The 72,089-nt window shown below is 41.2% G+C and overlaps 1 protein-coding gene and 2 long non-coding RNA genes across 5 annotated transcripts in view; 1 reads left to right on the top strand and 2 right to left on the bottom strand.

Moving 5' to 3' along the window:
- Nucleotides 1-15,477, bottom strand: part of lamc3 (laminin, gamma 3) — an 86,010-nt gene extending 70,533 nt beyond the window's left edge. Inside the window, exon 1 of the mRNA XM_082169003.1 lies at nucleotides 14,690-15,477. Coding sequence (XP_082025129.1) covers nucleotides 14,690-15,059 — 370 coding nt within the window. The 5' untranslated portion in view covers nucleotides 15,060-15,477. The remainder of the gene's footprint in view (nucleotides 1-14,689) is intronic.
- Nucleotides 15,478-24,677: 9,200 nt separating this feature from the next.
- Nucleotides 24,678-25,295, top strand: LOC309498481. Its single transcript, XR_014205963.1, has 4 exons — nucleotides 24,678-24,725; nucleotides 24,803-24,940; nucleotides 25,018-25,075; nucleotides 25,173-25,295. It is a non-coding gene; the product is annotated as an uncharacterized lncRNA (long non-coding RNA).
- Nucleotides 25,296-49,839: 24,544 nt separating this feature from the next.
- On the bottom strand, nucleotides 49,840-52,031 carry LOC309499876. 3 transcript variants are annotated; one of them, XR_014206384.1, is made up of 4 exons: nucleotides 51,853-52,031; nucleotides 51,413-51,464; nucleotides 50,812-51,222; nucleotides 49,840-50,623 (listed from the first exon to the last, which is right to left on the bottom strand). It is a non-coding gene; the product is annotated as an uncharacterized lncRNA (long non-coding RNA). The 3 variants fall into 3 exon arrangements; XR_014206385.1 differs by lacking the exons at nucleotides 51,413-51,464; nucleotides 51,853-52,031 and having other exon boundaries at nucleotides 50,812-50,915; nucleotides 50,999-51,349; XR_014206386.1 differs by lacking the exons at nucleotides 51,413-51,464; nucleotides 51,853-52,031 and having other exon boundaries at nucleotides 49,840-50,398; nucleotides 50,470-50,623; nucleotides 50,812-51,342.
- Nucleotides 52,032-72,089: the final 20,058 nt, after the last annotated feature.

The raw sequence follows: 72,089 nt of genomic DNA on the forward strand, positions 1-72,089 counted from the left end.
ATGCCGTTTTTACGGCTACCCAGATAAATCCCATAAAGAGTGTATTTTCTGGTGTCCCGGCCACGGCCGATGGTGTTATGAGTGTAGACAAAATGCCCACTGCCCAGTGCCCATTCCTACACACAAGCACAGCCCGTCACACAGGGCTCGCGCACATAAAATCGACCCAGTTCGATTGCGCATTAAACGTAGCAGATGTGCCCACTGCCCAGTGCCCACAATCACTACGTCCTGCATGTCTCGAGGTTTCTGTAAAAACGAAACCAACGTGCATTCGCTCTGCTCAGGCGGACAATTCTCTCGGTGTGGTAAATGTGCCCGCTATCCCGCGCCCACATCCACATACAGACATGACAAGTCCTACGGGACTCGCCCAGCCCTCCCCCTCTCGGTTAACCACCGCAGAGGAGCCGAGCGCGGGCAATCTGCCCGCTGTTATCAGCGCGCCCTCTGCCTCGAATGTCATAAGCGCGACGCTTGTGTTACAGCACACCGAAGCCCCTCTGTCGCTGAGCGACCAGAGCGCACTTCGCATTCAACCCCTAGCCATTCATGCAGATGCATGGGTGAGGCTACCCGGGGTTTCGAAGTGGGTGCTAGACATTATAAAAAGAGGCTATTCGCTACAGTTTCGCCGGCGCCCTCGTCGCTATGCGACGCGCGTCGAGACCATGGTAAAAACAGAAGTAGCACACCTACTTCGAGCCGAAATTTTTCAACTATTGAGCAAAGGGGCCATAGAGCCGTTATCTCTAGCTCAGAGCGAAGGAGGGCTATACAGCAGATACTTCCTGGTACCGAAAAAAGACGGGGGTCTCAGACCCATACTAGATCTAAGGCAACTGAACAGAGTGCTTGCAAAGCGACAGTTCAGAATGCTCACGACCAGAAAAATCCTCGCGCAGATTCGCAGAGGAGATTGGTTTGTGTCAATAGATCTGAAAGACGCGTATTTTCAAATACAGATAGCGTCACGTCACAGGCGATATTTGAGATTCGCCTTCGAGGGCCAGGCATATCAGTACACAGTCCTACCGTTCGGCTTGTCCCTAGCACCCCGTACATTTACGATGTGCATGGACGCAGCGCTCGCACCCCTCAGGCTACAGGGCATGCGAGTATTGAACTACTTGGACGATTGGCTGATTCTAGCTCAATCTCACTTGATGCTCATAGAGCACAGGACCATTTTACTCGATCACCTCGAGAATCTGGGTCTCAGAGTCAATTGGGCGAAGAGTTCCCTGTCCCCCAGACAGATAATATCTTTTCTGGGCACAGAACTGAACTCGCTGTCTATGATAGCGCGACTGTCACCACAGCGCGTGCTAGACATTCAGCGCGCAGCGAGCTCTTTCCGCTGCGGCGCATCTGTCCTGCTCAAGAAATTTCAGAGGATGCTAGGTCTAATGGCCTCAGCATCATCAGTTCTTCAGCTGGGCTTGCTTCGCATGCGCCTGCTACAGTTCTGGCTGAAAGCGCGAGTGCTGCGCCGAGCGTGGGCTTCCGGTCTGCTTCGTCTCAAGGTCAATCAGAAATGCATCGCAGCTCTGAAACCTTGGAAAGCAAACGACTGGTACCAATCAGGTGTAAGCCTGGGGACTTCCTCAAGTGTGAAGGTGGTGTCTACGGACGCATCCACCTCGGGATGGGGAGCGCTGCTCGAGGGCAGACCGTTCTTCGGCCAATGGTCGGAACGGGAGAAGCTTCTGCACATAAACTGCCTCGAAATGCTGGCAGTAGACAACGCGCTGACGCGTTTTTGTCCCCAAATACGAGGACACCACGTCCTGGTCCGTTCGGACAACATGTCAGTGGTGTCCTACATAAATCACCAGGGCGGCCTCAGGTCCCAAAACCTGCACAGGCTGACAGAACGCCTCCTGGTGTGGGCTCAGCGCAACCTGCTCTCGCTGAGAGCAGCGCATGTGCCAGGGCTCCTAAACGTAGGACCGGACAGACTGTCCAGGAACAATGTTCCGACAGGCGAGTGGTCTCTACACCCACAGACAGTCCAGCTGCTGTGGAAGAAATTCGGCAGAGCGAAAGTAGACCTGTTCGCGTCTCAAGAAAACGCTCACTGTCTGGAATTTTTCTCCAAGAGTAGGGACGCGCTGGCTCATGTATGGCCCCGCCGCCCGCCGCCCGCTCAATGCCTTTCCTCCCGTCTCTCTCCTGCCTCAGGTGATAGAGCGGATCAGGGAAGAAGGATGCTCAGTGCTACTCGTAGCGCCGTTCTGGAAAAACCAACCCTGGTTCCCAGTTCTGATGCAGCTAGCGAGCACTGCCCCATGGCCAGTGCCAGTGAGGAGGGACCTCCTCTCTCAGGCCAAGGGCTCGATTTGGCATCCGCGCCCAGAGCTGTGGTCCCTTCATGTTTGGGCCATCAACGGATACCCGCTGACCTCCCAAGCGGAGTGTTAAACACGATCACGCAGGCTAGAGCTCCGTCTACGCGACGTCTTTATTCCTCGAAATGGTCAGTGTTCTCCAGCTGGTGCACAGCTCGTGGCGTGTCGCCCCCAGACTGTGGGGTGACGGAGGTTCTCTCCTTCCTACAAGAGCTGTTGGACAAGGGCGGGTCCCCTTCCACGCTCAAAGTTTATGTGGCGGCCATAGCAGCGTTCTCAAAAACAACGCGTGGTCAGTCAATTGGAAGGAACGATTTAGTCATCCGCTTCCTTAGAGGAGCTAAGAGACTGAATCCTCCCAGACCTCCCTCAGTCCCTGTATGTGACCTTTCTGTGGTACTGGAGGCCATGAAAGGTGACCCATTCGAGCCTTTACAGACGATTGATCTTAAACACCTGTCTTTCAAGACAGTGTTTCTTCTGGCTCTCGCTTCGGTGAAGCGCATAGGGGACTTACACGCGCTCTCAGTAAGCGCGACATGCATGGAGTTTGGGCCTAATGACTCAAGAGTTATACTCAAACCTAAGCACGGTTATGTTCCAAAATCCCTCAATACACCGTTTAGGGCGCAGGTCATTTCCCTGTCAGCCCTACCGGTCTCTGACGAGGAAGGAGACGCGAGCTTCCTTTGTCCAGTCAGGGCATTAAGAGCGTATGTGTCTCGCTCATCTGTCTTCAGACAGACGGAGCAGCTCTTCGTTTCGTTCAGCGGACGTTCCAAGGGACTAGCCGCGTCGAAACAGAGCCTATCCAGATGGATAGTTGACACCATTGCGCTGGCGTACACTTCCAAGGGTATGCAGTGCCCGTTGGGTGTCAGAGCGCACTCCACGAGAAGCATGGCTTCGTCGTGGGCCTGGTCAAGTGGGATTGCCTTGCAAGATATATGTATGGCGGCAGGCTGGGCCTCCACGTCTACATTTATAAGGTTTTATAACCTAGAGGTTCCCGCCTTACAGGCCAGGCTGTTGTCGGTCTAAATATACCAGTACTGTCTGTTCTGATGCTATCGGTTCAGAATACTGTGTCTGCTGAGCACTGCTCGATGAGCACTGCCCGCTGATCGACCGCAAAATGCTTATGGACAAATAAATAAGACCCACAATTTTCCATCAGCTCAGGCCGTACTCCGCCCTGTCTGTATGATGTAATTTGCGTCTAAGGGACGCTGCGGCTCCGCCCCTCCCTCTTCCCGGACTCCCTGTGAGCTCCCCTGGTGATTATGCACTATATGAACCCCGGGCTTTCGCCCTTGGGTCTTTGGTGTCAGATCCCAGCACGCACAGCGTTTTACATTGGGTCCCCTAGCGTAAGATACTTACGCAGTACGAGAGACCTCTCGTAAGAGAACGTACTCGGTTACTAACGTAACCTCGGTTCTCTCTAGAAGAGGGAACGAGTACTGCGTATCTTGCCGTGCATGCACACGCTCTGGTTAGCTTCGGCGATGAAAAACCAGATATCAGCTGCCTGCGAGCTGTATTTATAGGCCTAAGCCACACCCGTTTCGGCGGGACGTGACGCAGTGGGCGCGAAGCACCCTCATTGGGTCTGACGTCACGCTAGGCCTCGCTCGATAGGCTGCTGCAGTTGCCGCAGAGCAGCCAATAGGCACACGAGCCGTCTTTCCTATGTCTGTATGCTGCTGCAACGCGTTTTACAATAATACAAAATTAAGGATAATTTTTTGGCTTCAATATCTCGCGGAAAAGGGATTTTCCCCTAGCGTAAGATACTTACGCAGTACTCGTTCCCTCTTCTAGAGAGAACCGAGGTTACGTTAGTAACCGAGTACGTTTTAACCATGTAAAGATAACAGTACACTACGTTTTTCAAGTTCAAATTCTCAAACGTTAATCGTTGTGCCAAAGTTCAATGTTTGCTGGGCTGTTGCACAGGAACATCTTTGGACATACCATTTGAACACTGTATTAATACTTCTGTCTTACATTTCCGTCGCCAGTTTTGACGTTATCGTTGTTTGTCGAGTTAAGTGAAAATACAATTCAGATATCAAGAATTATAATTTTTACTAGTCGAAATTCAATTGTCGATATCAAGAATTAGCATTTTAACTAGTGAAAATAGTATTACAGATATATAGAAATATTATTTTTACAGGTAAGAATTACATTTATGCATTTGGCAGATGCTTTTATCCAAAGCAACTTACATTGCATTATCCTATACATTTATACATAGGCATGTGCAATCCCCTGGGATCGAACCCACAACCTTGCGTTGTTAACGCAATGCTCTTACCACTGAGCTACAGGAAAGCCTTCTTTCTAGAATTGAGAAAGAATATAGCTATGGTAATGAGTTTATGAATATTAATGAGACCTGAATTTCCCATACTCCTCTTTTAGCCAAAAATGGAGGAAGATCCAGTCAGAGAAACGCCTCCTTGTTTATTTATGAATTAGTTTGTTTGTTTTTGTTTTGTCAGTTTCTACAAATCCCTTCACTCGATTGGGATGTTCTCTTTTATTCTGGACGGCAAGGGCAGTGACTGTAACATCGCGAGCATATTTTGCAGTATTAAACACGTACCGATTTCATCAGGCTCCGGAAATTCTTCACAAAGAACACAAAGAATGGCCTTCTCAGCTGCCATAGTTGCAACTGCATCATCAGAACAGAGTGTTCAACGCAACACCGTTTCCGTTTAAAATATGTTTTGAAACTTTTTGTTTTCTTCACACTTTATTCTAATGCATCAAATGAAAACACAATAGGCCTACAACCAAAATGAAAAATAAAACATTTTTGTAAACATTAGCTACTATGTTAAGTTCTCAAACATTTTATAGTATCGTACCCCCCCCCCCCCCCCCCCCAAAAGCTTTTAATATCCTTCTGTGTTCCCCCTCTCTGCAGTCACACCTTTTTCAGTAAGGGGCAATATTTTCCCCCTTAAATCTATTTTTCCAGTGCATTTTTTACCTTTACAAATTCCCTTATAATATAAATAATGCTAAAAATATGCAACAATGGCAAAAAAAACGAAGTGATGCATTTAAATATTAAATTAAAACCTCCATTAGGTGGCGGCAAGTCACTGTCTTTATGAGTGAGTCATCGAGTCATTAATTCATGCAGTAACGAAGCAAGTGGCTGTAATTATGAATGAATCATTGAAGCATTGACTCTCATGATTTGTTCAAAGCCGCAGATTAATTCACAAACACTGCTGTGTGCTGCTGTTCTGCTGTGGCTTTCGTGGAGCTATTATTTTGTTGAAAAAAAAAAAAATACTGACAATACTGTGTTTAAAATTAACATCACTATTAATACCTCTCGTTTGCTGAACTGTTGTATAAAATCAATGTCACATTTGCAATCGTGTGGATATTCAATTAATGTAATCAACATTAAACACAGGAACTCACACAGGGTATGTTTTTGTATCGAAGATAGTTTAAATCTTAAATCGATCTCTATATGCACAGTCTGTGTCTATATTTGTTATTCATGCTAGTAAGTAGTAAATCCCCAATTTTACAAAGGTAGGCTACATGGTCGAGAACGGCAGTAGGCTATAGCGCTATTAGCCAAGGCAGCATTGTTGAGTGAATGCAGTCAGTTTTGACTGCAAAAGATGAGGTAATTTCAATGTCATGTAATGTCATGTATTTACAGCATTTTACCTGCTAGAAATACATGCTCAGTTTTAATGTTATTTTAAGGTGCGGTAGAATTAATTAAATGAACGCAAACCTCAGCATTTTGTTCACGTACCCCCTTCTGTCACCTCATGTACCCCCAGGGATAGGGGAGAGCGGGGCTAGTTGTAACACACTTGTTTTAAATACTTCCACACATGCTAGCATGACGAAACTTAGTGCATTTACTAGATGTCATATCAACACTCTATAGAGAAAAAATTGCGGCAAAATTCAAATCTTTGGAAGATACTATAGTCTCCGGCACGGATGCCACTGTCTCCGGAAAGGACACCACCGTCTCCGGCATGGACACCAATGTCTCCGGAACAGACAGCAACGACTCCGGCACGGACACCACCGTCTCCGGAACAGACACCACCGTCTCCAGCACGGATACCATTGTCTCCAGCACGGACACCAATGTCTCTGGCACATCTCCGCCGTTTCCGGCATGGACACCACCGTCTTCGGCACGGACACCAACGTCTCCGGAACGGACACCACCATCTCCGGCAAGGACACCACCGTCTGCGGCACGGACACCACCGTCTCCGGGACGGACACCACCATCTCCGTAACGGACACCAACGTCCCCGGCACGGAGACCAATATCTCTGGAACGGACACCACCGTCTCCGGCACGAACAACACCATCTGCGGCACAGAAAACATCGTCTCCGAAACGGACACCAACATGGCATGGACACCATCCCCCGTCTCCGGTACGGACACCACCGTCTCCGGCACGTCTCCAGACTGGACACCAACGTCTCTGGCACGGACACCAACGTCTCCGGAACGGACACCACCGTCTCCGGCATGGACAACAACGTCTCCGGAATGGACCCCACCGTTTCCGGTACGGACAAGTGCACGGACACCACCGTCTCTGGCACAGACACCACCGTCTCCGGAACGAACACCAACGTCTCCGACACGGACACCACTGTCTCCGGAAACGGACACCACCGTCTCTGGCATGGACACCACCGTCTCTGGCACGTCTCCGGAACGGACACCAACGTCTCTGGCACGGACACCAACGTCTCTGGCACGGACACCAACGTCTCCGGCACGGACACCACCCAGCATCTCCGGCACGGACACCAATGTCTCCGGAATGGACACCACCGTCTCCGGAAAGGACACCACCGTCTGCGCCACGGACACCACCATCTCCGGAATGGATACCAACGTCTCCGGCATGGACACCAACAGGGGTTAAAGTGGGCCGGAATGGTCCGGAACTGTGTTCCGGCACCTCAGATAAATATATATTTTTTATTAATTAATATCAATGATAGCACGATGTTAGACTATTGTTAAAAAAAAAATGTTGTGTGCACTGTCAAATTGCAGCCAGCCTGGTGCTCCTTCTGAAGGAGTCCTTCCGGATTTGTAAATGAAACAAAAAATTATTTCTGTGCATTGTTTATTTTTGTAATGCAAGTTATAACTTGTACATGTAATAAAGAAATTCTTTTGAACATTTATTTTTGTCATGTCAATTAATTTGTACATTTGATACAAAATAAATTGTTCTATAAATTTTTACTTACAGTACTTTTTACAACTATTTACAAGATAAGTGACGTTAAGATAAGAAAAACGAAATAAAAGTTTAAATTAACAGTATACATAAAACAGATTGGAAGAAAACATTTTTCTGTAGACTTTTATTGAGCTGAGCAGGAGATGGGCTGCACAATAGAGACGCTGGTAAAGCCTCTGCTGGTGGGACATCATCTGGGATGAGTGCATATTTCCACTGTCTACCAACAGGTTTGTAGGGCTGACTCAGGCGTGGGCTGCCAGTCACTGAGATGTTCTCAGACAGAGGGAAGAATAAAAGAAATTAACTCACATACTCAAAAATCAAACCATAAAATATTTTAATAGGCAAAACCGTTCTATGAGCTAAACCAAAGGCAAGGCAAGTCGTGCCACTCGGCCGCCATCTTGGCAACGCCTCCGGGCAGCTATTTCGGACTAACAAGACCAGGCTCCTATCTAAATGAATGGGCAGAGAGTCAGAACTGCACTTTCACTGGTCACCGGGACATAAAAACTGCATTTATAGAAACAGCAGTAAAATATGATAAAAATCGCTGAAAAAGTTTGATGACTTTGCCCCAAAATAAGGTTTAAAACGCCTTTTTACTTTTAGTACGCATGCGCAAGGGTTCACAACACCAACTTCATTTACGTCTCTATCCAGAATGCCGGTGTTGTGCCAAGCACTTCAAGCAACAAGCACCAAGCAACAAAATGCTCAATGTAATTTGTTTTATCAGTGTACCGAAGAGAGAGAGTGCGCACGCGCGACCGGGGCTCTCACGCTCACGCTCACGCTCACGCTCACGCTCACGCTCACGCTCGCTCTCGCTCTCTCTCTCTCTCTCTCTCTCTCTCTCTCTGCTTGTTCTTTCAGTTAAATATGCACCCTGTCACAAGCGCAGCAGTTCATCTACATTTCTCACCGATCAAATAAGACATATTTTGTGTCTTTTACTTAGAATGTAAGGTAACATTTGTGGTCGATAAAATGCTTTAACTACCTTGGTAGTCCGGTGCCTTCGCGTTGTTATCACCTTCTTCCATGTGGATTCCATCTGATCTTGTACACACCACAACTCGCTGTCGCCAAATCGTCTCCGCTGTCGCAAAACCTCAACTGTGCGCATGCGTCAGTGGAACCAGACGATAGGCTTAAATGTTTCCCAGCTTGACTGTTAAAAGCAGATGATTGACTTTCCAGCGGGAGGGGCGGGACATGTGCATACAACCGCCATCTTTGCCGTTACGGGTTTTCCTTATATAGTTGTATTGAGGATTGAGGAAGTGGCATGTCTCTTATATAAATTGTCTCTGGCTAAACTCTGCAGGACCAAACGTTGCCTATCCCTGATCTATAAGACATATTTTTTGTGTTTCTATTATATACTGTTCATATTTGTTTAAACAATATCTAATATCAAAATCTAATATCCATGTGTAAAAAGTCATAAAAAGTAGGCTACAATATTTGCCTCTGGGATGAAGTGGAGTTGAATAACAATCTAAAGTACTTAAAATTTATACTTTAATCCAGAGTAAATTTATGTTGTTACATTCCACCACTGGTTATTTGGAAAATGAAACTAATAAAATGTATTGTCACATTAACAAATTGTTGCTAGCTGTGTCCCGAGAGTTGTTCAATGCATGGTCAATTTATGTACATAAAGTCTAAATAGTATAAACTAGCCTATGTAAAAATCACATACCGGTAAGTCGTTGACATGAGTCATCCTATTAGACCGTAGTGACGTCAGAGTGAGGTCGAAACAGATCGTAAGTTATGAATATAACTATGGATCTGTGAGACCGAAGGATGACCGTCACTATCATTGTCGCTCGGAACACTAGGGCGTTCAAGATAAGAGAATGACCCGGAAGTTTAACTCGCCTTTTATAGCGTGTGACGTTCTGCTTTCCAGGGTCATGGGCATGACTTTGTTTACATAAGGTCTCGAGAGAAGGCGGAACGAAGGTTATCATCCTATTAGACCGTAGTGAAGGTCATCCTTCGGTCTCACAGATCCATAGTTAGATTCATAACTTACGTTCTTCGGCTGTGTCCAAAATCACCCCCTATATCCTCATTCACTATTCCCTACATTAGTCCACTAATATAGTGGACTCCACTTGAGGGAGTGAATGAAAACAAGTGAGTGCGCTGGAAGGGCTGCTGCTTTTTCATACTGTAGTTTGTGCTTGCTGTTATATAATTATTTGAAACTTTGCACACTGGCAGCTCCAGTAATAAGATGAAAATATTTATATTAAACTCTGTCATGGAAACGATGGATAAGCCTTAATTAAACAATTTAATAATCAAGTGAAAAAGAATTTATACCTGTATGATATTATGCTGTAGCCACATTGTACCAGCTTATTCAGCTGCGGGCGCCATCCTCTGGTCAGACGCGGGAATTCATTCAGTGCGCGACTCTCACAGTGCATTATGGGTATTCTCTAGTCGTTGAGCGTACATTGGATGTACACTCGTTATTGGGGTGCATTGTGGAATTGAATGAGTGCACTCGTTACTGTCCACTATGGTTTCGGATACCAAATGGCTGTCCCCTCAAATAATGCCCTATTTAAGGGTATAGGGGGCGACTTCAGACACAGCCTATGGTATCCGCAAACAGTGATCGACCGTCGCACAACTCTGAACAAAACTGAATGATGTCAAGGCATAATGTGATTGATTATCAAGGCACACGTGATCCAAGTAAGCCGTTAAGCTTGTTCCAATGGTAGAGCCACGGACCCTCGTATCTTCCAAATAATAAGACCATCTCTGGAGTCTGGTCTGCTCTGGCATCAACACAACACACATACATTGTGGTGCTCTCACATTGCAGATAAATATTTTGTAAAAGTGGTAAATTATGTTTTTTTGCTCAAACAAGGCACTCGCGTCACTTCATAAATTTGAGGTTAAACCACTGGAGTCACATGGATTACTTTAACACATGGATTCACTTTTGATGTGCAGAAATTGAAAGCTATTAATAACCACAAGGTACAAGTCAGCCAGCAGCGAGTTTGATTAAGAAAAGAATCAGAAAGACAGATGTCTGTTTGTGTTATGAAATTATGAATCAACTGTTTTGGTATTGACAGCCCTTTGGAATGACAAGAAAAAGGTGAAAAGACAGAAGAACTCATTATAATCAGTGATGTTGTCTACACTGGATGTGGTGCGACGCAAGCGACAAATCTCAGACAGTAAACTGATGCCTCGTTCAATTTATGACGTACTGACATAAAGGAAAAAATGCTTTGCAACGGGCGCTTTGTAGCGTCCAGTTTATACAGCTTTTAGCTGTTGCGACACGAGCGATAACGGTCACGTCCGGTGTAGACATGGTATTAGCTCATTCTGCCTATAATGCAACGTTACAACATCAAGCAATATTCCAATAATTTATATAATTATAACACTTTATATAGGGTGATTTGTGGTTAAACCACTGGAGTCACATGGATTACTTTATTGGCCCATAATGAACTATATAGGGGGTAGGGAACGATTCAGACAGTGTATGCTTTCCATTGGGGAGAGTGAAGTCTGGTTCCAATTTAATGTCACGAGAACCGCCGCAGCACGCAGAGACTGCTCCGGTCTAGAGACAATAGCACAGAGCGGATCATATGCACAAGTCGGACAAGTCGGAGCAGACCGACTCATTCGAACCAAACAAGGCAGGTGTGAATACACCCTAAGAAGAAAATCTTGGCTGGATTTGGTCTCCAGCTCTGATCTTGATAACTGGAACTGTCAAAACAATTAATCACTCTGCGGGACCTGAATTTGAATATACAGTAAGCTATATATCATGTGTTTGTCTCCCACAGGTTTAATGTGTTCATACAGTATGTTCATACTGTACCTTTACAGAAAGACACATGACAGCTGTTATCCTGGAAAGAATGAGTAGACTAAACTTATCTGTGTGGGTGAGTTTGTGTCTGAACTCAACTGAACCTGAGCAGACTCAATATTTATAAACTATAAAGAGCTGCATGTAATCATGTCTGTGTATGGTAAACTGGAACATTTTTTTTCTTCCTTTTATTAAGATTTGGGAATAAAACAAGTTTGTAAACACTATAAAATGAAAGTACAACAAAATTGATGACTTGAACTTAAAGCACAGAGTTTACAGACCAACCGAAAACTGTTTAGTTATGAACTGTGACATATGTGTCTAAATATGTGATATTTCTGTGTTTGCACTTGGTCTAAACAGGGTTTGTTAAAACAGTATGATTTGCATACAATGATCTTTAATGTTGGGTTCAGTATTTTACAGCAAACATCTATATCACATATTGGTCCTTTGAACATCTTTGAATGAAAACCACAATGGAAACCAGATGTGGAAACATTCCTTAGAAGTCTCCATGTGTGTGTTTGTGTATGTTTACGTGTGTGTATAGGAAAGACCTGACCTGCCACTGGACCTCTGCTGCTTTCTGTGTTTGTCTTATTCTTTGTAGTGTTTTCTGTACCACCCCCATCGCTCACTCTGCTGTGTGTGTGTGTGTGTGTGTGTGTGTGTGTGTAGGCCTCCCTAGGATGTATTCTGTTTGGTTTGGAAATGTGAGAAGGCCTTTCACAGACATCCAACTGCAAGGGATCTTTGAATCAGAGCAAACACAAGAACATACACTTTCTGTTTTGTGCCTGATTAGCCCATTGAAACCATTTTAATGCCATTTCATCTCCCAATTGTGCTTCCAAGAATATCTTCAAATCATATTTACACTTTTGATGTACAGAAATTGAAAGCTGTTAATAACCACATGGTGCAAGTCAGCCAGCAGCGAATTTGATTAAGAAAATAATCAAAAAGACAGATGTCTATTTGTATTATGAAATTATGAATCAACTGTTTTGGTATTGACAGCTCTTTGGAATGACAAGAAAAAGGTGCAAAGACAGAAGAACACATTATAATCAGTGATGTTGTCTACACTGGATGCGGTGCGATGCGAGCGACAAATCTCAGACAGTAAACTGATGCCTCGTTCTATTTATGACGTACTGACACAAAGGAAAAAAAATGCTTTGGCGCTTTGTCGCGTCCAGACAGCTTTTAGCTGTTAGCTGTTGAGGATGAACTCAAAATGAAGATTTTGTATATAAATGCGCTGCATGTTATTTAATAAATTCAGATTAGATCATTCTAAAAAAGACACAATGCCTGGAACAGAAGAAACTTTTGCACCACTTCTAGCCACAGTACCTCTTGCTGTCTGGGAATGTGCCACACAGGATTCAAACCCATAAACTGAAATGTTCAGGGCCTGGCTTAGCAGAGAGCGCCACTCATTTGATGCACATTCACTAGGCTGCCATGGGGAGCTTTCAGTGTGAGAATGAGCACACAAAAGCGTTACTTAACATGTTAACTAACATAAGACAACAAACACAGGCATGGTCAACTTCGGAGAGGTATTTCTCTGGAACGGTAGCGAATATAAAAAATCCGTTCATTCATTTCTGAGCAGTTTGGTCCAAAGACCGCTGAGTTCAAATTTATCAGGTACCTTCAAGACATGCTATCGATGATCCCTACCTAATTTTGTGCCGATACATCAAATAGTTTTAAAGCTATTGCAATTTCATGACAAGTTTTAAAATGGCGGACCGATGGTTCATATGATCCTTGCAAAATCAGTATCCACAGAATCAGAATGACACAAGGAATCCATAGCTTTTGATTTTTGACAACTGTTCAAAAGTTATGTGCAAAAATAGCAATTTTTCAGATCTCATGACCTGTAGGTGGCGCTGTTCCCAAATTTGTCATGGACCCTCAGATCATGGTTTCAGTTTCGTTTCAATGGATCAAAGATTTGCCGAGATACAGCCTCTGAACCAATTCTGCATAAACATCGTTAAGTTTGCAACATAACATAACTTCTGAACAAAAGTTGTTCAGTGGTCCAAAGATCATCTGATCAAGTTTTGGACAAAATCTGAAGGAGCAGTGTAGTGAAAAAATGGAATTCTGTACTTTTCAAAATGACCTCTACTTTAATGGGTGGAGTCTTGATGTAAGATGTTGAGTGTGGAGCATGAGGAGAGAAATCAGGTGTACTAAGTTTTGTTTTTCTAGAAAAACCACAACAGTTAACCATATACTATAACCATTTGAAAGTGAATTTTTTAACTGGTTTCAGCACTATTAAGTTTGCCCTAGAGACCCCAAAGTTGGTCAGATTACTATTCATTACCATCAAGTGAGACAATTTTCATAATTTTCCTACTTATGGTTCATGGGGCTGCCATTGACTCCCATTTGGGAGTAATAATAATAAAACTAACAATTGCTGGCTGCCATCATTTTGAGTTATTTTAGCAAGCAGTGGCAGTTAATACGCTAATAATCAAAGCTGTTGGTGTGTCAGCTGAGTGTCAGCTACTGTTATGTGTAGTCTTTACCCATATTTAGTGAACGTTTGTTATTTTTACAAATGCTTTGTTCAAGTGCTTCAATTCTGCTACATTGGGTCTCTGAGGGTTAAAGAAGAAAGAAAAGAGCAAAGTTTCACAGAATACAAATAACAAAATGGTTTCAAAATAGTTACATTCTTACAGACATATGGGAATGCTTATGATTGAAAACACTGTAGCGTAAAGTCTGCAGGGCAATAATGTAATAGAACTAAACCAGCTGAGATATCAGAGTCATCCAATCTGATATAGGCCACCAAAATGACATTAGATTTCTCAGGTGTCAAATTCACAGTTGGGAAACACATTGTGATTAGCAGATTGAGACTGCTCTTGGTTGCTGTTTAGTTAGCATACAGTTTACAGAGCACAGAATGCTGGGTTGAGTGTTTAATGTATTGAAAAACAAGGACATTTTTTACGTTTACATTTTCTGTCTAATATTCCTATTTTATTTTATTGGAGATTTATTTAAATTACCGAAAACAATTTTGATCAGTTTTAGTTAACACTGGTTCAGTACACATTTTGTGTTTTTGCACATTGTTTCCCACTGTTTCATCGATATTAATGCACAATAATGGTGACTTACCTAGATGCAGTGTGATGTTTACTGAATTAGGATACTGAACTCCATAGAACATGGATTGGCTCTGCCACCAGGTGGGCTCTTCATCCGTGTGGAAGTCAGTCAGGTAAGTGGCGTTGCGATTCAGTTCCAAGTCCGAGGCATCACAGTGGTGACATGAGCGTGTGGACCCTGTCTGCATGCAATAGTCCTCTGGTGGGATACCACACACATTTGAAACGATAACGGAACGATTGAAGGCCGCATTTTCGAAGTTAGGTAAACAGCGGCTCGGGACGCCCTCCTCATCATAACAAGAGTCCATTCCAGCAAGAACATGGGAGAAGGTGGTGAAAAGCAGAAGTAAAAGAGAGTGAAGTGCAGAGGAATCCATCCTTCTGCACAACGGCCTATAACAGAAACGACTTCAAAAGAGCAGAGAGCTCGAAAACAAGTCTAGCAAATAATCCAAATCAGAGCCACATGCTACAGGGAAAAACTTCAAGGGAAGTTCAACAGTTCAGTGTTCAAAGGCAAGCATAATGAAGTATGTGATATAGCAAACACACATGCAGATACACACATTTTGTGTGATGCAGAAACAATTCTCTGAGTTTGCATGCAGCAATAAAGTTTCACATATACAAGTTGCATGAACACATACATTCAGTTAAGCAGGAAAGGTGTAAAGAAACTGGAATATTCCTCCATCCTCAGTCCATTTTTCTTTCTATCAGCATGTGTTTCCACTCTAAGAAGCCGAGGACACAGACTCTCTTTCTCTCTCGTAGAGATTCGCAGACAGACAGAGTAGAAGGAAGAGAAAGGTTGGAGGGGAGTTGACTGGGGTTGACCAATAATTAGATAAATAGAGGGAGGGGCTACATGAGAGAACGGATAAAAAAAAGTATAAAGAGGAGAGAGAAAGTTTGGAAGAGAGGCGCCCTCTTTTGTAAGAAGAGATAGGAACTGCTGTTAGCATATGTATTTCATTAAATAACTGAGGGATCAAAGTTTAGCTGGTTAGCATGACCCCAATAGCCCCTGCTGGTTGATGCCCATAACTACAACACACAGCAAAAAACTAAACAAAAAAACACACACAAAAAATAAATAAAAATAATTTGATTCCAGTACATACAAACTTATAGTATATAGAATATATGTATTTTTTAAATGTATTTTTTTATTTTAAAAATATATAGTATTTTTGGGGAAGATTAAAACCTTTTAAACTGAATCCCTTCATTTACAATTCAGGCATGTATATAATATATAGAATAATAATTCATAGAATATATAATTTATGTCTGCCATTATTCAGTTATTGAAATGATCATTTAACAAATTAACTAAATTAGTTATACTCATCTAGTCCCTGTACGTGTTTTGGGAATTTTGTTATATTTCCTGTCTTGTGTGCCATGTTTCTTTGTAGTTTTTCTGCTCGATTAGTCTACCCAGGTGTGTATTGTTTCTCTTGTTATCTTGTTAAGCTTGTTTGGTCCTGTGGATATGAATATAGCCTGTAACAAATTTGCTCAAAGGTGAAATATTAATAATTAATCATAACTTGTTATAACTTGTACAATAAATTAATACATTAATAAATTAATCAGTTTGTCCAGCGAACACTTTTGATTATTCATTAATTCTTAGAAAAGGGTATTTTTCATTAGCCTGGCTCCGCCCTCCTACGTACTTCCACTCAATTTTCGTTTTTCTTCAGTACTCCGTCTAGGTTTGCGGTATATTCTGGGTTTTCTCAGGCCAATTTTTTGGCGGTCCAATCAGCGTACAGAGGTTGAGAACGATGACGTTGAGGTTGTGCGTTAGTTTGAGTTGTTGGGTTACGTCACGACCAAACGTTAGCGATTGGTTATGGCAGATCCAGAGTGGCTCTGGGCAGATCCAATAGTTTTAAACTTCAACAGAGTACCCGCCTTCAAAGAAGTTAACGCTTGTCAATGGAGAGTGGCCAGACTCTCTGTACAAATGAAATGTACGAGAGTCTGGTAGGACCAGGCTAATTTTTCATGGCCACAGAAAAACAATTCTTTCTAAGTGTAACTAGACCAGAAATCGTTAAATTGACTTTGCTGCAAGCAAAGAACCAAATATTTAATGTGCACAAGTTCTATTAATTAAATCACGAACAAAACTAATCTTAACACACGCACACACACAATCACACATACATGGGTAAAATGGTAAGTGATAGAATGAAACTGGAAACGGAAACAGGGAATGAAGCTATGGAAAAGATTAATTTAACTATAAAAAGCTTATTATTTTCAAAGCCTTGTAGAAGGGTTCACAGCTCATTACTAAACCTCTGATAAGTCAGTTAACTGTGCGATACTTGCATTGCCGTTGCAGTTGAAGCAGTTTCATAAAGTTCCTGATTTGATGGTCTGTGAGTCTATCTATGGCATTGAAGTTGCAATCGATTTCTTCTGCGTTGAATGAAGAAGATATGATGAACTTGCACAGTTATAGTTCAACTCCTTCATGGTCGAGGAAGTTGCACATGGCTTTATGTGTTGGGCCTGCCGGCCCGCACATGCACAGCAACCAGCAGAAACAGGAAGAGAGAGAAGGAACTTGTGTGAGGCTTTTAACCTCTGAGGATGGCCTCTCATTCTCATCTATACATCCATCGATGCTCGATTTCTATTCAGTTGAAGTCTATATTGAGTTGCTGTGTGCGTACGTGGAAAGTAAGTGAATATTGTCAATTCATGGATTTCATCAGGTCCCTTTCCAAAGGTGTATTAATCAAGCACAATGCAGTCTGCATTCATAATCTAGGTGCTTGATTTTATACACTTGTGGAAAGGGACCTGATGAAACCCATGAATATATTTCCTGTTGTTACTGAGAAATGCGCAGTTTATTTTCCTATTTAAACAGTAGCCGATTAGCATCATTCTGACTGTATTGCTCTTTCTGTTTAGTATACCACCGAGTTTTTCTGTGTTCTATTTTGATGTGAGATGTTTATGTATTGGACACTGTTATTATTGGATGCACACACTATTTCAGCTGCTAATCACATGCATATCATGCCCAGTTGAGTGTCCATAATACTTTATTATTGACATTGTTGTACACAGACTGAACACTGTTTAATTATTTAAATATTTATGTTTGTGGAATACATGCATGTATATATTATAACTGTCCCAGCCAATTTAAACCAGGCCTGCTACAGGAAAATGAGGGGGAATCAATTTTGCAACATACCCTAATGGATATTATGTTCAAGGTTGGATCGTGAATGCATGAATAAACAAATGGCAACAAAAATCTTTTCCCAGCATATATTGAATCATTTACACCATATAATTCACCATAAACAAAACTCCCATCATATAAAATAATCCAAAAAAAAAAAAATCAATGTCCAAAATAATGGTGTGAGCATATGAGTATGAAATGTCCAATAAAGATACAGATGAATGATTTCGTTTTGTAAAGAGAGCAGTCACTAAAATGAGCAGTCTTATCTGTTGATGGTAGGATAGATGAAATGATGAAATGTAGTAGATGTCCATGTTGGTATAGGTCTGGAATCCTTTGAATCAAGTCCTTGGGCAGTTGCAAAACTGCACCCAAGCAAGCTCCAAAGCTCAGCACTCAACCAGGCAGTGTAGTTTTATGTGTAACATAAAATCCTCTACAAAACTCATTAACCTTTTTAGAAACCAAACAAACCTAGCACACAAAACAATCAAATAAGTAATCTTTCCCAAACAATACACTTCACAAACTCATAGACAAAAGATGGAATATAAAGTAACAAACTCATGGTTGAGCAGAAACCAAGGTTTCTCAAGCCAGGATCACAAAGAACAAAAGCTACCATGTGGTAACTCAAACTGAACCTACTTCTTACTCTTCTACTTCCTCTTTTATTCAAATTAGAGGTGTGTTAATAGGTGTACCCTAGTGGCCGGGATGAACATAACACTAACAATTTAATACTATACAAAATTTAACAGGCAGTGTCTGTTACAATATGAATATGTTTATTTCTCTTGTATAATTTGTTACAGAACCACACATGTATACTCAAACAGCTCTTCAGTAAACAAAGTGAGAACTTAGACCCTGCTTGGTGTATCTCTTCAACTAAGAGTCAACTCACACAGTTCTATCCGACTGCCTGCTGCGTTTCGCACACATCTAAATTAGCCAAACTTCGAACCTCTTAATTTCAATACTAATATGTTGTATCGTAAAGCACGATCATGCAGGTCATCCAAATACATTCGTAGATACCCAGAATTATATATATAAATGCGATCTTAATTAATTGAATAATAATAACACATTCATTACAGGATTGATACAAAGGCAAAAACACTATTAAAAAAAATGTGACCACATAGGAAAATTGGATGCATGATTGTACATGTCTCGAGTGATTGTTCGACTGAATAGAAATAGGGTATCTAATAATTCTATCATGAGGCATGCATAGAACAAAATACAATACAAGAGACACCATACCAGAAAGTCAAGTCAAGTCAAGACACCTTCATTTATATAGCGCTTTTAACAATATATGTTTCAAAGCAGCTTTACAGTGATAATAGGACATTAAAGTAATAGAGATTGTTTTGGCTTTACAGCAGCTCTAAAAAAGTTATTGTCCAGCTAAAGTTAGTTTTGATTGATTAACTTCCGTTGCAAAGATCATTAGTTATTAACTTAGGCTTACACGACACAGTTCTAATAGAAAACCCTTAATGTGCTCCGACAAAAGATGTCTGCACAACAACAGTGCCTGGTGGCTCGAGAACGCAAACCTTGAAATAGGTTCCAAGGTGCAAGTGTTGAACATTTTTGAAAAGCGTTATCATCTCTGCGCAAACTTCAAAAGCGTGAATCCGTGAAAACGCTGACGGCGTGCACATGCGTTCTACGTTTCTAGTCTATAGGTATGCGTGTTTGAATATGAAGAGTTCAGATGCAAAAGTGTCATCTGAAAATTTCTTATAGAATGGTCATTTTTATCAAGCTCTAATATTTAAGTTCAGTAATTTCACTTAAATGGCAAATAAAAATGACCTATTAATTGTCATTTAAATGAAATTACTGAACCTAAATATACGAGCTTGATAAAAATGACCATTCTAGAAGAAATTTTCAGATGGCACTTAGAGGCTTTTGCATCTGAACTCTTCATATATATGTGCGCAGGCGTGTAGTCTTTCTTTACAAATTGACCTCACCAAATGACTTGTCTGGCCTTAAAAATTTGTGACTCTGGATCACAAAACCAGTCAGGTATATGGTCGCACAGGTATATTTGTGGCAATAGCCAATATAAGACCATAAGACTATGTGCCCTATTACCAGAGAGAAGAACAGCACCATCCCAGGAGGGATGAATACCCTCTCTTTTCAACAGGTCAGGTCCTTCCCAAAAACTTTTCCAATTGTCTATGAACCCTATATTATTTTGCGGACACCACTTAGACAGCCAGCCATTGAGAGAGGACAGTCTAAGTATCTCATCACTCCGGCGAACAGGAAGGGGGCCAGAGCAAATTACAGTGTCTGACATTGTACTTGCGAGTTCACACACCTCTTTAACGTTAATTTTAGTGACATTATTAGTGCCGACGTGAATAATAATCCTAGAGAATTTACGATTAGCATTAGCCAGCAGTTTTAAATTTGCTTTGATGTCAAGTGCTCTGGCTCCCGGCAAACATGTGACTATGGTGGCTGGTGTCTTTATTTTCACGTTCCGTGAAATAGAATCGCCAATAACTAAGGCACATTCAACAGGATTCACAGTGGGGGCTTCACTGAGTGGGGAGAACCTGTTTGATGTTGTAATCGGAATGGAAGAGCTGTGTTTTGTTCCGCGACTATAGCGTCTCACAGTCACCCAATTGCCCTACTGCACGGGCTCTACATCCGGAACTGAACAATGTACAGAGTTCACTAAGCTACTCGCATCCAAAGCAGTATCTAAAGCCCTTGCATACTTACTATCCTTGATTAAAGTTTGGATGTGTGTCTTTTCCGTCAGCCTGACCATCTCCCTGCATTTATCACATGTGAAGCCCTCTGTGCTGACAGAGAATGCTATACTATACATGTGACACGAAGTGCAAGTGACAATAACAGGAGAAGACATGACTTACCGTGTTAGTTGACTGATCCTACTCACCGCAGTTGTTTGATAGACTCGTAGAAGGCGCGAGAGAAAAAAAGATGGCAAGCCCAGATGGCAGGTTAACAGGCTAGCGATGTTGTGCTAGCGATAATGATTTAGATAAAAGCTAGTGAAGTCAGATAATGTGATAGGCAATGTTACGTGTTTAAAGTTGGAAAAAGGGATGATGACATAACATTTATGTGAGGCACAGTTGCTGTGTGTGAAGGCAGGAAAAACCAGCAAGAAACGCTACAAACGTTTAAAAACGTTTATTCATACAGAATGAAAGATTAGGTACACAAAAAAATGAATACAAAACAAAGAAAAAACAGGAGTGTCGCCAAATCAATGAAATAATCAAAACATAACTATAATATCTAATTTTAATCATACCACTAAACTAACTGTCAAAGAAAAATGTAGAAACAAAACCGAAATCTTCAGCGGGTACGCCGCCTTAAATAAACTATACTAACTAAAAAACGAAAGTACAATACCGGAGAACACTCCACGCCTAGTTAACAATAACAAAGCCTACCTCCCGTTGGTACTGGGCGTGCGCTTTCTCAAATCGCGTGCTAGGCATATCAAACTACAACAAAACTCAAGGGAGTGTTACTCAGGTCTCTAATGGTATCCAGAGCACATCAGCTGACCACAGGGGTTCCCCAGGGTTCAGTTCTTGGTCCCCTCCTCTTCTCCATCTACACCACATCACTGGGACACATCATACAGGCACACGGTTTTTCCTACCACTGCTATGCTGATGACACACAGCTCTTCCTCTCCTTTCAACCAGATGATCCCACAGTAGCTGCACGGGTCTCAAGCTGTCTGGCGGACATCTCCACATGGATGAAGGAACATCACCTGCAGCTCAACCTGGCAAAGACTGAGCTTCTCGTCCTCCCTGCCAATCCGTCTCTACAGCACGACTTCACCATCCAGCTAGAGTCATCATTAATCACCCCATCAAGATCGGTCAGAAATCTTGGAGTAACGTTTGATGACCAGCTGACCTTCACAGATCACATTTCAAAGACAGCTCGATCATGCAGGTTTGCACTGCACAACATCAGGAAGATCAGGCCTTTCCTAACTGAGCATGCAACACAACTTATCGTCCAGGCCCTGGTCATCTCTAGGCTTGACTACTGCAATGCCCTTCTGGCTGGACTCCCAGCATGTGCGACCACCCCCCTACAGATGATCCAGAATGCTGCAGCTCGTCTTGTCTTCAACGAGCCCAAGAGGGCCCACGTCACTCCTCTGTTCATCTCTCTGCACTGGCTACCTCTAGCTGCTCGCATCAAGTTCAAGGCACTGACGCTTGCTTACAGAACTATCACAGGCTCAGCTCCCTCCTACTTTCACTCACTCCTACGAGTCTACATCCCTACCAGACACCTAAGATCGGTCAACGAGCGACGTCTCGTGGTTCCATCACAGAAAGCCACAAAATCACTTTCCAGAACATTCTCATTTACAGTTCCATGCTGGTGGAACGCTCTCCCCACCCTCATCCGGAATGCAGAATCCCTGACAACATTCAAAAAACAGCTGAAAACCAATCTCTTCCGTGAGCACTTAACCTTATAGAAAGAAAAAAAAAAAAAAAAGAAAAAAACTTTTTCTTTCCCTTTGAAACATCACTTATCAGGCTTATGCTACTCTGAATAATACCTGAACTTCGTATTTTGAGCACTTCCTGCGTTGTTGTTGCTTTTGCCTCTTTATGATGACTCGCTGAATTTAGTCCTAATTTGTAAGTCGCTTTGGATAAGGGCGTCTGCTAAATGACTAAATGTAAATGTAAAATTAAACTCGAAGACATTCCAAATAGTGGTTACGTTTAAACAAAGCATCTCTGTGAGGGCAAGTTAAGTGAGATCTGGCGGTGATCTGCCTCTCCTCTTGTGAATGGGGTTTTTAAACCCAGCAGCGCAGTAGTGGATAGGTGGAACAGCTGATGACGCGTGCCCGTAATGACTACACGCAGCGAATGAGCAATCTCCACCTGAAAGCAATGAATGAAGAGACAGAGCAACAGAAACATACACAAAAACACGTGGAACGTAACAGGCAATATTAGACAATATCTAATATATGTTGACGAGTAAGTTATATTTAGCAATATAAACAACAAGGAATGATAGTAAATAGAGATTCAAAACAGAAAGCTATACGGAGCTTACAGACGCAAACCAGCAGTAAGGCAGACAGGAGCAATCGATCACCAATATTTCACCAAGCAATAATAATCATACACACAATATCTTGGTATGCACGTTCATTTATAGATAAGTTAATGCAGGAAAGTCTGTTTACAGAGCTATGTTTTTTTCCCCTATGGCCTGATTCAAATGACTTTGGAGCTCGGCATTCTTTTAAGTCATAAAACCATGGCAACCAAAGGCCTGGTTCTATTAGTTTGAGGGTTGTCATCGACACCTTGATTTGTGGTTGGTGAGGGGTTTTAAAGATTATTTGTTAAATATAACAAATACTTGTGTTTGATTTGTCTCAGTTGTTACATGATCCCCCTTTCGATCGTTGTTGTCCCATATGGACAACAGCGAGCGACGTTGAAGGTGCAGAAAGATCAGACACACCTCTGGCATACAAAGCTAGAAGGCCATGGTGGGCTCTGTTTGTTTGTGTCTCCTGGAGTGGTGGTTGTTCCATGGCGGATGATGTAGACAGTAACCAAGTTTAGGTCTCTGGGCTTGTGCAGCAGGTCTCGAGGCCGCAGTTGCCTTGAAAGTTTCACCTGTCATCCTGAAGTCAGTGAGTTTGGGGCAGGTGTATGCTTGTGGTTGCAGGAAGTGGTTAGGGGTCTGTGAATAATGAAGAGGGTTTTAGACTGACCTAGTGCTGGTGGCAGGAGGGCAGCAGGTGGTTGTTAGCCTCTCAGTCATGAGAAGTCTGAAGGTTGGAGTGTCACTCTGCTCTTTCAGCGGTGCCGACTTGAGCTTGCTTGAGCTGTATTGGGCAAGGAGTCAGAAGCTTGTCCTTCGCAGTACTCCTTCGGTGAGTCCTGTTCAGGGAGCTATTTTGCTCATGCCAGCAGCTGCTGTAAAACTGAGACAGGCGTGACCGGCTGTACTTGTGCAACCTCCGATTGACACCTGTGTGAAGGATGTGAAGGAGGATGTTGTTGTCGACTGCTGTTGGTCATCCTGTGGTGCTTGCAGGTTGAGGGTGCTGTCTTCCATGGCTTGGCTGGTACCTGGACTGTTGCCATGGTGACAGTTCTGCGCTGGTCCTGTGCTTGCTCTGTTCAGCTGCTCTCATTGTTCAGCAGCTGTCTGAGCTTTTTGATGTCTTTTGATTCTGGTTTGAGCCTCAGTCTCTAGCTGGTCTGTGAGGCTTTAAGCACACGTCCGCTCCTCGCGGGACTCTGTGAGGTTGTTTACCTTTACCATTCTGATCTGTTTCAGATCCATGAGACGGGGATTAAGGAGATGATAACCTTGGTCAACTCTGTGTGGCTTTACCCCTGGCTTGGGTCGTGTGTCATTAGTCTTCTTCTCTCATTGTCCAGTTGTGTTTGACTCTGGTTCTGTGGGTTGTCAGCCGCCCTGGGTGGAACGTTTGGCACATTTGTGATGAGAGGAAGGGCAATATGCTAATGCACGACCATAAAGGGTTCAGAGCTAAAGGTTTAGTGGTTTAGCTAAAGCATACAGCTATGTGTTTCATGTGTAGCTAGCTAGTGAAGTGGGTCTTGTATACTGATTATCTTAGCTGTGGATGTTAGGATGCTAAGATATGTGTGGTTCTGAGAATATTTTTTATTATTGGATTGGTCCAGGGGCCGGGACCTTCAGATGGCAGACAGCAGACCAACGTAAGTAATGAGCAGGACACAAGAGGCTACAGGTAAGGGTCGGCAGACAGTGGGGTTTCTCTTCTCATAGGACAGCATCAGATAACTGAGTGTCACCTCTCTTTCACAGGACAACAGGGATTGGACGAAGGACCAGGACCTTCTTGTGGTGAGCAATGAAAAGTATGCAGTAGGCAGAAGGCGATGACCGTTCTGATGAAATGCAGTAGTCAGCAGTAGGTGGTGGGCAGGACACAAGGGACTACAGGTGGGTAGCAGCAGACAATGGGCTTTCTCTTTTCACAGGACAGCATCAGATAACTGAGTGTCACCTTCCTTTCACAGGACAACAGCAGTATGCGGCAGCAGATAACAGGTTCTCTGTGTTCACAGAACAGCAATGGTGAGTACAGAATCCAGCAGTTAATAACTGAGTCTTCTTACCACAGGGCAGCAATGGCAGAATGCAGTGGCGGATAACAGGTTCTCTATGTTCACAGAACAGCAGTGGCAACATGCGGCAGCAGATAACAGGTTCTCTATGTTCACAGAACAGCAATAGTGAGTACAGAATCCAGCAGTTAATAACTGAGTCTTCTTACCACAGGGCAGCAGGCAGAATGCAGTGGCGGATAACAGGTTCTCTATGTTCACAGAATAGCAATGGCAGCATGCAGCGACAGACAACAGGTTCTCTGTGTTCACAGAACAGCAATGGTGAGTACAGAATCCAGCAGTTAATAACTGAATCTTCTTACCACAGGGCAGCAATGGCAGAATGCAGTGGCGGATAACAGGTTCTCTACGTTCACAGAACAGCAATAGTGAGTACAGAATCCAGCAGTTAATAACTGAGTCTTCTTACCACAGGGCAGCAGGCAGAATGGAGTGGCGGATAACAGGTTCTCTATGTTCACATTAATTCTTGGTACCCCACCGGACTAGATGATCTCCGACCAAGCTCTCAGAGTGCTGGTAACATCAAACTTTCCCCATACTCGTGCATGCATCAAACCAGTCTAAATCTTCACACGTGCTCACTTCAATCGTCAAACACTGCAGTGACAGACCGCTTAACAGTGAAAAGTGTACCTTCACTTCAGCTCGTCGGGGCCGGCAAAACCACTGTGATGATACTTTCAAAGGGAGACACCAAGTTCGACCAACAATCTGTAATTCAGAACACACTCGTTTCCCTCGCCACACCAACAGTCTTTACTTCTGCTGCTGTCCCGCCGCCTCTGCCTCTCGTCTTCCTGTAACCTCAACTTTAATCGAGACCACTCTGCTTGCATGCACACGCGCCGTGTCTCTTCAAACGGCCGCTTTTTAAATCACCCGTTCCCAACACACGCTCCAATAGCTGCTTGATTATCCACTGCAGCTGTTACTCATCAACATAGGCGGCCATGACAGGCCGCCGGAACCGGCCTGTCGTCACACCGGAAATGTTTCCCCAGGGGAACTCGTTCTCTATTCGAAGTTCCCATTCGCCACCCGGTGACAAGGGCATAAGCCAAGATTTAATAGATGACTTAAGATGGTTCTTATGGCCAAATTATTTCTTTGAACTTACTGATGGCTCACAACAGGCTTGATGAAGTGAAGAAGAGGAGGAAAAGGAAAAAGGACTGCTTGCCTATTCAAATTATGCTTATTACCGGTGCTCAGGACTATAGTTATGCCTTAGTAATCATTGAGATTATTTGTATAGCAGGGTCATAAAAATGTGCACTAGTTAACAGAATCACACATAAAAGTGTCTCTGGTTCCTTTCGGGGCTCTATGGGGACAAGAGGGGTGAATGTAAATGAATCAAATAGATAAAAGAATAAACAAATGAATAGCTGACTGCTATTATTATTAAAACACATACAAATATTTAAATAAGTGATTAAAACAGCAGAGTGACCTGAAATTGGGAATACTCAATAGCACTACTGATTAATTGTTGAATTTGATTTGGACATCACTCCATAGTTGGTCACAGCTGCAGAGTGTTCAAGATGACACCATGAGGGTGTCCTTCCATAAAGTTAAGTCAAAGTTCCATTGAAAATTTTTCAATATCTATAAGTATTCATCTCTAGCTAAACAGTTTACATGTTATTAAAATTAGATTAAATTAACAAAGTAACCGCATATTTGAACAGTGTCATGAAGGAATACACCTAAAACAGTGAAGGTGAAATTAGCTGAGAATAATTACATGTAAGGATAGAGAAAGTGAGGAAGCAGAAACCAGAAATGGGGTTAGAGGAAAATGGTTTAGATCACTTTACATTGCATACACACAAGCTGTAGTTAAAGGCTTCAAGCAAATGATGCTAACTGCTGAAGTCATTAGTTAGTTTAGCCTTAGCTGAAGGGGCAGTAGGTCATATCAGCTTAACCGGCTCAGGTGATTTGCTTACAATCTAGCGTCAGAGTGACATATAATACAATGTATTTCATTTCATTTGACTTCATTCAATTTGTTTTACCAGTTGTCTTTCATACCAAATAAGTACACCGAAGAAAACAGAAAGATTTTGTCATTTAATTAGATTTTTCTTCTAAATATTTGCTCCTTTCGATCACTGTCCTTCATAGAGGCAGCAGCCAGAATAAAGCCCCAAGAGTAATTTTTGTATCCTGTGCTGTTTCATTCAACCACTGATTACATGTGTAAGAAAGATAGGGGGAACAGAATATGACAGCAAACAAACAGCTGTCAGAATCCGTTCCCTCACCCCCATGATGAGAGATGTTGATGTAGTGGCTTAAAAGATGCTGATTCTACTTTGTGTGTGGATAAAGCTTAACAAGCATTAGTTTAAATATTTGTTTTTGCATTTTATCATTACAGGACAGTATGTAGACAGGAAGCAAAGTGGAGAGAGAGGGGGGACGGGATAGGGGCACAAATCGGGACTCCCAAAACACAGCAGAACTGTATGACAGTGCCCTGCCCACTAGGCCATAGGCACCATCTAGCTGCCATCAGTTTTGTAAATAATAGAATCTCGTTTTGTATGAAACGGGGAAGAAAATCCGACGGCAAATAATCCAGCTGTCGGAATCCGTTCCCCCACCCATAAGATGAGAGATGTAGTGACTTAAAAGATGTTTGTTCTATCGTGTTTGTGGATTGAGCTTAACCAGCATCAGTTTGATAAATATTAGAACCTAATTGTGTAAGAAACATGAGAGGAACAGAATCCGATGGCAAACAAACAGCTGCTAGAATCCGTTCCCCCACCCCCAAGATGAGAGATGTTGATGTAGTATCTTAAAGATGCTGATTCTACTCTGTGTGTGGATAAAGCTTAACCAGCATTAGTTAAAATAATTTTTGTTTTTTGGTGCATTTTTGCCTTTTACCAATATAAGAGAGTATGTGTCATGGTGTAGAAGGAGAGAACCCAATCGCAGACCATTTGCAGACATTTCAAGGGTTTATTTAGACACAAAACAGAAAACAAAACCCACGAGGGGGCAAAACAAGGGCAAGACAGACAAGAGATGACTAAACTAGACTAACACTGACAAACTAGACTATAACAGAAACAGGATCAAACTACTACTTAGACAAGACTTTCAACAGACTTACTCACGGACAGATCTCACATTGATTAACAATGAACCGGCACAGGACAGCAAACACAAGGGGATAAAATAGGGAGCAAGTTACTAATGAAGAACACAGGTGGAAGCAACAAACTAATCAGGAACACAGGTGAAACAATAATGACTAAACAAGGGTAACAAGGGGGCGGGGTAACATGAGAGACAACGCAAGCACATGGCCAAACAAATGGCCATGTGCTGCACATGAAACATGGGCCTGTCATGATCCTGCCTCAAGACCAGGGAAAATCAGAGACAAGAAGGCAGAATCATGACAGTATGTAGACAGGAAGCGAAGTGGGGGCGGGATCAGAACGGTACTTGAACTCAGGTCTCTTGAAGCACAACAGTACTATATGAGAGTGCACTGCCCACTAGGCAATTGGCACCAACTAGCCATCATCAGTTTTGTGAATTTTAGAACCTCATTTTATATGAAACATAGGGGGAACATATTACGACGGCAAACAATCCAGCTGTCGGAATCCGTTCCCCAACCCATATGATGAGGTGTTTAAGTAGTGGCTTTAAATATGCTGATTCTAATCTGTGTGTGGATAAATCTTAACCATCATTAGTTTATTTTTATTTTATTTTTTTCATTAAAGGACAGTATGTAGATGGGAAGAAAAGTGGGGATGGGATTAAGTCACAGATTGGGACTTGAACTCAGGTCTCCCAAAGCACAACAGAACTGTAATAATAGTAAATAATAAATAATAGAACCTCATTTTTTAAGAAACATACGGGAAACAGAATCCGACGGCAAACAATACAGCTGTCGGAATACCACCCATATGATGAGAGATATTGATGTAGTGACTTAAAAGATGCTTGTTCTTTCCTGTTTGTGGATTGAGCTTAAAGGGTTAGTTCTTTTCACGTAGTGTAATAGCGTAGCGCGTCTGTGTTGCACGTCACCACGTAGGCTCACTATTGGGCGACGCTGGTCATGTGTGTGATGTGCAACACAGACGCGCTACGCTATTACACTAAGTGAAAAGACTCGAGGCCCAGAGAGAAGGAAATGAAAAGTGGAATAAAGTTGTTATTTTTGTTTGTTTTTGCGCACAAAAAGTATTCTCGCCGCTTTATAAACTTAAGATTGAGCCACTGGAGTCACTTGGACTATATTAACAATGTCTTTAATACATTTTCTGGGTCAGCAAGTTATAGGGCCCTATTTTAACGATCTGAAACGCAAGTGTCAAGCGCAAAGCGCAAGTAACTTTGTGGGCGGGTCTCGGCGCTGTTGCTATTTTCCTGGCGGGATAAATTATTCTTGCGCTAGGCGCAAATCTAAGATGGGTTGGTCTGAAGTAGCTTCATTATTCATAGGTGTGGTTTGGGCGTAACGTGAAATAAACCAATCAGAGCGTCATCTCACATTCCCTTTAAGAGCAGACGCGCTTTTTCCATAGCGGATTGCTATTGTAACGGCGGATTTGCCAGGCGCGCACCAGGAGCGGTTCACAGCCAAGGAGAGCAACGCTCTCGTCACGGCCGTAAAAGAGAGAAGTTACATTGAAATGGAGAAACCCACCCAAATTAACTTCGGTTAAACAGGCGTATGATAATTTGGGTAAATGTGTAAGCTAGATGTATGCTTTTATAATAATTGTCTATCTATCTATCTATCTATCTATCTATCTATCTATCTATCTATCTATCTATCTATCTATCTATCTATCTATCTATCTATCGTAATAATGTATGATTTGCAAAAATGAAAACTGCTGCTTCTGTGTAGATGAGAGAATCAAAGTGCACGCTACATTGATTATGGCCAAGCATGCGCCCTTAAAATAGCATATGAATAACATGCGCAACGCGCCACTGACTTTAAACAATTTTTTCCTGGTTAGTGGCGCAATTGTTTTCTAAACCTGCAAAATAGCATGAAGGAACGTTTGCGCCGGAACACGCCTCCTCTTTGCGCTGAACCGCCCAGGGAGCGCAAGTGTATTTCCTAACTTACCGACGTGCTTCTGTGGAGGGAAAAGTCCGCTGTGCCCGGGTGCAAAATAGGAATGATACATGCGTCGGTGTACAAAGTCACTTGCGCTGGGTGCAAGATAGGGCCCATAGTGTCCATAAGCCTGTGGAGGAGTGATCCAGCACTCAGATTTCATCAAAAATATCTTAATTTGTGTTCCGAAGATGAATGAAAGTCTTACGGGGTTGGAAAAACATGAGGGTGAGTAATTACTGACAGAATTTTCATTTTTGGGTGAACTAACCCTTTAACCAGCATCAGTTTGATAAATATTAGAACCTAATTGTGTAAGAAAAATGGGGGGGGGACAGAATCCGACGGCAAACAATCAGCTGTTAGAATCCGTTCCCCCACTCCCATCATGAGAGGTGTTGATACAGTGGCTTAAAAAAAGGCTGATTCTATTTTATGTGTGGATGGAGCTTAACTAGCATCAGTTTAAAGAATTTTTTTTTTTTTTGCATTTTATTATGATAGGATAGTATGGGATCAAAAATAAATAAATACACAAAACGGGATTTGAACTTGGGTTGCTCAAAGTCCCACAATGATAAATGAAAGCTATAGCATAAGTTCTGCTGGGAAGACTCAATTGTTTGCGTCACTTATTACATTCTCATTTATCCAATCACGTTCTAATAATAGAAGTATAAAGGACCCGTACTTACACTTGTCTGAGTTCGCAGATGCTGAACGCTTCACTCACCACCATCCACCCCACCACCACCAAGATGGTTTCCTCCACTAATAAGAAGGCTTCTTCTCTCCATCTTTATCACCGCAGGATGTTCCTTCCCCTCCAACCACCCCACCACCACCAGGACGGTCCCTTCCAATACATCACAGGGGGTCGGCTGCGCCCCTGCCTTCATCTTCAGGCAGGAAATGCTGAATCCGTACCCTCGGATTGCGAGTTACGGATGGGGCCTACGCCAAATAGTTTATTGCATAAATTGCTTGCTGGGTCATTAATAAATGGATGATTGTTACAATATCTTCTCCCGAGTCTTTCTGGTAGAAATGCCAGTGCATCGACCACTTGGCTATCGGGGCCAATTAATATTACATATTAGAACCTCACTGTGTAAGAAACATGGAGGGAACAGAATCCGACGGCAAACAATCCAGCTGTCGAAATCCGTTCCCCTACTCCCATTATGAAAGGTGTTGACGTAATGGCTTAAAAAAAGGCTGATTCTATTTTGTGTGTGGATGGAGCTTATGGCATCAGTTTAAAGAATATTTTTGGGGAGTTTTTGCCTTTTGTTATGATAGGACAGTATGGGATAAAAAAAAAGGCCACAAGCCAGGATTTGAACTCGGGTCGCTCAAAGTCCCACAATACTAAATGTCAGTGCATTGACCACTTGGCTATCAGGGCCAGTTAAGCAGCCTTAGTCTGATACATATTATAACCTAACTGTGTAAGAAACATGGGGGAACAGAATCTGATGGCAAACAATCCAGCTGACGAAATCCATTCCCCCACTCCCATTATGAAAGGTGTTGACGTAGTGGCTTAATGGATGTTTATTCTATTCTGTGCATGGATGGAGCTTAAGCAGCATCAGTTTGATACATATTAGAGCCTCTTTGTGTAAGAAATGGGGGGAACAGAATCCGACAACCAACAACCTAGCTGTCGTAATTTGTTTCACAAGCCGGGACTTGAACTCAGGTCGCTCAAAGTCCCACAGTGCTAAATGTCAGTGCATTGACCACTTGGCTATCAGGTCCAATTAACTAACATCAGTCTGATAAATATTAGAACATCACTGTGTAAGAAACAAGGAGGGAACAGAATCCGACGACAACCAATCCAACTGTCGAAATCCGTTCCCCCACTCCCATTATGAGAAGTGTACATGTAGTGGCTTAAACAAAAGCTGATTCTATTTTGTGTGTGGATGGAGCTTAACTGGCATCAGTTTAAATAATATTTTTTGGGAGTTTTTGCCTTTTATTATGATAGGACAGTATGGGGTAAAAAAAAATCCACAAGCTGGGACTTGATCTCGCGTTGCTCAAAGTCCTACAGTACTAAATATCAGGGCACTGACAGCTTGGCTATCGGGGGCAATTAGTTAACGTCAATCTGATAAATATTAGAACCTCATTTTTTAAGAAACATATGGGGAACAGAATCCGACGGCAAACAATCCAGCTGTCGGAATCCGTTCCCCCACCCATATGATGAGAGATGTTTATGTAGTCGCTTTAAAGATGCTGATTCTACTCTGTGTTTTTTTTTTTTTTTGCATTTTGCATTTTAAAATTATAGGACAGTAAGTAGAGCGAAGTGGGAGAGAGAGGGAGGACAGGATCAGTAAAAGTTCATGAGCCAGGACTTGAACTCGGTTCACCCGAAGTGCAACAGCGTTATAAGACAGTGCACTGCCTACGACGCTATTGCCTGCTCACACATTCTGGTGTTATGCATTGCTAAGAGAACAATGCCAACTAACAACACAACTCAAGCATAGCAGCGCTTGGGTTGTGCCAAAAGCCATAACCTAACTTGTTATGATTAATTATGAATATTTGGATCAGTTAATCTGATTAACTTGATGTAGCTAAATTAATATTACAATCAATTAATCAGTTTGTCCAGCGAACACTAGACTTTTGATTATTAATTAATTCTAAGAAAAGGCCACAGAAAAATATTTTTTTTCTTAACATGTATAGCGCTTAGAGCGTGTAAAAAGACGAGAAATCGTTAAATTGACTTTGCTGCAAGCAGAGCAGAACAAAATTTGTATTGTGCACAACTTTTATTAACTAAATCATGAACACAACTAATCTAAACAAACAAAATACACAAAATCACATATACATGGGTAAAATCGTAAGTGACAATGAAACCGAAAAATTAAACAGGGAATGAAGCTATGGAAAAAAATCATTTAACAATGAAAAGACCCATCAGCTTATTATTTTCAAAGCCTAGAAGGGTTCACAGCTTACTAAACCTCTGTTTAGTCAGTTAATTGTACGATTCTTGCATTGCCATTGCAGTTGAAGCAGTTTTGGTAAAGTTCCTGATTTGATGGTTCGGTAACACTTTATAATAACGTTCAGTTGTAAGTCATTAATAAGTGGTTAGTTAATGATGAAATAAAGCTAGCGCAAGTTCTGCCAGGGAGACTCAATCATTTACGTCACTAATTGCCTTATCAACTACCCTATCATTTCCTTGCTGTAGTATAAAAGGGCAGCCCTTACTCATATCTGAGTCCGCAGATGCTGTTGTTCCAGCCACAGCCAAACCAGTTGTTAGCACCAGCAGCAGACCTAACTATGTCTCTAGACACGCAATCCATTTGCGATTACTCTGATTCGGATGATGCCGTTCAGCCATCCCCTTCAGTTACACGCCGCAGTAGCCGTATCCAAAGCCGATCTTCTGCTTGGACCAGCCGGCCTTCTGAATACATCTTTAACGCTCTCGGAGACGCGGGCATTCCCGTAAGCGATGATATACAAAGGGAGGATCTTATACTGTTGGCCCAGAACACGCTGGGTAACCCATCAACTTCCACTCCTCCACACTCCAACATCGCCCCAGCTCCCGCACAACCAAAGAAAGCGGGCAGAAAAAGAGCAGCAAAATCTTCACCTCGTCCTGCCAAAAGAACACCGGCACCGACAACACCTCCTTCACAACTCGCCGATCCTTCGGACACTAATCAGCTGCTCTTTTCTGCAGTCCAAAATCTAACCCAGACCGTTAAAGGATTACAGGAAAAAATGACGAATATCGAAAACTCTTTCGTCAACCCCAACTCCAGCTCAGATCACTTTTCAGCTCAACATTCCTCCACTAGTAATTTTCCAGTGAACTTACCTTCTACTTCAACCTCATTGCCAGTCTCCACGCTGACGTCTCAGTCACCATTTCAAAATGTCCCCGCTCCACCGGCTTCTCCGATCTTTAACCTCACCACGGCAACACCAGCTCAAGCATTCGGTAGGCGGTTTGTTCCACCCGCCGCGGCTACAGTATCACCACATCTCAGATCTAACATCATCCAAGGTAAGGACATCAACCTGGCTTCCTTACTCCTCCCTTCACCGGCCGCCGATAGGAAAATGGTGGATTGTGGTGACGTGGCGGTCCTACTCAAAACTTCAGACCCACGCTTGCTTCGCAGTCTTTCGTTCGGCGAATTCGCTATCGCATTTAGCGTTTATAGGGACACGCTATGCCAAGTTTTTCCAGAAAGGAGGGAAGAACTAGACCTCTATCTTTCAATGATGGCAGACTTTAATCAAAGGTACGGGGGAACCTTATTTTACGAGTATCACAAATCCTTCTCCGCTAAAGCAGCGTCTTACATCACTCTCTATAATTCAAGACTGGACTGGGCTGTTACTGATACCGAACTGTTAGTTCGTCATTTCGGTGGACAAAGAAGCCTGTCGTGTTCTATCTGCAGCGCTCACGGTCATTCAGCTGCTTTCTGCCCGAAAGCTTTCTCTAGCAACAGCTCGGGCGCTATCCGCGGTCCTGAAAATGTAAGACGGAGCTCCTACAGCAGAGGTCGCCCCGACGCAGAACTTATTGAAAGTCCTATTTGCAATTTGTTTAATGAAGCCGTATGTACTCTTAATAACTGCCGTTTTGCTCATATTTGTAGCTTGTGCAAGGATCCACACCCAAAATCAGTCTGCCCACGCCGGTGCAAATTTCAAACCAAAAGGAAACCCCCTTTTCAGAGGAAATTCTAAGCAATCATCCATCTACTCCCATCAACATTTCAAACCTATCCAGCTACCTCTCTTCTCACCCTGATCCATCATTTGTTGACTATCTTATCACCGGCTTGTCCCAAGGGTTTCGGGTGGGGATACTTTCGCACCTTACTTCATCTTTCTCAGCAAAAAACCTACAATCAGCCATGATCGAACCCGATGTTGTCTCTTTACTGCTCGAGAAAGAAGTTAATAAAGGCTATGTTATCGGACCTTTCGCTTCCCCCCCTTTTTCTCCTTTCAGGATTAACTCGATCGGAGTTGCTACTCGTAAATACTCCGGTAAAAAACGCCTCATATTCGACATGTCCTCTCCCCATTCAAGTAAAATAGCAAGCGTTAACGAATGCATTCCGCTCGAACCTTTTTCCCTTCATTATGCTTCGGTAGACAACGCTATTCATTTAATCAAACTTGCAGGTCAAGGAGCTTGGCTGGCTAAAGCGGACATAACTGATGCGTTCAAAACCATGCCAATACACCCTACCGACTGGCCACTTTTTGGCGTTAAATGGGATTCACAATACTACTTTGCAGTGAGGCTCACCTTCGGGTGTAGAAGCAGCCCCCATATTTTCAACAATCTCTCGGAAGCTCTGTGCTGGATCCTGCTGAACATCTGCAAGCTTCCATTCGTTTTGCACTTACTCGATGATTTCTTATTAATCGATTTTCCTTCACCCCATTCCCCCGTCCTCGACACATTAAAACAGGTCTTTAGCGACGTTGGCGTTCCCCTCTCCCATGAGAAAACTCTCGGCCCCTCCACTAATCTCGAATTCTTAGGTATCTCCCTCGACACAGTCAAAATGCAGGCCTCTCTTCCGCTCGAAAAGCTCATTAGAATCCGGTCTTTTCTGGATAATTTTTCCTCAATTCATGTCGTTTCTAAGCGTGATTTATTGTCTCTGCTGGGCCACCTAAATTTCGCTATGAGTATCATCCCGCAAGGTAGAGCTTTCATATCTCGTCTCCTTACGTTGGCTCATTCCGTGCCCGATTTATGTAATCCGGTCCAGTTAGACGTAGGTTGTTGGTCTGACATTTCGTTTTGGTCTCGCTTACTAAACGATTGGAACGGTATTTCTTTCTTTTATAATGAGGCTTTCGAATCTTCCGCCGATTTACAATTATTCACTGACGCAGCCCCGTCCGTTGGCTTCGGGGGTTATTTCCAAGGGCACTGGTTCGCAGAGAGATGGTCGAGCGAATTTCCTAAATCAACATCTAAACCGCTCTCTTCAGCGCTATATGAACTCTATCCCCTAGTCGTCGCTAGTGTAATCTGGGGTCCAGATTGGTCGAGGAAACGCATTCTCATGTTTTGCGACAACGAAGCCGTCGTAGCTATTATTAACAAAGGCAGATCATCATGCCCAATGATTATGCCTTTTCTGCGTCGGCTAATCTGGCAATCCGTCACCCACAACTTCATCATTAAAGCTGCTCACATTCCGGGGCACTACAACGTCATTGCTGACGCACTCTCTCGCTTTCGCTTTCAGACATTCAGACGGCTCTGCCCTACAGCCGACAAGGATTCAACGCCCTGCCCCCCCCTGTCAGCCACAACATTATACTAGGAGATTTACTTCGTTCAGCCAGATATTACATGTCTAAAGGCATTGCTTCATCCACCCTTAAAGCTTATACTTCTGCCTGGTATTCATTTGCAATGTTTTGTTTTTCTTTACAAATTCCGTTATTTCCTATTTTAATTTCGACCGTTTGCTCGTTTCTCGTTTTTAATCATGACAAACGTCATCAAAAAATTTCTTCAATTCGTAGACTGCTCGCAGGCATTCAGTTTTATGCCAAATATCACAACCCTGATTTTCCTAGCCTATTCACCGCTTCTCCTATTCGCTTAATGATCAAAGGTATAGCTAAATCCTCCGTAGCGGTCCCCGACAAAAGGCTGCCTCTGACTCTACCCTTAATTCATAGGCTAATCATTTCTGTTCGCAATGGCCTTTTTTCCACGTATGTTAACACCTTGCTAGAAGCAGTATTTTTAACCGCTTTCTACGGCTTCATGCGCCCAGGAGAATTCACCTCTCCAACATGCCAATTTGATCCAGCCCGTGGTCTTTCCTTTTCAGACATAACATTTTTTCCAAAATTCTTCACTCTTTTTCTCAAACATTCTAAGAACGACTCCAAAGGATCCGGTACTACCTTGACTATTTCAAAAATTAGTAGTGATTTTTGCCCATTCTCCTCTATGCTCAATTTTCTTAAAATTCGCCCTAGACTCCCCGCTATTTCTCCCCTTTTCATCCTTCCAAACGGAGCACCTATCTCTCAAACCTGGTTCAGGTCTCATCTTACTTCCGCTCTTAAAAGCTGCAGCCTATCTCCCTCTCAGTTCACTGGGCATTCCTTCAGGATAGGAGCCGCTACCACAGCGGCCGAGCGAGGTTTCTCTCCAGCAGCCATCAAAATCCTGGGCAGATGGTCCTCTTCAGCATTCGAGTCCTACATAAGACCAGATCTTAAATTCATCCTCGAAGCTCAGCAAGCTCTCCAGTAAACTGTTAAGGTAAAAAACCTTATCTAACTTCTGGTGGTGGTGTTGTTGCCTCATGGCTCGATACGTCTAAATAGCATAATCTCCTTATAGCCAGATGGCTAAATGTCTGCCAATTTCAGGCGTTGCATGCTGTAAATTCAAGTAGATTCAGCCCAAACCGCCCGTTCCGCTAAAGCGCTATCAAAGATTATCATAGGCTTCCGTTCCGCCAAAGATGGCTGTGGCCTATATGTCTGCATCAAAAGATGGCCATGGCCCATGTGTCCGTATCAAAAAGATGGCCTGTGGCCCATGTGTCCGTATCAAAAAGATGGCCTGTGGCCCATGTGTCCGTATCAAAAAGATGGCCTGTGGCCCATGTGTCCGTATTAGAAGATGGCCGTGGCCCATGTGTCCGTATCAAAAGATGGCCTGTGGCCATATGTCCGTATTAAAAGATGGCTGTGGCCCATGTGTCCGTATCAAAAGATGGCCTGTGGCCCATGTGTCCGTATCAAAAGATGGCCTGTGGCCCATGTGTCCGTATCAAAAGATGGCCTGTGGCCCATGTGTCCGTATCAAAAGATGGCCTGTGGCCATGCGTCCGTACCAAAGATGGCCTGTGGCTCATGTGTCCGGATCAAAAGTTGGCCTGCGGCCATGCGGCAGTATTACAAGATGTTCTGCGGCCTATATTACTATAAGCGACAGTAGCATAAACCTTACGTCCAAATCCGCGTTAGCTGATGGTCCATTCACGTCTCTGGCCAAAGAGTTCGGTCTTAAATTCTATTTTTTTTTTTCTCTTCTCTTCTCTCTCACTAGGAATTTCAGGATTCAGGACTGGTAAGTTACCTCATCAAACCGTTTTTGGGGGGCCCCGTTCCGACGGATCCTCCATCCACCTAATTTTGGGGGTGAGCGGCGCCCCTGCCTTCATCTTCAGTCAGCAGTCGCTGATTCAATACCCCTGGAATTCGAGTCATGAACGGGGCCTCCGCCAAAGAATTTGATTGCTTGCTGAGCTCATTAATAAATGTCTATGCTACAGCATTAATTCTCCCGAGTCTTTCTGGCAGAAATAAAGCTAGCGCAAGTTCTGCCAGGGAGACTCAATCATTTACGTCACTAATTGCCTTATCAACTACCCTATCATTTCCTTGCTGTAGTATAAAAGGGCAGCCCTTACTCATATCTGAGTCCGCAGATGCTGTTGTTCCAGCCACCACCTTCCTCCCCACCACCACTAAGACGGATCTTCTCCTCCATCCTCCCCCATCACGACCACCCAGGTGTCCACTTTCACCATCCCTAATATCACTAGATGGGCTCTTCTCTCCAACCTGAAGTCTTCAAGACGCCCTCCTTTCCATCCACCCCACCACCACCAGAGGGCCCCCTTCATCGCCTCGGGGGGTGAGCGGCGCCCCTGCCTTCATCTTCAGTCAGCAGTCGCTGATTCAATACCCCTGGAATTCGAGTCATGAACGGGGCCTCCGCCAAAGAATTTGATTGCTTGCTGAGCTCATTAATAAATGTCTATGCTACAGCATTAATTCTCCCGAGTCTTTCTGGCAGAACTAATCATTTACAAAACATTCATAAATGATATTACTAACATTTTATGTATGTTTTGTAAATTTCGTTACAAGTCATTTACAAGTGATTAGTAAATGATTAACTAATCATTTATGAAACATGACTATGCATTCATAAATGATTAATAAGTGATATGTTCATTATTTTATGTATGTTTTGTAGATGTATGTTATAAGTCATTTACAATTGATTAGTTAATGATTAATCATTTACAAAACATGACCATGCGTTTCATAAATGTTTAGTAAATGATGTAAATTTTTTTTTGTATGTTTTGCTCACATTAGGTGCACAGTGGTTAGACTCCATGTGTTTCAGAGAAGACAGCTGTCTATACCCTCACCATTCAGCACTTACACTGCAGTACACACTACAGTGTTCAACACCTGTCATAGATGTGTAAACGCATTAATAAATAATTTACAACACTTTCTGCATCCCCTTATCTAAAGTGTAAACTATTCATCACTTGTAAATGTCTTACACTTCATTCGTAGATTACCACTTCAGGAATCAAAAAGGCATAAGATCTACGAATGTTATCTACGAATGTATATGTAACACGTTTACAAGTGATGAATAGATTAGATTAGGGGATGCAGAAAGTGTTATAAATCATTTACAACACTTTCTGCATCCCCTAATTGCTACATATATAAAATAACAACATTATTTATTAAACATTTATGAAATGCATATTCATGTTTTGTATATGATTAGTTAATAATTTACTAATCAATTGTAAATGACTTGCAACGGAATTTACAAAACATACATAAAATGTTAGTATATCACTTGCTAATAATTTATGAATGTTCTGTAAATGATTAGTTCATCATTAACTAACCACTTATAAATGACTTATAACTGAACGTTATTATAAAGTGTTACCAGAGAGAGTAGCAACTTGTGTAGAGGCTTTTAACCTCTGAGGATGGCCTCTCCTCCTTGGGGTCAGTGAGCCAATCGTACTTAAGCTTGCGGAGGGAAATCTTTACGGATCTTTGTGTTGTAGCAGGGCATTTGCATAAAGTAACTTGATTGGGTGCTGGTAAAGAAACTAATATTTAAATATTTTTGCAATACTAATATGTTGCATAGGTATCAACATATGATATAAACGATCATGCAGGTCATCAAAATACAAATCCATAGATATCAAGAATGATATATATGCGGCAAAAGCACTATAAATTAATGTGTGACCACGTAGGAAAATGGTATGCATGATTGTACATGTCTCGAGTGATTATTAGACTGAGTAGGAATAGGGTATATTATCTAATTATTATATCATGAGGTATGCATAGAACAAAATACAACACAAGAGACCGTAAAAATCATATACACAATGTCCTGGGATGCATATTCATTTATAGATCAGTTCATCTATAAATGACTGTAGGAAAGTCTGTTTTATGGGCTATGGGTCTTTCCTTTGATCTGATTCAAATGACTTAGGAGCTCTCCATTCTTTTAAGTCATAAAACCATGGCAACCAGAGGCCTGGTTCTGTTACTTTTGGGGTTGTCACAGACACCTTGTTTTGTGGTTGGTGAAGGGTTTTAAAGACTATTTGTTAAATAGAACAAATATTTGTATCTGATTTGTCTGTCGTTACAAGCCCTTGTGTTTCTCTTGTGCTTTGTCAGTCAATGTTTGGATGTTCCTGTGTTTGGTGTTCCTTTGTGGTTTCCCTGTTTTGGACTTGCTACAGTTTGTTTAATAAATATACTCTTTTGCACTTAAGACACGTTTACACAACAACAATATACTAAAAAGGAAAACATTTTCCTTTGCATTTTTCTTGTACAGATGACAACATTGTCAAAACGATCCCCGTTTACACGGATCTACGAAAATGACTAAAAACACTGTATTATTCATGCCAGGCCAGTAGTTGGCGATGTCACTATGTAAACAAACACTACACGCCTATAGACTGAACACGCAATACACATGCAGTCATATTTTTGTGGTTTTCACAAAAAAAATAACATTTTCAAAAGTTTCAAGTACATTTAAAAACAGCCACAAGACTGACCAATGTACTGTACAACACATCTATATACAAATCCTAAATATACACACTTAAGGTAATACACACAAATATAATATACACATTTAAGAAAAATGTGTAAAAAAAAACTCAAAAACTCAAAACAAACAATCAATACGCCAGAGAAAACAAATATATTTTTAAAAGAGACTTAAACATTGTCTGGGGGAAGGTGTCACTCTGATCTCTAAGGGTAGGTTGTAACCATGGCCCAACCACAGGAAATGCTCAATCCCCTCTTTGTTTGAGTCGTGACTCGTGAGTGTGGGACTAGAAGGAGGTTGATCTTTTGGTCACTTGATCTTAAGCTTCTGGAAGGGGTATAGGAATGCCGCAATTCTGAGAAGTAGATAGGAGCATGATTATGCAGACATTTACATACAAATAAAAGAGTCTTAAAATCAATTCTATACTGAATAGGCAGCCAGTGAAGCCGGGTTGGACGGGTCGCGGGAATCGGGGTGTTTCATTAATAATATTATTATTAGTGTTTTTGTTGTTGTTATTAATAATTGCTCAAATACCAAATACAATGTATTTATTCAATTTCCGCATGTGCGTGTGTGTGTGTGTGTGTGTGTGTGTGTGTGAGAGAGAGAGAGAGAGAGAGAGAGAGAGAGAGAGAGAGAGATTATGACTGATGTTGTTTATTGTAAGTGTTTGTTGCCTTTTTGGACTTGTTGCCTTCCACCTGCACTGTCTCTTCCTCTGTCTCCTCCTCTAATGGGCCTACCCTTTTTTCATTGGTTGTTGCGTTAAATCTTACACAGATACAATAGTGCTATTTTCTGATTGGCTATTGTGTAGCCCCTTTCTTTTTTTTTGATTGGCTGATAAGTGGCAGGCTCGACTAAGAATTCCAGGGGAGACGCGCTTGAGTCCTGCTGGTTCCATAGTGGGAACGGCATGGCCAGATACATTTTGGGCGCTGCTTCATATTAAATATATTATAAATAGTTTTTCCATGTGAGAAATACAATGTGTGGCGGGAGTGCGTGACAAAAGACTGAAATGAGTGACTGTCACGCTCAATGCGTGACACTAGAGAGCCCTGTATACATCCAAAAGGACACGCAAATGCACATGCGTAGATCTAAAGGCAGATAAGCTCCTCAAATCGATGCTTGTGGTCTTAAAATTATCAGTGGGGCCGAAAACTAATCACCTCAGTTTTATCTTAATTTAAAGATAAAAAGTTTTAAACAAGACAAGATTTAACCTCGTCTAAGCACAATAAAAGAGAAGTTAATGCAGATGTTAATTCTCTTGATAGTTAAATATATGTGGGTGTCGTCAGCATAAAAATGGAAGGAAACACCATGTCTAATTAAAATAGAACCCAAGGGTAGCATGTCGAGAAAAGGGAGGGGGCCAGCATGTCGAGAAAAGGGAGGGGGCCAAGATCGAGCCTTGTGGGAGGCCACAGGAGAGGTGAGCTACAGAAGAGGAGAAATATGCAGGAAAAGAAAATAATATGCTAAGGATAGGCCTACTTGCAGCCAGAGTAATTCAGTATACTTCAAGTGTGTTAATGATTAGTTAACTTGAAGTGTGCTATTTGGAAACAACTAATTTTGTACTAAGTGTATTTTAGTTGTAATTAAATTGTAGTAAAGCATAACTTTAAGTGTATTTAGGCTACGTTCACACTGCAGGCTGAAACGACCCAATTCCGATTTTTTTGCCCCTATGCGACCTGTATCTGATCTTTTCATGACAGTCTGAACGACACAAATCCGATCTTTTCAAATGCGACCCAGGCCACTTGGGTATGTGGTCCCAAATCCGATACATATCCGATCTTTTGAAATGCGACTTCAGTCTGAACGGCCAGGTCGCATGTATCCGACCCGCACGTCATTGATACGCGAAAAACGTCATAATTCTGCGTTGAAGTAGTCGTCGGTTTGAAAACGGACTGCATATTCGTCGAGCTGAGGTAAATCTGCCGAACGGGTCGACCTCGACGAGCCCGTTAATAAAAAATAAAATAAAATAAAATAAAAGCCCACGGCCATACGTTATGTTAACTTATTTGTGCTGAATCTTATATTAGATAGGTCAGCGGCTGCTGTCTGGCTCTTGCGTAACGGTCGCTGCGCGCGCTCGTGTGTGTGTGTGTATGTGTGTGTGTGAGAGAGAGAATCACAGTTAAAGTTTAGCTACTTCCGCAAACAACAAGTGACGTCGTTGACCATTGAGTACTCTTCTGCGCATGCGGGTCACTTCTGGGTCATTTCACGTTCACACAGGAGATCACAAAAGGTCGCATTTAATTGGAAATGTGAACGGCCTTGCAAAAAAATCGATTTTTTTCAAAAAATCGGAATTGAGCATTAAGCCCTGCAGTGTGAACGTAGCCAAAGTGTACTAAATTGGAACAGCTTCAAGTAACTTAGGCTACGTTCACATTGCAGGGCTTAATGCTCAATTCCGATTTTTTGAAAAAATTAGATTTTTTTGCAAGGCCGTTCACATTTCCAATTAAATGCGACCTTTTGTGATCTCCTGTGTGAACGTGAAATGACCCAGAAGTGACCCGCATGCGCAGAAGAGTACTTCTCTTCTCTTTTTTTTATTTTTTTTTTATTAACGGGCTCGTCGAGGTCGACCCGTTCGGCAGATTTACCTCAGCTCGACGAATATGCAGTCCGTTTTCAAACCGACGACTACTTCAACGCAGAATTATGACGTTTTTCGCGTATCAATGACGTGCGGGTCGGATACATGCGACCTGGCCGTTCAGACTGAAGTCGCATTTCAAAAGATCGGATATGTATCGGATTTGGGACCACATACCCAAGTGGCCTGGGTCGCATTTGAAAAGATCGGATCTGTGTCGTTCAGATTGTCATGAAAAGATCAGATACAGGTCGCATAGGGGCAAAAAAATCGGAATTGGGTCGTTTCAGCCTGCAGTGTGAACGTAGCCTTATAGTATAAGTATATGCCTGTGTAGGGTCTAATTACATGGTTGATTAGTGATATTAAAATGTACAAGTACATTACAAATTCATTACAAGTGTCTTCGAAAGATACAAGCAATATACCATAAGTGTGTTTATATATATATATATTTTTTTTTTGCCGTTTGTTAGGATAGGACAGTAGCTAGACAGGAAGTGAGGTGGGAGAGAGAGAGAGAGAGAGAGAGAGAGAGAAAGGTCCACGAGCCGGGACTCGAACTCGGGTCTCACGAAGCACAACGGCTACGTGTCAGTGGACTTGCCCATGTACAAATTGCACACTTTGTCTTTAATAACAAATACACATTTACTATTTACTACAATAATACTATTGTATACGATAATGTATTTTGAAAGTATGCTTTCAATGCATTGTTACATTGATCATTTCCAGCACACAGTTAAAAATATACCTAAAATATATTTTAATAAAGTGAAAATAAATACACTTTTAAAAAATAAACTGAATTTTCACTTCAAGTATATTTTTCTAAAATATATTTTTAGAAAATATACTTAAGTACAATTATTTTAAAAGTGTGTTAAAAGTTGTATTGTGAAAATAGTTAAAAGCATGATGCTAATATACTTTTAATATATTTAAATATAGTAACAGTATATTTCCAATGTACTATTGTAAAAAGGAATGTATTTCTAATACAATAAAGTATACTTTTTTTTCCCCACTTGGGTACTTATCTTGACCAAAAACGTTCTGTTCGGTAAATAAGACTGAAACCACTTGAGGACAGTACATTTTATCCCCACACATGACTCTAACCTAGAAATTAATGTGGAGTGGTCAACAGTATCAAATGCTGCCGTTAAATCCAAAAGAACAAGGACCATGGAGTCACTAGAGTCAGTATTTTTTTATTTTTTTATTTAGCACTCGCAAAAGGGTTTAAGAGTAGCGATGGTGTTTTAAGTACCTATAGCGAGATAGGTTCAAAAAGATTCCAGGAGGCAGGATGCAGCCAAGGGGATGGGAGGTTCAATATGAGAAGAGCTTACATTGTGTCTTAAATGAGAGATTTTGTCATTAAAAAATCTCAAGAAGCCTTCACAAAGAACACCAGAAGCAAGAGACATTGTATTTATTGGAAAGACCCCAATAACGCTATTGTTATGTAAATGAACGGCCAAAACGTGCAAAATGTTTTCCGTTTTTAATTGAAAACAGTATTGTGTAAACTGCCCCTTAGATCCTCGCCTTTGCCGGCTCACTCCTAACGTTACAGATTGAATGACCCGCTATGGATCTAGCCAGGACGAGCATTCTCTTGAGGACCACACCTATGTGTTTTTGGACTTGGCTTTTTAAACCCACTTCCCAGACAATACACGTTTTATCGTTCTGGACTCAATTAACTCCTCAGAACTCAACTTTCCTGTGTTGGTCCTCAAGAAACATTTAGTGAGTTTGCAGAGTGAGTGCTTCAGCTAAGCGGATCCCCCTTTGCCGTGGGCGACGTGGAGAAGGACCCGTCGGTTAAAATTTTTTTGGGGGTGGGCTATTACAAGGTACTGAAGTATTGAGGGAAACCTGCAGGACATCGCCGCTGTTAAGGCTATGCAGTTAAGGCAACTAAACAACCAAGAGAAATATATGTCTACCTCAAATGTAACATTTGATCTGTACAGCATCGGGGGAATAACATTATAATCTTGTTCATGGTAGAGAAAGATGCATGTAGGCTACACAGGGACCGTGAAGACACTGAATTAAACATAAAAACAGCCCTCATCATAATCACAAATACACTGACATTTCTAAATCAGTTTTTATGAATGAATGGCTTGCTCTAACTTTTGCTCTGATCTTCATCAACAACACGCGCTTGCACCACCTGCTGGTGAGGTCGACTACAGCTCGGTAATCTACTGCTTTTCCTGCAATTCCTGGATGTCGATGTTGAATTTACTGTTGAATTTCAACCACTGAATTTGTGGAAGCAAATTTGTAAAGCGAAATAAAATGGACAGAAAATTGCCTGTTGAATATTATAGGTTGTATTTTTAAACAGTTTGAAAATTTTGGAAGTGAAATATGAAAGGTGAATATGGATTATTGAATTTCTGTTAATGAAAATGTGTTTGAAATGTTTTTGATTATTGAATTTATATTAATGAAAATGTGTTTGGAATGTTTTGAATTGAAATATTCACAGCTTAAATATTCCATGTTGAATTTCAGCCCATACAAATGCAAGCCCTAAAAATATAATGTATTAAAATGCAAGCATGGCTAATGCAATGCATATTTTCTTCAAGTAGTGCAATTCAACAGGCTTTTTTGTTTCAAAAACATTTGGCATTATTTTACTTCCATATTCATTCATCAACGAATTGACGGTCTTTCAGTGTTTGTGGTAAATGACAATATAACTATTGATTTCAGTTGAGTTGAATGTAATTTGATTGTGTGCACTCATTAAGTCAAGGTAATCTCAAGCAACAACATAATCATTTGTTTGACAGACACGGCATGGAGTAAAAAGAATAGAGTGATTTATTTTCCTTTCTGGAAACCTTTTATATTAAGGAGAATTCTCACCACACAGAAATGCAATCATTACAAAGGAACATGAGGAATAAATGCAATCCACTCATGACATTGCTTTTCATTGACAGAACTGTGATTGGACAGTAATTCAATTTTGTTGTGGCACACTTTCTACTCTGTTAAGACTGCAATGCATACGCCAGCATCATTCAGGCATACGCAATGATGTGTCTTATATTTAACTTGCCAAGAGTAAAGAGTCACACTTGCAATATAGCTGGATACAGTAAGTGGATTATATTTCAAGGTGTGAATGTTTTTCATTCCAACAGGAATTTCTGCATTTTATTATCTAAAAAGCAAATCACCATACATTTTATTGAAGAGATAAGTGGCTATAAAAATAAATAATGACATTTTTGCTTTTCATTATAGCATAATATTAGGTTGCAATATGCAGGTCGCAAATGCAAACATGAGTGTATTGAGTTTTATGTTGTTTCTATGTAATGACTGCATTTCCTAAATTCCTAAATTCTCTCCCATATATTTATGTCTACATTTGAAACTGTACTGGTAAAAAGAAATCTAATCGTCCTTGTCTCATATAGTATGCAGGGGTGCAATTTAGTGGCTTTATAGCACTATGCCACCAGGCAGCTCCTCAGAGCCATAACTGCTGTAAAAACAGGCCACCATTTTTTTTATTTTTTTTTTACCAAGATGAATGAGAACACTTCACTCAGAGAACCTACTAAACATTTGGGGGAGATAAAGGTGCAAGGGTAGGGGACCAGATATTCATTCATCATTTGCTGCACAAAATCTCTCTTTTTACGAAGTTTCAACAGGTAAGGGTCAGTCTTATGGACATACAAGTTACATGCACATTTATTCATTTATCAGACGCTTTTATCTAAAGTGTCCTCAAAAAATTAGAATAAGTCTTGAGAAGACAAGAGATTAGGTAAGAGCCCAGCAAACACATTTACGTTGTGGCAACGTCTGTGGCATGTTGCATTTCTTGCTCGCAACATTGTAACAACGCAGAATTGTAAGACGCGATAGGGCTGTAGCAACGTTGTTGTTAAACATTCAGCAACTGAGAGACGACATTCTGACCATTTTTTTTATTTTTTTTTTATGCTAGATAGATATGCCCCATTTAGCATTTTATGTTTTGAGGTAAATTTTTAATTAGTCATATGTTAGATAATTAATTATATTTTTAAATATTTTTTATCCTTATTATTTAATGGGGCTATCAGTAAATTAGCCTAATTATAATCAACACCTGCAAGTGTTAACTTTGAAGAGTAAAAATGACAGAAGGTTACATTAATTCAACTTTATTAAAACTGCGTAGGCATAATGGTAATCAAATTGCACTTCCAAAAGTCACACATTTGTGAAAAAAAAAGGGAAAAAAGAGAAATAAACGAATATACAAATTTATTTTCTGTATAAATAAAACATAAAAAGCAAAGATCAGAACATTTAATGAACAAAACCGGGTTCTGTACATGGCAGACAGGGGAGCATAGTCGAAAGCCGGGCAATAAAGGTCGGTAAACGGAATCAGTCCAGGAAACATCAACAAATCCAGAGGAGCAAAGAAATGAGAATAAATAGTAGACAAATCAAATGAAAAACGAATCAGTGCAAGCGAGGCTACATTAGTCACATTAGAAAATGAAGTTGGTTGTGTTTGAATAATTACCTTTCTTATTTAGCTGAGGTAAATTGAACGCAATACTCACGTATCCTTGCTCAAAGAAGAATGAGACAACACACAATGAGCCCAAGAGGCGGTAGAACTTTAAAATGCTGATTTTCGCGCTTCATGGCAGTGACGTGTACATATGTAGTCCAGTGGTTGTCCAGACACCCTAGGCACAACCTTAAGCAATGGCCCTGAACGGTGGTTTAATGTCAACATTGTGTCAACGCTGTTACAACCTTCACCACACAACGTAGTTATAGCAACCTTTTGGCCATGTTGTTAAAACGTTATTAGAAGGTTGGGTACATTGTGCCAACGTTCTGTGTTTGCTGGGAGAGTCCATGGGTCTGTACATACATTTCCTCTCTTTCTCTATCCTTTGTCTTTTCACCTTCCTTCATCTCTGTCTGCTGGAATCAGGGAATAGTCATTATAAAAGCCTTCAATATGATGTTTCTCTTTTTCATTGCTCCATGCTGGACTAACATGTGTATATATATATATATATATATATATATATATGTATATGTATACTGTATATAGAACCATGTAGAAGTTTTTCTGTTCCTTGTCTTTGAATGTAATTCTGCATACTTTAAGATTGCTTTTTCCATGAAATGACATTATGACATGGACAATTTGGGGTTACTAAAAAAATTCTGATGTTATTATCCCATTGATGAAATATATAAATCAGACTGGTGCTCATGTTGATGTCAATCAAATAGTGAAAGTAACTTGTATATCAATAAAGTTGTCACGGACTCAGCCACACCGGCTCTCCCCCAATCACCCAATCATCACACTGACTCCACCCACTCGTTCACTCTCACAACACATTATTTTTTTCTAATAGTAAGATATGATTTATTCATTTTTATATATTTTGTATTTTGACTATTTCTTCTTTGGTTATGCAATTGTTTGTTTTATTATCAAAGATACTGGGGTAGGTAAAGTCATATAAACAAACTGCTGTAGCCTATAATTTAAGAAAGCTGATCTGGTTGTGCATACAGTATTGATTTTCTGTTCAAATGGGAGTTGAAAACTTCCTTTCTATAATGCATAATTAATATATAATGGCCCACACTGTTAGACTTTTCAAGGGTTTTTTACAGTAACTTACTGGCAACACTGTTGCCAGTAAGTTACTGTAATTAAGAGTTACAGTACCAAACCGTATTTCAGTTTTGTGTAATACAGTGCATTACTGTAAAAACGAAGCTAATCAGTACAGTGCATTACTGTAAAAACTAAGCTAATCAGTACACTACTGTAATTATTTTTATTTGTACTAAATAAAAATTAGATTTGATAATTTTGATATATGATTAATTTTATTTTTATCCTACATAAGTACTACTTTCATACAAACCAATTAGACAAAGTTATCACAAAATACCATTTTTTTATTTAAAACATTTCATATATATCACAAAATAAACATGCCAATGCTGGAAATGATGTGTGAAATTTTTACACATTAATGGGTAAGTTTAGAGACAACATTTTTTGTGTTAATTTTAACTCATTCATTGTGTTAATGATTTTAACAAAGTAAATATGTCAGAGAGGTTAGCACAAAGATGTGTAAACGTGTTAAATTAACACATTATGTGCTGTCCTTCACTGCAAACATTTTTGAAAACATACATAAAATCATAAACAAAACATTAGCATTTGACTAAATGAATGTAGAGTCATTGGTTGTTTAGCTTATACAAGTATTATAATGAAATATCAACCATTACATTCATAAAACTGCAGAATATAAATACATTAAGCATTCAAAAAGGAAATGTCCAAAACAGGACAAAACACAGTTCTTTTCACAATACAAGACACATAACCCCACCTTAAAAATAATTTCACTTATTTCCAAAAATGTGTTGGATTCATGTACACTGGTGGCCAAAAGAAGTATTTAAGTGGCGTAATGTTTTTGAAAGAAGTCTCTTTGATGCTCAAGAAACATTTATTATTATTATCAATGTCTGACTGTCTACTCCATCTTTTCTACAGCATAGGAGTAAAAGTCATCATCAAAATAATCTTTAAAAAGCCAACACAATGTTTTTGTCCACCTTTGTGAATAAATGAACTTCTCCAAAGATTGGTTCCTGTTCAGAACTTGATTGACAACATCAGAGTGTTCCCTGGTCTGCATGCGTGCCCACAAACACAAATGTACTCAGTCCTTCAGAGGAGATCCCGGTTCCAACACTATATGAGAGAGAGAGAGAGAGAGAGAGAGAGAGAGAATATTAGTGTCACATTATTTTTAACCTCCTTTTTTGTTAATTTTTATTATTATTTTCACAAAAACTTATATATTTGTAAACAGCTTTTGTCAATAAATAGCATACAAAAGAACTAAATTAAATTATGCCAGATTAAATTTTAATACTTACAAATCCTAAATTCTGTCCAAAAATGCTGAGATGCATAGAAAGAAGTTGAACGACTGAAATAGATGATTTTAGCCCATTTCAGCTTGTCTGCAGTGAAGGAGTACCTGTTTGAGACAAATACACAGTAAGATACATGCAAGAAATCACTGTGTGATGATCGTTCTCCTTCCTACAGTAGTTAACCCACCTGTGCGCTGATATTAGGACCTTCCTAGTCAGGTGGAACTGCAATGGTAGAGTCGCTGGCTAATAAAATATAAAAATAATGCAAAAATATAAACTTAAGTTGTTTAGAATGCTAGATTTGGTCTGAATGAATTAGTGAGAGTTTTACTGCAGTGCTTACCTGGATACATTTAATCTGGTGAGACTGAACAAAGACAATGGTCCATCTTCTGATTGGTTCATTTGCTGTGTAATAAAGTTAGACATAATGCAAAGGTCACTTATTTGATATAAAGTTAGCCAATTTTATAGAGATTTTATAAGATATTGTTAGCTACCTAGTCTGCACCAGTGGCTCAAAAGCAATTTTCACATAGTGTATGCTAATCATTTCAGCAAACTTATCTCAAAATATATCACAAATGGGCTGGCCTACCTCTGGAATCTTGCTAAGTCACTGGCGCGAATTGGCGCTTTGTTGCAGTTGCCTTTAAACACAAAAATGGAAGTAAATATTAAATTCCATAAAAAAATAAAAAAAACTATAATATGGTATAGTTTGCAAACTAATGCTAAAACTATAAAGGTTCTCATCAGTAGGCCAACATTAAGATATAAACAGAATTTCACATTAGTTTATTCACATTTATTGTTAATGTAAACGCGTTGCTCGTTGGCATTTTAACTCGACAATTCAATAATCTAACAAAGTGTGTAAAATGAAACGTTAGCCCAGTTTACCATGGTTAAGTTCGTTACCGCCCTGTTGACGACGAGTAACGTTAGGCTAACGTTAACGTTATAACATACGTTAAACTGGGCACAATCCTGTCAACATACACAGAATGTTTTTTTTTTTTTTTTTTTTTTTTTTACCTTGCTTGCTGATCTCTCTCTCGGTGAAGTGAATTCCGTCTCTTCCCCGGGCCAGACACGAACGTCGCGATCCAACAAAAGACAGACCCCATTACCTACACTGGATGTCTGTCTGACGCGACACGACAAATCCCAGACAGTGTAGTGATGCGCCGCGGCCGTTATATTTCAGACGTAGTCCGATACGAGTCCAAGCGCTCGCACTAGTTCTTACAAGGGATAAACAGGTTTGCATTTAAAGGTCCGGTCGCTTCAATGTGTCCAATATAGACAGCCTCTGGCTATTATAGCGTTGTAGACACGTGGTGTAAGGCAAAAATTAGGAAATAAAAAGCACGGTGGAATGGTGCCAGCCAGAGAGGCAGTTACGTCAAATACAGTAGTATACAGCAAATTTAAAAAATACAGTAAGTCTCTGTATGTGGTGTTAGACGTCACAGAAAATTCCCATGATGCAATTGGAATCACAGTTATTTACTGTAAAGAGAAATAGCAGTATAATACTGGGGGATTTAAAGTAAATAACTGTAGAAAATTACAGAAAAGTCTAACAGTGCAGATATATGCTTCATTTGCACACATGTACAATGCAGGTTGCCTATGTATAAGAAATGCGAGCCCTATTAAGGACAAGACCATCTTTTGGAGCTGATTTGCTTTTAGATGAATGGCCAGCCTAAATGTGTGTTTAAAAAATGAATTGATATTATTAAGAGGAAATGAGCCATGAGCACCTCAGCATGGTGCTCAGCCAGTCACCAGCACACACAGACAGTGAGAGCAAGTTTGTGATTTCTGGATTTTTTTCCCCTGCCAATTTAAGAATTACAGAAGGTGAATAGAAAAAGAACTAATCTAGATGAAAGACAGTGTATGTGTGTCCATGATGTGTGGCACTGCAGGGGGCTTTAATTGTACATTGGACTGTCACATATGGAAAGAGACGCTCAAACAAGGCCAAGGAAGTTTTTGGCAAATGAGACTGAGAAAGAGGGCACAGACAAATTTGACATGAGAAAAGAAGAGTGTGAAGAGATGATGAGAATAAGACAATTAGGTGGTGGAAGAGGGAAAGGTGGGTGGATGCACAGAAGGTGGACTAATATTACATAAAGATGAAAAAAGACAATAATGGAGGGATGGGGGTAGTGGAGAGGACCAGATATAAAAAAAAGATGAGACCACTCCATCACGCTGTGCATCTCTAGACCCTTACATGAAAACATTCCATATAGAACCCTAATGAATCTTGAGTGTACATAATAGTGACTGAAAACACAAAGAGAATAAAGCCCTTAAAGCATCCTGCACCACAGCACAAATCCACTCCCTTGTGCACCTCTATTTAAACCCAAAGATGTTTTCTCACCCGTTTTGATTATAGTTTGAGCACATTTCATATAGAGTAAATGAACTGTGGTTGGGAGAAAAGAGAGCAAACTCAAATGATGCCAGCCCACAAATGGACGCACATTCAAATGCATTCACGCATAGATAAAGAACAAAATGCGTTTTGTGATAAAACAATTTACAATTAAATGAGAGCAAATTAAACTGGCAAGGTTATCTAACCATAAAGAAAGTACATATATTGCATTTGTGATTATCTCAGCATTTAGCAAACAATAGTTTACTACTAAAATTGAACTGTAAAGTGACAAGGAGAGTACATCATTTAAGCAATAGCCTACAGCCATGGATGGATGGATACTGCAAACAGACATATACATACATAAATGCACACTGTACATATACACAAATAGACAGACAGATACTGCAGACAGACAAATATATGCATACATACATACAGATACTGCAGACAGACAGATACATGCATGCATAAATAGACTGCAGACAGATACATGCATACTGTACATAGATGGACAGACAAATTGCATTGTATCATATTAAAAACGGCATATAAATAATTCAACAATATCAATAGTATACTGCAATAACAATGCCAATAAAACTGAATTAAATTGAATTGACAAAAAGTGCCAGAAAGAGACAATATGTACTACAATTGTCATACCAATACAACTGAACAAAACTGAACTGAAAAGGTAGAAAAAGCGAGAGAGAAAGAGCAATAGAGAGGGATAGAAAGAGAAAAAGAATAAGAGAAAGATAAACAAAAACAGAGAAAAAGAAAGAGACAGTGAAAAAGACTTGGAAAGACAGAGGGAGCAGAGCAGATTGCGGTCAGTGATAAGCATCTGTAAAGGTCAAATTGAGAATGCTGTGGAAAATAAATGTCATGGCTGCTTTGCCATTAGACCCAAAATTAAGAGCAGTGGCACTAATAAAACAGGAGTGCTTTTACTTTTCCTCCTGCTTATCTTCAGACTGCACAAGAAAGGGCTGCTTTGGAGTTGTAGGTCTTCTATTTCAGTCAGTCTCTAGAAAGAACAATGACCAAATGCATACTTAATACTACATAGTTATTCAAAGGACAATACACATGAGAGTGACTTGCAAATTCATTTTCAAATTAATTCTAGGAAGGGAACACGTCATGCCTGGTGAAAAACAAATTCCAGTATATCTTGATGGAGGAATAAACTATTGTACTTTCAGGTTATCTGCATGTCCTTGTTATTTAGCTGACACAACACTACATTTGAAGAGAGTGTGTGTCTATATATATATATATGTATATATATATATATATATATATATATATATATATATATATATATATTAGTAAAAACGACTGAGAATTCCCTTCTGATGTATGAAAGTAAAGAGAGGTTGACGACTAATGACATTGAATGAAAAACTTTTTTTCATTGATTTTAATTTAATCATTTGTGATAACGGTTCAAAACCAGCTTATCATATAAGAAAATGTAAAATGCACTTCCTTTAACCCAGTGAATATTCTGCTGAATATGTTTCATGTAGAGGCTCATGGTTTCCCTATAACATCATAATCCTTTCCTTCTCGCTGTCCTCACAGACCAATAAAAAAAATAAGAAAAAAACCCTGAAATTTTTACTGACTTCTGGCTCCATTTGCCATAAATCATCTAAAAGATGATTAATTTAGTTAATTAATGAACTTGTCCTAAAGTACCCATATACATAATGAATCCTTAAGATAGATGGTCACACACATGCACACTTTTATCATTCTGACTAATTTCTGTTCTTTCACAGAGGTGGAATCTCACAGCTGCATGGGTTTTCAATTCACAGTGTTTCAAAAAAAGGCTCGCTGACTCAGAGCTCAGTGTCTGCTCTCAATAGGAAAGATGTTCATGTCTCTTTCAAAGACTAACGAACGTCTGCATGTATGTTGGATGTGTGTGTGCAAAAGATATTTAAGACAAGTCTATACAAGTGATTCTCAACTGATGGGTCGTGACCCAAAAATAGGGAGCAGGTCTGTTCTGATAGGGTCACAGACAGACAGGGGAGAACAATGCTAAATACTAAAAATGCTAAACAAATAAACAAACAAACAACGTGTAAAGGTATAACGTTTGCTTTCTGCATCTTTAGTTTTGGATGCTTAATGTTTGTGTGCCAAGTCAAACTGGATTTTAAGGACATTTCTGTTTATTTTTATAAATATAATATAATATAATATAATATAATATTCTAACTCAAGGTTTTTAAATTCATAGGCTGCAAAATGTGTGTGGCAGATGTTGGTGAGCCTGGGTCGGGTCAATTTGTCATTTTATTCAATGGAATTTGTTTACAGTAAAGAATGCACAACAACATTATTTTGGCATTATTTCCTAGCATGGATAAGAGCAGAGAGAGCAGCAATAACCCCCCAAAACAAAATGCCAATAACCCCCCAAAACCATTTGCCAATATCCCCCTGATAAACTGATAGCAAAAATCTGGATTTAAAAAAAAATAAAATCATACTACCCGCAATACAACTGATGCTGATAGAATGGTTACATCCTGATGTTAATGGCATATATTGAGGACTATATATCCAATCTTATGGGGGAAGCATCACCCCAAGTTGGAGCAAGCAAGGACACATTGCAACAAGCGTGTTGCTGTAGCCAATTTAACAGTTGTATGGGATCTATTGGGGGAAGCTTACACAATCTGATACAACAAGCATGTTGTATATCACAGAACTATTGCTAAAACTAGTGTAGTTTGGCAGGGGAAGCATACACCCTACAGCAATAGCTCTGATTAGTGGCAGCAAAATCCGATACAGTAAGCATGTTGTATAATCACAAAACTATTGCTAAAACTAGTGTTGTTTGGCAGGGGAAGCATACACCCTACAGAAATGGTTCTGACTAGCGGCAACAGAATTGATGATACAACAAGCATGTTATAGAACCATAGGACTAGTATTAAAACTAGAGTAGTCCGGTCAATGAAGCATACACCCTGTAGCTCTGAGTCATATGCAGTGCACTGCTAAGCAATGAAGTACAGTGTGCTTCCTCATTCATGAAAATGATTTCTGCTCCCGTCATACTGAATTCCATTGGTTGTGGAGGTGGAGGTGAAGATGACGACTCCCATGATTCCACACTCATTCACGGGATCATCAAGCTACGATGTTGTTAGTGTTGAATGACAGACCTCTGCGGTGAACATACGTATTTGCACAACATGTTACCAAAAATCTAGATAAGCTTTAGCCTCAAGCATGTGCTAACTTTAACACAGAATGTTGCAATAATCGGATTGAAAAAATGCTAATTCTTTATTCTATGCAACCAGATAAGACTAAAACAACACTGTGATTACCACAGCATGTCGCTTAGTACAGTATGCTCAATAATACTAGAAGCCTAAGTAATGAGCATATTCAATAACATTTGCATTAGCAACCAGTACAATACTGATAGCAATGTTGCTGAAACAACGACAAACATTTTACTGATACCTGAATAAGCTTAGTACAGCATGTGACAATGACACCAGATATAAGTCTAAAACACTGCCATGTTCCAAATAATGACTGGGCTAAATAACCTTAAAACAACCATGTTTCCAATAGCAACTAACAGCTTTTAGAGCAGTGGTTCTCAAACATTTTTTGGTCGCGCCCCCCTTTAAACCTTTAAAAAAAATTTTTTTATCTGAGCATGTTTCCCAATAGCTACCAAATAGCCTTAAGAACAAGCATGTTTCAATAACAACAGATAGCCTTTAGAGCAAGCATATTTCCAATACACTATAGCTTTAGAAACGCAGAGTTTCCAAGAACTATATAGACCAAGCGTGTCCGATGCCCGACAATCAACGCTGAACTGACTCAACTGAATAGTGACTGTTACTATGTCTTTTTAGAGCTGTGCCACAGCAGAAATGATTCCGTTTGCACCATGAATTGTAGTAATGGGAAACCGAAGCTTTCTGAAGCATTTGAGTCTTTCATCAAATTGTGCAAAAAAATGTTCGTTACTCAAAGCTTTTAACACAATGTGCATTAGTGATCTGGTGGTCAGACTTGTTTTCTCCACCATATCTAACAAATCACCACAGAGCAGAAAAAGCACGTGACCAAACAAAGCTTCAGAAGATCAATACAGTTCTATCTAATCTCATCGAAATAAATTTGTGCCAATGAGACAACAACCCGTGTCATGTGTAGCCTGGTCAACGGATTCATATATTGATATATTTATTAATATAAAATATACAAGTATGTGATTATAATTATAGTAATTGTAACTGAAAAAATATTTTGGGTGTTCTGTTTAAAATATATATATAAATTATGTTATAGGGAAGGCGTAGTGTTAAATCATTTGAATAATGCCTCCATAATCATTCCCTTTTTATGCATGAGGTGGGGTCGCGAAGTGCCAATTTTTTTAAACCCACTGTCCCGACCTTCCAACACTGCATGACGTTCGAAGCTTCAAACTGCTTCGGGGCATCTGAGCTCCGGTTTCAATCACTATTGAATTGTTATTTCCTAACAATCACCGCAAGCTGCTTGAATCTGTGCTCCATAGTGCTAAAAGCACAGCATGCGCAAAGCGAGCAATTGCCAATGACGCCAGATAAGTAACGCACATTGCCAATATGATTGCATAAGCCTAGCAAGAGCATTTTAATGAAAACGACTAGATAAGCCCAAGCAACACGGATAGCATTAGCAACAAGCATGTTGCCAATACCCTGATAGCTTTTAGCAATGAGCATTAAAAAGGAACTTAGCTTAGCTTTGTGAAGACTTTCAGAGTTGAATGGAGAGTTAATCACATCAAGTCCTATGTCAAAAATGCAGCGATGCGAGCAGCAATGCAGACTGAGGTCACTTCCAAATCAGGCAGCTTATGATCAATGAGGCGAATCTCGTGTTCAAGTTCACAAACTTGAATTAATCTGAGGTGAAATCGTTGTGGGGAATGAATTCCTCTCGTTAAATTCTTGATTGCACGATTCCTTGTGAGATTATGCGGTTTGCCTGCCGAATTTCACCATTTAATTAGCTCCTGAGAAACACGATAGCTACTGATAATACCAAAGCAGCTTATGTATACAGTAATGGGCATCATATTCCTATAGGTAGACGTGTATCAGCTGATGAGAGCTTGACTAACGTGACCTGCCAGAACTGATGCTATGCTTAATTTTGTATTAGATTCAGGGTGTGTGTGTGTGTGTGTGTGTGTGTGACCTTTCCAAAATCCAAAAGGTCATTATTGTTCATCTTGACCAGACTGTCTCTGTGGAGTGAGAGGTGGGAACCATCATCGCCCTATTTCTCCCTTTTCTCTTCATCTGTCTTCTCTCCATACAGGGCTATTTTTCAAACGAAGTAAAAGACCCAGCAGGAAGCCATAGCATCAACCCTGTACCCCACAGATGAAAGAGAGAGAAAATGAAAAAAAAAAAAAAAAAGAACGGAAAATGGCTGTGGTTGGAAAGGGGGAGAATTTTTCTCTATTTTTTTCTTATAGACAGAAAAAAAAAAGCGATGAATGACAGATTTAGACTAGAAAAAGTGTGCGGTAAAATATATATTCATGTGACTGATTTGATTTTTGTAAATTAAAAACATGCACATCTCCAGTGGAATTTGGTTTATAGCTGTCATCCTTAATTTTGAAACAGATTTTTCACATTCAGAGACACTCTGGACCCCATCTCACACGTGTATGTGCAGTTGGATATGCACAATACATGCTAATGAAATGTCGGACTATTTTGAATATTCAAATCACCATGACAATGTGCATTTTTATGCTTTGGTGATCTTGTCTGTCACCACCCCTGAGAGTAAGTCCAATACTTACCTAATTGCATGAAATTTATACATTTACACATGGTCATCTCAAAAGACATACATAGCCAGATGAGACAAATTACATCAGCAGGCTGATTGCCACCAAAAAATTACAAGTCTCAAGACATCTCTTTAAGATTCACTTGCTCACACTTACTTGTGAATGTCATTCTGTTTCTTATATCGTATTTACCGGAAAATAAGTTGTACCTGACTATAAGACCGAATTCCAACTGGGATTTGAAGGGCAGAGCCCTTGGAGTGGGGACTTTTGAGGAAGCAGGGCAATTGTAGTTTCCCAATTATCTTCACCTGGAATATTACCATGACAATGCAGGACAGCATCCATCACCTCATTAGCTGTTCTTACAAAAGGAATTTCTTAATATTGGGGTTAAAATAGTTTATGTTTTAAAAACACACTTTATATATGTGTGTGCTCTCAACTTTATAAAACTTGCTTGCTTGAACTCGTCACTCTGGGTCACATGACCATACACAATAAAATTACTTTTTTGAAGTAACCATTACATGTACCCCTCACTAACAGATTTGTGGAAGGGCCCTTCATGAAAGGACTCAGTTGTTCAATTTAGTTTGGAGTGCTTTTACAAACGGTTGCCCCTTCCTAAAGTGCCCTTCAAGGGTGCGAAAAGAGCATTAAGTGCTGGGCAAAAAATAATTGCAATTAATTGCATCCAAAATAATGTGTGTGTACTGTGTATAATTATTTTGTATACAGTATATAAATACACACACACACATGCATGCATATATTTAAGAATTTTATTTATTTATATATAAAATATTTATATATAAAATAAATTATATATAAATATATATATGCACATACATGCAAAAGTTTCTTAAATATATACATGCATATATACATATATATATATATATATATATATACAAAATAATTATACACAGTACACACTCATATGTTATGTAAACACAAACTTTGATTTTGGATGCAATTAATCGCGATTAATCGTTACCCAGCAGCACTATCATTTATAACAAATGCCTAGTCTAAATGAATTTATTACAATCAAAACTGAAACTACGGGCCAGCGGGAAAGGTGCTATACAAGTAAACTTGAGCTCACATAGCCTACCTCTCTCAATCGGCGTTAATCCAAATGTGTGTTTTGCCTGCTTGACATTAGCCACAATTTGTAAGTCGCTTTGGAATATAAGGTACAACGTGTTTCATATGATAACAAAAATGTGACTTATACTCCAGAAAATATAGTAGATTCAGGTCTCCAGACTGTGATTAAATAATCACATTACAGTATGTCACCAAAAATTGTGTGCATCCACCAAATTCAGATATTATGCTGTGAGAATGCATGTCACTGTTTCCTGTGCACAACAATGAACACAGTGCAAGTCTATGGCCCTGTCCCAAATGGCACACTCCGGACTTGTGGACTTCCTCAGAGTCCACACTTTGGTGACGTCATGTAGTGCAGACCTATAGGGCCCTTGGCGCGAGTCCACGAGGGCGCATTGAGAGGTATTTTTGGGACAGACTCGCTCGGCATGCCGGAAATAACGGTCTGGTTGTTGTTGGACAGGAGAAATCACATTTTTGCGCTCCGACGTCTTATCTGCATGTCCACTACACAGCCTAATTTTACAGTTCTATATTTTGATATTATGCATATCACCTGGGCATTAGACAATAGATAAATCATGCTTATTTAAATGATGTATACAGTTGTACATAATAATACATAATGTTCCATTTGAACTATGATTACAATTTTAAAACATAATTTAAATATATTTTTTTCAATTTACAGGTTTCAATATTCATACTATGTTTACATATGACTCAGTAAAGCCCTGCCATTCGGTTCTATTTATTTAATGAATCATAATGCGATCGTATTATTAAACACGCTATTATTATGTTTGAGACATCAACCACTGGTCGATGACCATAATGTTTGTATAAACTGTAGGTAACAACTGGTAAAATGTACATTTAGGTCATAAAAACAGTAATATATTCTTCTCAGCCATGTCAACAATTATCCGTGAGTGAAATCTCCTCCCATCTGTTGTCTGATTGGCCTTTCGCAAGGATTCCTGGGTAGTTAAAGTGCGTGGAGCCTGCATCTATGCGGGCTTCGTGGAAGACCGCTTCAAGGGTACAAAGGGGGCGCTGCTGAGCACACTTCAGAGCGGTAAAATGCTGAATGGGACGGCCTACGGACTCGTAGACTCAGCGAGCACGCGCAATTCAAGTCCACGAGACCGAAAGTCCGCATGAAGTGCGCCATTTGAGACAGGGCCTATTTCATTAACAAATTACTCTTATGAATGAATCAGCCAAAAGGATTCAAACTTGCACGTCAATTAGTGGCTTGAATCAGATTTACTCAGTCAGTGAACTGTTCAGAGCCGTTACTGAGTTTAAAACTGACTTTCTCACTGAAACAAAAAGAATTTCTCAGTTTCCAAATAAAACTCTAAGATGACTGACAGCTAGAAACGGGAACTAAACTGCTTCTTAACAAGCTAAACTGTAATTTATCAACTAAAAAAGTAATTTGGCCAATGGTTCCCTAGTTATTTCTCCCCAGTCTGAGTACTGACCTTCTTGCTTTCTGGGTTTGTTAATTTCCTCTAATGTGATATTAGGCACGTTATTATAAGTTTCTTTGGTAAGTAAGTGTCTGCTAGGAGCATAAATGTAAATTAGGTCTCCTGAAGTTCAATAATTACTCATTTTACTAAAACATCATACCTCAATCTTGGCTAATATCGCCGTTATACAATTAACAACAACCTTCAAAGTTAATAATATTCACTGCTGCTAAAATCATCTTTTGTCTGGCTCTCTGTGCTGTAATGACTGCACCTTAACCAACCGCAATTGAAATTCCATAGAAATAGGGACAGCTTGCTGCTACGCATTAGTGCATTGCAATTAAATGAATAATTAATAGCACTCCATTGTATTAACCCGGTAATTAATTTGTGGATGTTCAAGTAGTAAAAAAATCAATGTCATCAGCATAAAGCGACAAGTTAGAGAGAGCACAAGTGACTTGGAAAAAGTGGTGTGGTAAGGTAGTTTACTGGGTTATTCTTGCTATGCAGTGCATTTTGAAGTATTTTAAAAAGGAATATGAAAAAAGGAATATGTCTGTGTTCAATGTTTCTGTCACATGATGGGGAATATAACACCATGGATGGGACACCAGGATGTAAATAAAGAGTTGTGTAGCATCCAGTCAATATTGAGAAGGCCAGAACTGATGGTTAAATGATCTTTATTGCCGTCCTTGTCTTTAACCAACGTAAGAGCTGAGTAAAAACAAATAAACCATGCATTACCATTACATTTCGAACGTTACACAGCTCATTACATTAGTTTCAATCCGATAGCATTACCAAATTATACATTTTACGATAAACATTTCAAGTGGGCTAGCTCAAATATATTTCTCATTAATTCTACAAACCTTGTTCCCCAATTGACCGAAGCTAAACCTTGTAGTTTTAACTGTTTTTCCGTGAACTCTTTCAGACTTTCCTTTCGTTCTTTCCGCCGTTCGCCAGGCTCATTTACGTCACTATACTTCCGGTTCCTTTGGTTATCAAAATAAAAGCCCGATACCGTAATAATAAAACCTTACAGCGTAGCTATAATCAAAATAGTGCTTAACCACTCTGTTGGCCTTTACACTCCCACCAAATTATTTGCTGTTACACACATAAAAACAAAAATAATTTCTTCAAGTTACTTAACCAGAATACAGAAATAACCTTGTAAACATGTTACAACTGTAACTTCAACATTTCAATACACTTAAGCATTGTCAATTTACCTTTCACAATCTTCTAGTAGCAGAACTAACTTATGTACTGGGCGTTCTACTACAGACATTTTGTTCACACGTTGACCCCTTTTGGTAAGATTTCTGTCTGCAAAGCCTATTTTGACCTTTCTGACAAGTCCATCTGTATCTTTTACAGTGTCCAAGATTCGTCCAAGTTTCCACTGTGATCGTGGTTGCATTTCATCCTTGTCCATTACTATGTCGCCTATTTGCATGTTTCTTTTAGGCTTGTGCCATCTTTGTCTGACCATTATGTTCTGCAAGTACTCCCCTTTCCATCTGCTCCAAAATTGTTCGAGCAAGTACTGTACTTGACGCCATCGCTTTTGTGCATATAAGTCCTCCTTAACGAACTGTCCTGGGGGAGGCAGAGGAGTTGAGGTTTTCATTGTGACAAGATGATTTGGAGTTAGCGGCTCCAAACTGTTTGGATCGTTGAGACTGTCTGTTGTAAGGGGCCGGCTGTTTACTATAGCAGCTGCTTCATACAAGAAGGTTCTGAGAGAAGAGTCGGTGAGTCGACCTGGTGTGAGAGCCAATGTTGCATTAAGAACGTTTCTCACAGTCCGTATCTGTCGTTCCCATACTCCACCTGCGTGACTAGCATGAGGTGTGTTTAGGACAAAATCACATTGTTTTTCTGCAAGGAAGGTTGTCAGTTTGTCAGTGTCAATTTCACCTTGTGCTGCACTCAGTTCGTTTTTGGCACCTACAAAGTTAGTACCCTGATCGCATTTTATTTGTCTGACAGAGCCTCTTAGAGCGATAAAGCATCTGAGTCCATTTATAAAAGTGTCCGTTGATAGGTCTTCTAACATTTCGACATGAATTGCACGTGAATAAAAGCATGTGAAAAGGAGGCCATACCTTTTATATTCTTTCCTGGCTTGTTTGGTCAGGAACGGTCCAAAAACGTCCATACCACAGTACGTGAAAGGCGGAGAGTGTTCAATTCTTTCTGTGGGTAAGTCTCTCATTTTTTGTCCTTCCACAGGTCTCCTTTGTTTCCGACAAAACACACACTGGCGAATGTAGGATGCAACCGTTTGACTCAACTTTGGAATCCAATAGCCATTGGATCGTATCTCATTCATTGTGAAGCCCTTTCCCTGATGATTGACCCTTTCGTGGCAGTGAGCAATTATCAGTTTTGTGACGTGATGTTCTCTGGGAATGATTGTTGGATGTTTAAATGAGCTGGGAAGAGATGAGTGATGGAGCCTTCCTCCCACCTTAAGCACATTGTCCTTGTCCAAGAGAACATCCAAGTTGTACATTTTGTTGTTCTTTGGAAGTTGTTTGCCTTTGTTTAATGTCTCTATTTCGTTTTGATATGCTTGTCTTTGTAAGTCTTTGATTATCACCATTTCTGTGTTTTGTCTTTCAGTTACAGTTGTGAGTGTCTTTGATTTGTCTTTGAGCAGGTATCGTCTGAGACGTGCGACTGCGCTGACTGCACGGGACCAGGATGAGAACTTTGTGAGCCGGTCACTAAGGCTTGTATGTTCAACCGTTTCTGTGCTTAGTGTCTGTACCTTTTCACCTCTGGGTCTCCTACTGTAAGTACAATGGTCTCTTTTGTTGGAAGCTGTATTTTCTTTTCCCACAGAAAGTGAGGGCCTGTGAACCAATTAGATGAAAGCAGTTCATTTACAGATGTGCCCCTGGATGCCATATCTGCTGGGTTTTCACTGGTAGGCACATAAAACCATTGTTGCGGTGAGGTACTGTTGCGGATTTTCTGCACTCTATTAGCAACAAACGTGTGAAACCGCCTCGCATCGTTGTTTATGTATCCTAGAGTGACCTTTGAGTCTGTCCAGAAGAACTCCTCAACATTGTCATAGAGCAGTTCCTCTCTCAGCGTGTTACTTACAGCGACTGATACTGCGGCTGCGGTAAGCTCTAACCTTGGGATCGTGGCGACCTTTGTTGGAGAGACGCGTGCTTTGCCCATGATGAAGGTACAGTGGACATCTTCCCCTTTGTTTATGAGTCTGAGATAAGAACACTGTCCATATCCTGTGGTGCTTGCATCGGAAAAGTGGTGTATTTCTCTTTTTACCACTTCTCCAAAATCTGCAGGAACATAACATCTGCTGATTTGCACATTTTTTAGATTGTGTAGATCTCCTTTCCAGCACTCCCACCGTGGCTTAAGATGCTCAGGTAGCGGGTCGTCCCAGTCTGTTCCTTGACGACACATTTCTTGGAGAATCCCCTTTCCCTTGAGCACATAGGGAGCAATGAAGCCAAGGGGGTCATATATTGCTGCGACTGTGGACAAGATGCCACGCCTGGTTGGTGGTTGGTCCTTTAGTGTGATGTTGAATGTAAAGCAATCCTTCTCCACATTCCAATAAATGCCAAGTGCTCTTTCTGTCTGTGTTTCATTAAATGTCAAGTCCTTTGTTCTTGTATCTGTTGCATGCTCTGAAGCTGGAATGCTTTTTAAAACTTCAGAGTTGTTGGACACGAATTTGTGTAACCTTAGTCCACCCTTTGCACATAGTTCACGTGCTTCCTTTGCCAGTCGTACAGCATCCTTTACTGTCGCTGCGCTGGTGACTCCATCGTCTACATAGAAGTCTCTTGCTACGAACTGTGAGCCAACTGGATATGCAGAACTGTTCTCTTTGGCTAAATGTTTGAGTCCATAGTTCGCACAGCCGGGTGATGAAACGGCGCCAAAGAGGTGTACTGTCATCCTATACGCTTGTGGTTGGCTGTTCATATCTCCGTCTTTCCACCATACGAAGCGCAAGTAGTTGCGATCATTTTCTTTGACTTGGAACTGGTGGAACATTTTTTCAATGTCGCACATGAGAGCTACTTGGTGCTGTCTGAAGCGCACAAGCACACCAGTTAGGTTGTTGATCATGTCAGGACCGTTCAATAAATACTCATTAAGACAGGTGCCCTTGTGTTTTGCAGAGCAGTCGAAGACCACACGCAACCTCTCAGGTTTCTTTGGATGATAGATGCCGTGGTGCGGTATGTACCATGTCTCTCCGGGCGGTCCATTATCATCAGTCTTTTCGGCATCACCTCTTTTGATGATGTCGCTCATGTATTTCATGTATTCCTTTTTGTATTTTTCATCTTTCAGGAATTTGCGTTTGAGCTGGTTTAGCCTGGTTTCAGCGAGTTGTCTGTTATCTGGCATTTGTGGTCTTTCTTTAAATGGTAATGGCATTTCAAAATGTCCATTTTCAGTTTGTGTTATGCCATGCTCAAGTTTCTGAAGGAATACTAAGTCCTCTTGCGACACAGTCTTTTCATTCCCGTCAGTCTCTTTGAAATCTCTCTCCAAAGCACGTATTGCATCTGCTGGAGTGGAGGGAGGGATTTCTTTAACAGTGATTCGGTGACAGAGACTGCTCGCCGAATCTGTTTCGTTGCATGGTTTTGAGTTGCCAACTACGCTCCATCCCAAATCAGTGTGAATGGCATAGGGCTCATTTTCTTTGCCTAAGATTACTTGTTTGGGCGCGAGAGCTCTAGGACAAGTATAACCTATGAGGAGACTTACTTCACAACTGAGGAGTGGAGGGACCTCGTCTACGATCGGTAGCAAGTGACTCCACTGTTTGGCTGTTTCACATGTAGGTATGTGTTCTCTGTTAGCAGGTATGTAATCCTTTGTGTATGCAGTGGGGAGCTTTATGACTGTGGCTGAGTTATAACCTCTCACTAAGAGATCAGACACCTTTCCACTGCTTACAACTGCATTTCTACCCATCATAGTAGTTAGTTTCAGCTTTACTGGACAAACATCTGCCTGCAGCTCATGTGTGACATCCTGATCAATGAATACAGTGTCGCTCTGTGTGTCTAATAACGCATAGACCAGTTTTTCCTTGAGTGGGTTAGTGGTAGTTGACAGCCACACTGGAACTATCATTGAGGTGCTGACTGACTGTTCAGATCTGGCAACATTAAGTGACATGGCTGTTGCTGTTTCAGGTGAGTTACCTTGAGCTGCATTGTTTGTGCTCACACGTGTTTCTCTTTGCAGACCGTTCCAGTAATTTTCATCGTGAAGACATGTCGGGTGTCGCTTTGTGCAAGTCTCACAAGTGAGGCGGCGTTTGCAGTCCTTAGCACTGTGTCCTTGTTTTAGACAGCCATAACAAAGTCTATTGTCTTTCACATGCTTCTTTCTGTTTTCTAGAGACATTTTGAAGAGGTCGGGGCACTTGTGAAGTTGATGGGTGCCTTGGCACATTGTGCATGGAGAGTTGTTAAGTGTTTTTGTTATTGTCCTTTTATCACTTTGTTCAGTTGTGTTTGTGTTAAATACACTTGCCTTGTTTCTTTTGATTTCCTTTGTGTTCCTTCTGTCGCTGTTTGTTTCAGTGCAGCGAAGTGCATAAATGGAGGTGACTGGGTTGCAGGCGACTTCGGCTTCTAATGAGAGGAAGGAGGCAAAAGCAATAAAACTTGGAAACTCGCCGCCCTCCATTAAAGTCTTTGTTACCTGCCTGTTCCATCTCGCGTTTATCCAGTCTGGTAGTTTGTGCAACAGTTTTTGGTTTTCTTCGCTGTCATTGAGTATTTGTAGCCCCTTTACATGAGGCATTGCAAGCATGCATGCATTTATGAAATCTGCAAATGCCCTTAGTCCATCAGCATCTCTAGACTGCACTTTAGGCCAGTTTGATAGCCTTTCTCTAAATGCCTTCTGAATCACGAATGGCTGGCCGTACCTTTGGTTTAGTTTGTCCCAAGCGTCCTTGTACGCCTCCTCATCGTTTCTAAAGAAAGTCCCTTCAAGGCATTTTCGAGCTGGGCCCGTTACATATCTTTTCAAATAGTACAACTTGTCTGCCGCTGAGATGCCCCTTTGTTCAATCAGTGATATGAAAGTGGATTTCCATTCAATAAAGCTTATTGGTTCGCCACTAAACACTGTTGGTTCTGGCGTGGGAAGTCTGTTCAGTTTAATGCTGTCCTGCACTGCTTGAGCTAGTTGAGTGACACTAGGGGGAGCTGTTTGCACAGGAATGAAAGAGAGTGCTGGGGTGGGCTGTTTGGGTGTGAAGTATGGGCTCACCTGTTCACCTTTAATTGACCGTACATCATCCACCTGTGATAACTCTCTGTCATATGCTTCAAACCTGGCTCGAGCTGCTTTCACGTCCTTCTGTGCTTTCAAGCGTTCCAACTCTGATGTTTGAGCTGCCATTTGTTTCTTGTGCTCCTCCTCTAGAGCTTTTATCCTTTCCTGTTGTCTTTGTTCCTCTAGTACGATCTCATATTCAGCCTCTTTTGCCGCTAGCTCTGCTGCTGCGTCGGCTCGTTTTGCTGTGAGCTGTGAAGCTGAGGACCGTTGGCTGCGATTTGATGCTGCGGTTGAGCCGTATATGGACTGGGCGTAGTCGTGCTCTAAAAGTGCACGTAAACGAGTTTTTTCGCGCTCTGCATCAAAATCCTCATCAACACCACTTAATCTTTCCAGAATTATCCTTACGATGTCATGAGTTATTGCATCGCATGCATCAATCTTTCTCCTTATGTCAGATGATGGTGCCATTTGGTTTCTTATTTCTGAATATAACTTCAATACATCATTTCTCTTTTGCTCTATTATGTCTGCGAGTTCTGACATCTCCATGTCTGTGATATCTAACTTTAACCTTTCTCTTGTTTCGCGTACCTGTGTTTTCCATTGTTCATAAAGAGTTATTAGTCTTTTTTCCCTTTTACTCATTTCTTCCTTTTGGAATGTTATCATCCTTTCCGTTTGTACTTTAACTCTTTCAGAACGTCTTGGCAACTTTGACATGCTTTGAGCTTTGTCTTGAAGCTCTGTTAAGATTTGTTCTTTGCATGTGATTGAATCTTTAATGTTTTGTCTTTCCTCACTTTCGTCTTTAAGTGAGTCTTTTAAATCTTGAATTTCTTGTTGTAAATTTGTGATCTGTTCATTTATGTCCAATTGACTTACTGAAGCAGCCTGTGATTCTTCCATTTTGAGCACTTTTCTTGAACTGTTTTATTTTCTGACCAACTTCTGCCATCTGCTGGACGTCACGGGTATTGCCGTCGGGGGTATTGCCGTCGGATCTTGTAGCCCCGTTGTGCAGCGTGTGGCGGTGGTCAAGCTCTTACTGTAGCATCCAGTCAATATTGAGAAGGCCAGAACTGATGGTTAAATGACCTTTATTGCCGTCCTTGTCTTTAACCAACGTAAGAGCTGAGTAAAAACAAATAAACCATGCATTACCATTACATTTCAAACGTTACACAGCTCATTACATTAGTTTCAATCCGATAGCATTACCAAATTATACATTTTACGATAAACATTTCAAGTGGGCTAGCTCAAATATATTTCTCATTAATTCTACAAACCTTGTTCCCCAATTGACCGAAGCTAAACCTTGTAGTTTTAACTGTTTTTCCGTGAACTCTTTCAGACTTTCCTTTCGTTCTTTCCGCCGTTCGCCAGGCTCATTTACGTCACTATACTTCCGGTTCCTTTGGTTATCAAAATAAAAGCCCGATACCGTAATAATAAAACCTTACAGCGTAGCTATAATCAAAATAGTGCTTAACCACTCTGTTGGCCTTTACAAGTTGAATTTAGTCTTTGCTCAGAAAGGTACTGAGAGTTACTGTAGTTCACATGAGGCAGTTAATTTAAAGAGATAGTTCAGCAATTCTGTCATATTTTACTCACCCTCTGTCACATCCACTGTCTGTCTTCCTTATCTGTCTCTGCACTACACTCCCCAGAATCCTCCTTGGCGCACACCTGCACTCACTCTCCCCTAATTAGTAATCACCGCCACCTGGATCCCATCACCAGCTCACCCTTTATATTCAGCATTCAGTCACTCACTCTTTGTCTGGTCTTGTCTATACATGTCATTCCATGACACACAGACTCTCTTCATTACCTACCGTTCCAGCCCATCTTCAGAGAATCTGCATCTGCATCTGCATCTGCATCTGCATCTGCATCTGCATCTGCATCTGCATCTGCATCTGCAAGAGAGACTTTGTTATCATTCAGTTAAGCTTCATCCAATTATCTACTTCCTGTTTACTCACCTTTCACGCTGTGTCCGATCCATTCTGCTATTAAAATATCAAACTTACCATCTTGCCTGCTTTGTTTATACGAAACCTGACAGAAGACCAGACCAAGATGCAGAATCCTTTGGATTCCAGAATGAGTCAGCTTTCATTCTATGCAGCCCCGTTCATCATCCGGTTGTGTCCTGCCGAGCTGGCATTTCAGTTCGGATCCAGAACGCAACACTACAATGATTTATCCGGTCCCCCTTTTCCACTGGTCCCACCAAGCCCACCCTCATCATCGCTGGTCCCGCCCAGCCCACCCTCATCATTGCTGGTTCCGTCCAGCTCAAAGCCCTCGTCGCCGCTGGTCCCGTCCAGCTCAAAGCCTTCACCGCTGGTCCCGTCCAGCACAGAGCCTTCGCCGCTGGTTACGTCCAGCTCAGAGCCCTCTTCATTGCTGGTTACGTCCAGCTCAGAGCCCTCAGAGCCGCTGGTTCCGCCCAGCACAGAGCCCTCATCGCTGTCCAGCACAGAGCCCTCTTCGCCACTGGTCCTGTCCAGCTCAGAGCCCTCTTCACCGCTGGTCCTGCCCAGCACAAAGCCTTCACCGCTGGTCCTGCCCAGCACAAAGCCTTCACCGCTGGTCCTGCCCAGCACAAAGCCCTCACCGCTGGTCCTGCCCAGCATAAAGCCTTCACCGCTGGTTCTGTCCAGCTCAAAGCCCTCTTCATCGCTGGTTCTGCCCAGCACAAGGCCTTCATCGCTGATCCTGCCGTCTTCGAAGCCTTCTTCGCCGCTGGTTCTGTCCAGCCCAGAGACTTCTTCGCCCCTGGTCCTGTCCAGCCCAGAGCCGCATTCGTCACAGTTCCTGTCCAGCCCAGAGCCTTCTCATCCTGTTTTGCCAGCTGGGTCGGTGGATCTCCGTTCTTCGCCTCCAACCTCCGTGTCCAGTACTCCGCCTCAGCCCATCTGTTCATCACCGTCCCCTTGGCTCCTACCTCCTTCAGTTCCTCCGTGGCCCATCAGTACACCAGTTCTGCCAGGCTCCCTCGTCCCCCCGGATTCACCTTGGTCATTCGTCCACCTTCCCTCACCTCTGGACTTCACTCCTCTGGCTACGCCTCGTCCCTTCGTCCCCCGGCTCTGTTGGACTCCTCACTCCCTTCAGTTCCTCCTTGGTCCTCAGTCCCTCTGCCTTCACCGTGCCCTTCTGTGTCCCCGTCTGCACTTCAGTCACCAGAGCCGGCGGTCCCGCCATGTCCAGCTGTATCTTCGGCGTCGCCTGGGCTCGTCGGCTCTCCAGCTCCTCCCGGCTCTCCTCTCCCTTCTGCTCTGCCTCCGTCTGTCGTCCCCCTGGAATCTGCAACCCTTCCTCCTCCATGGCTCCTCCCTCTGTCAGCTCCGCCTTGGTCATCTGAGGCGCGAGGCCTTCCGGGAGGGGGGAGTAATGTCACATCCACCGCCTGTCTTCCTTATCTGTCTCTGCGCTACACTCCCCAGAATCCTCCTTGGCGCACACCTGCACTCAACTCTCCCCTAATTAGTAATCACTGCCACCTGGATCCCATCACCAGCTCACCCTTTATATTCAGCATTCAGTCACTCACTCTTTGTCTGGTCTCGTCTATACATGTCATTCTATGACACACAGACTCTCTTCATTACCTACCTGCATACCTACCGTTCCAGTCCATCTTCAGAGAATCTCCATCATCTGCATCTGCAAGAGAAAGAGAGACTTTGTTATCATTCAGTTAAGCTTCATCCAATTATCTACTTCCTGTTTACTCACCTTTCACGCTGTGTCCGATCCATTCTGCTATTAAAATATCAAACTTACCATCATGCCTGCTTCGTTTATACGAAACCTGACACCCTCAAGTTGTTCCAAACCTGTATACATTTCTTTGTTCTGCTGAACACAGAAGAAGATATTTTGAAGAATGTTTGAAACTTCCATACTATGGAAGTCAATGGTGCCCCACAACTGTTTGGTTACCCATATTCTTCAAAATATCGTATTTTGTGTTCAGCAGAACAATAAAATTCATACAGGTTTGGAACATATTGAGGGTGAAATGATGACAGAATTTTACGATGTTCGTCCCAGT

Source organism: Leuciscus leuciscus (assembly GCF_965113295.1).
Source record: "Leuciscus leuciscus genome assembly, chromosome: 5".
NCBI classification, from domain to species: Eukaryota; Metazoa; Chordata; class Actinopteri; order Cypriniformes; family Leuciscidae; genus Leuciscus; species Leuciscus leuciscus.